At 45.4% G+C, this 72,089-nt stretch overlaps 4 protein-coding genes across 4 annotated transcripts in view; 2 read left to right on the forward strand and 2 right to left on the reverse strand.

Moving 5' to 3' along the window:
* The first annotated feature begins 2,519 nt into the window (after window positions 1–2,519).
* On the forward strand, window positions 2,520–4,066 carry LOC138372212 (uncharacterized). The gene is made up of 3 exons (XM_069337524.1): window positions 2,520–3,063; window positions 3,666–3,859; window positions 3,968–4,066. The coding sequence occupies exons 1-3, from the start codon at window positions 2,520–2,522 to the stop codon at window positions 4,064–4,066; spliced, it is 837 nt and encodes a 278-aa protein (XP_069193625.1).
* Window positions 4,067–8,235: 4,169 nt separating this feature from the next.
* Window positions 8,236–23,892, reverse strand: LOC123767005 (zinc finger protein 729). Its single transcript, XM_045756490.2, has 2 exons — window positions 22,828–23,892; window positions 8,236–9,366 (listed from the first exon to the last, which is right to left on the reverse strand). The coding sequence occupies exons 1-2, from the start codon at window positions 23,890–23,892 to the stop codon at window positions 8,236–8,238; spliced, it is 2,196 nt and encodes a 731-aa protein (XP_045612446.2).
* A 5,025-nt stretch (window positions 23,893–28,917) lies between these two features.
* On the reverse strand, window positions 28,918–48,562 carry LOC123766994 (lactosylceramide 4-alpha-galactosyltransferase-like). The gene is made up of 5 exons (XM_045756479.2): window positions 48,469–48,562; window positions 45,765–46,012; window positions 30,249–30,457; window positions 29,591–29,763; window positions 28,918–29,387 (listed from the first exon to the last, which is right to left on the reverse strand). The coding sequence occupies exons 1-5, from the start codon at window positions 48,560–48,562 to the stop codon at window positions 29,101–29,103; spliced, it is 1,011 nt and encodes a 336-aa protein (XP_045612435.2). The 3' UTR covers window positions 28,918–29,100.
* Window positions 48,563–62,336: 13,774 nt separating this feature from the next.
* Window positions 62,337–72,089, forward strand: part of LOC123761833 (lactosylceramide 4-alpha-galactosyltransferase) — an 11,066-nt gene continuing 1,313 nt past the window's right edge. Inside the window, exons 1-4 of the mRNA XM_045748056.2 lie at window positions 62,337–62,632; window positions 63,821–64,068; window positions 67,110–67,320; window positions 71,839–72,001. Of these exons, the coding sequence (XP_045604012.1) occupies window positions 62,527–62,632; window positions 63,821–64,068; window positions 67,110–67,320; window positions 71,839–72,001 (728 nt within the window). The 5' untranslated portion in view covers window positions 62,337–62,526. The remainder of the gene's footprint in view (window positions 62,633–63,820; window positions 64,069–67,109; window positions 67,321–71,838; window positions 72,002–72,089) is intronic.

The raw sequence follows: 72,089 nt of genomic DNA on the forward strand, positions 1-72,089 counted from the left end.
CAGGGGGCTCTACCACCGAAGCGGGAGGGGAAGGAGCGATAGAATCAGAGACGGGGCGAAGAAGAAAGCGAAGCCTTCTTACCTACCGGGGAGGAAGAAGGAGAGGAGCCAGGTTTCCGCTTCTGACTCAAAGAGACAGGCGTCCCAGCAGCAATGTACTGGGCAACAGACTCTAGCGTCTCAATAGGAGAAGAAGAACAAGAGCGAACAACATGACCACCAGGAGAGCGATGGACATCAACCCCCACAGTCATGTGGCGTGGAGAGCCAAGAGACGGAGGAGAATGACGGGAAGGAGGACTAGAGGGAGAGGAGAAAGAAGACACAGGAGACAAGACAGACTGGGTAGAAAGATGGGGAACCTTAGACAGAGAACCAGGAGAGGGACCCTCCAGGACAGAACGGAAAGGAACAGGGGAGGAGGAGGTGGGCGTGTCTGGGGTCTAAGGCTTGGAAACGGTTGCAAGTCTGAGGAAGGTGGGAAGGATGAGGAGAAGAAGAGCACAACACGCAAGCATAAGAGACGTTAGCATAAGGTGGGAGACGATGAACTTGGCGCCTCGCCTATGGAAAAGACAAACGGTCCCGGTGCTTTAAGTTGAGGACGGCCGCCTCAAGTTTGTAACGTATACACACACAGGAGAAGGTAGGGTGGGCCTCACCGCAATTGAGCCAGCAAGCCTGGGGAGAAGTGCACTCCAACTTAGAGTGACCTTCGCCCTCACGTATGGGACAGAGGGAGACAGGACTAGAGCATCGGAGGGCACCATGCCCAAACCTCCAGCACTTATTGCAGAGCCGAAGAGATGGAATATGCTCTTGAACGGAGCATCTGGCACCAGCAAGAATGACAGACAGCGGAAGGGTCCTACCATCAAATGTAATCTTCACAACCCGAAGGGGCTGACGGCGACAACTACGAGGGGGATGAGTAAACGTATCCACCTGGGGGACAGAATGACCCTGGGCCTTGAGGATATGCTTGATATCCTCGTGGCAGTCTTTTAGATTTCGAACACCAGTTGCAACATGGTGCGGGAAGAGAACAGTGCCAACACTGGCGTTTAACCAAGCGTTCTTGGAGACCCGAACAGGGATCTCGCCAATGCAGGATAAGGCAGCCAAGCGGGTGGCTACATCCTGAGAAGGAGCAGCAATGACACTGGTACCAAGACGAGTGGGGTTGAAGGTAACAGAGGTATCTACTGAATCTACAAGATGCCTATGTAGGGAAAAATAGTCAGGAGTTGAATCTAAAGGATGGAGGTTAAAGTACTTAGTTCACGTAGTAGGACCAAAGAAAGCATACAACGATTTAGTATGGGAAGGGGGCATACGAGAGCGGCCATGGCGGGGACGGCGATGAGAACCTTTAGAGAGAGACGGATCAAAAGGTGCAGTAGTCACAATTAGAGATGGAGCCGTGGAAGGGGACGAGGCGGGTCCCCACAGCAGGCTTGGGGCTCGACCCAACCACAGAGGAGGGAGGGGAGCAGGAAAGAAGAGTCCGGTCTGGGCCTAAACAGGGCCCTGTAGCGGGGGCTACAGATCCCAGTCTTCCAGGATGGTCCGACTCTGGGGCCTGGTCGCCCACCCCATGAGCCTGGGTAAGAGAACTCGTGTCGTCATCCATGCAGCAAACAATTTCAAAGGTTTGGGGCCTGGAACCAAGGGATACCACCTACCAGGGCAGCCAGGGAGGCCGAGCGCGGGCCAGTGCAGGAAGGGTGTGTCGTCCCCAGCGGTGCTCCCCTTTTCAACAGGGAAGTCCTACTACTTCGTTCATTCTCCCACACTGGTGCTAAGACCCCAGTCCCCCTATCGCCCCAGCCTGGACACCCAACCATCCACTCAGGGCGGCCCCTCACGGGCGACCCCTCCAGCGGGTGGTCCGATGGCTCACAAGGCCCCAACGTGGTGCCCTTCAGCATGTACACCACCCAAAGAGGGGGCAGGAGAGGGGGCACAGGCAACCCATACTGGTCCCAGGGAGGTGCACGTGAGCCCCTCACCACGGCAAGGAGGCACCACGGAGGGGCACTAATACGCAAAGTGTTTAGGGTATAACTGAAAATAACCCAGTAAAGTTGGATAAGGGTTTCAAGAGGTAGACACTTAATACTAAACAAAAAGTAAGCAAATATAAACACCTTTCAAGACATTTTAACAAATGACATACAGCTTTAAAGGAGTAGCAGCTCTAGCTACTAATCTTGGTTAGTTTGTCCACAAGAGGTATAGAGGGCTCTTTTATAGAGCACCAGCCTCTAGAAAAAACAATCATAAATCTTGATTGCTCTGACCTCGTGTTTTCATGTAAGCATGTATTTCACTATTATGATAATTGTAATTCCTGCCTTGAATTGGTACGACATTTATTTTTGTGTTATTTCAGGTATGTAGTAAAATGAGTCAAGCCAAACTTGATGTAGCAATCAAGTTTTCCTGTCTTCCCAAAATCAATACAATATACTGTAGTTGACTTCTCTAAGCCTACAATAGAGAAGTGATTCACACTTATGGATATTGCTTCAGGAAGTGGAAGCGCCACACTTCTCAATATTGCTACAGGGAGTGGAAGCGCCACACTTCTCAATATTGCTACAGGGAGTGGAAGCGCCACACTTCTCAATATTGCTACAGGAAGTGGAAGCGCCACACTTCTCAATACTGCTACAGGGAGTGGAAGCGCCACACTTCTCAATATTGCTACAGGGAGTGGAAGCGCCACACTTCTCAATATTGCTACAGGGAGTGGAAGCGCCACACTTCTCAATATTGCTACAGGAAGTGGAAGCGCCACACTTCTCAATATTGCTACAGGAAGTGGAAGCGCCACACTTCTCAATATTGCTACAGGAAGTGGAAGCGCCACACTTCTCAATATTGCTACAGGAAGTGGAAGCGCCACACTTCTCAATATTGCTACAGGGAGTGGAAGCGCCACACTTCTCAATATTGCTACAGGGAGTGGAAGCGCCACACTTCTCAATATTGCTACAGGGAGTGGAAGCGCCACACTTCTCAATATTGCTACAGGGAGTGGAAGCGCTAGCATCACAGGTTTGTTCACTTCATTGAGAAGTGGGGAGAAAATGCTCCCAACAAACTAAGAACTCTGGCGAGCAGAGTATTGCATACAGTGTATTATATTTATTGAGTATACAACCTTTGAAAATGCCCTAACTATAGACAGTGTGTAAAAAAATATCTTTGCTAGACACCATCTTAGCTACATGGCAGCAGCAGTCACGTGAGACTCGTTGATGAGTGACGGAGAGACTGATGTAAACTTGTTGAGTGACATACTGATGTAAACTTGATGAGTGTCAGACTGATGTAAACTTGAGTGTCAGACTGATGTAAACTTGAGTGTCAGACTGATGTAAACTTGAGTGACAGAGAGACTGATGTAAACTTGAGTGACAGAGAGACTGATGTAAACTTGAGTGACAGAGAGACTGATGTAAACTTGGTAACAGAGACTGATGTAAACTTGGTAACAGATAGACTGATGTAAACTTAGTAACAGAGACTGATGTAAACTTAGTAACAGAGACTGATGTAAACTTGATGAGTAACAGAAAGGCTGATGTAAACTTGGTAACATAGACTGATGTAAACTTGAGTAACATAAAGACTGATGTAAACTTGGTGAGTAACAGAGACTGATGTAAACTTGGTGAGTAACAGAGATACTGATGTAAACTTGAGTAACAGAGAGACTGATGTAAATTTGGTGAGTAACAGAGATACTGATGTAAATTTGGTGAGTAACAGAGATACTGATGTAAACTTGGTGAGTAACAGAGAGACTGATGTAAACTTGGTGAGTAACAGAGATACTGATGTAAACTTGGTGAGTAACAGAGACTGATGTAAACTTGGTGAGTAACAGAGATACCGATGTAAACTTGGTGAGTAACAGAGATACCGATGTAAACTCAGTAAAGATTGTAACTTGAAGCCAGTTACTTTGGAACAATATCATGAGTTACTGATCCGTGATGCTGTCAAAAGAATTTCCTCACCATTCATTCATGAACGACTTGTGGAGAACAACTGACTGACTTACACTTGACTTACAGAGTGCCCACACCTGGCGTACTCACTTGGCCTGGCCCAATATAAAGGGAAAGGGGGGACTATCAGGAGAAAGCACCAAGCCATTATGATAATATAGCACTGGGAAGGGGTCAGGATAAGGATTTGGGATGGGACGGGGAAAATGAATGGTGCCCAACCACTTGGATGGTCGGTGATTAATCGCTTACCTGCATGAAGCGAGACCATCGCTCTACCGTCCAGCCCAAGCTTGTGTATAAACAGCTAGACTCCTACCTAGCTAAACATAGCCAACACTGCCAACATAGCTTCATATCTTAAAAAGCACCAACAATGTTTTAATTACTACTCTTCATTTAATTACTGAACATATAAGCAGAATAATGGCAATTTAATCATGGAAAACATTTAATACTTTTATTTAAATCACTGAATATGTTAAATATCAAGTCACAACATACATTATCTTACATCAATATTCACACCAGAGAGAATAGACAGGAGTGCAATACCATCACAAATGTTTAAACCAGGCGAAGAGAATGAATTAAGGGATATTCCAATAACGTATGTTAGCATGAAGAGCGCTTGCAAACTAAAAATTCTAATGCCCCAGGTGTGGAGGGAACTCAGTCATAAAGGAACTGGCAGATGAAATATGCTTACCAATAAAACTCCTTTTCAGACAACCTATGGACTGAGGGATACTTTCCCTAGACTTGAAATATCATGATATTTCATGATATTATATCAGCCCAGGAGAAAACTACTGTTTGACCAGCATGACCTCACACATCAAGCTCATGGAGAGAATCCTTAAGAAGGGAATCATTCACCTTCTGTGTGTGAACAATTTAGTCACAGCAACATAACATGGTTTTGTTAAAAATAAATCCTGTCTTATAAGCCTGCTTACATTTTTCAAAATGGTATCCAGCTATTCAGACAAAGGATTTCAATGGGATGTAGTACACATGGATTTTGCTAAAACTTTTGATAAGGTACCACAGAGCAGACTGGCAGGGAAATTACAAGCACACACAATAAATGGCAGAATAATAAAATAGGTAAAACAATGGGTTAAAACAAATAAAGCAAATGACATCCTAAATGGAAATGAATCTGACTGGGAAGATGTGGTGAGAGGGGTACTGCAAGGTTCCATCTTCCAACCCTCTTTGTCATTTACAAAACAACATTATTGATGAGAATATTTCAAACCACATCAAATTTTCAGATGACATTAAGATTTATGGCAAAGTAAGAAGTTAAATGATATTGAGGCCTTACAAAGAGATCTAAATAAACTCCAAAAATGGTTGGAAATCTGGCAAATACGTTTTCATAAATAAAAAGGGCAAGATTTTGCATGAGGGGCATAACAGTACATGTCACAACTATCATATCAACAACACTACCATTCAGAAGATTGATGAAGAGAAGGACCTTGAAGTCAGAATCCAACAATCACTGGAATTTGCAAAATAAGTGCATGAGAGCTGCAGTAAAAAATATTAAAAAAAGCAAACCAAACCCAAGGAAAAGTCAAACAAACCTTTACCTCAAAAGGCAAAGAAGGTAGTTATTCAGTTATATAAATCTCTGGTGCAACCCCATTTGGACTACTGTATCCAAGTATGGAGACCATCTTCAGAAAGACATAGCTGTTTTGGAGAAAGTTTAACACCTGGTGACAAAAATCATTCCTGAACTAAATCAGCTCTTATACCAGGAATGGTTGAGAGCCACAGGGCTGATAACACTGCAAACAAACATGACAGGACTGATCTCATCAAAATTTTTAAAATACTGAACAAGTTGGAGGATATTAATCCACACTACTTATTTAAAAAGTCAAATGTAACACATACAAAGGGCAACAGCTTCAAGCTCGACATGTCACAGTGTAGAACAGAAAACAGGAGATGCTTTTTCACCCATAGAGATATAAACCTATGAAACTGCCTACCCGTCAAAGCTGCAAATGCCAAAACACTACATTTCAATATCTAGTTAGAAAAAATCCACAGGGATAAGCCACCAACTTTCTGTTCCTGTCAAGGCCACTAGAGATATGGTGGACCTCAGGTATATTCAGGCAAATATACAAAGGCTTTCTGTCCTAGACAAAACAAATTAAATATTATTATTACTAAACATACCATTTGAAGTGTTTGTTAGAAGGACAGTAATAGTATCTCACTGCCAAGTGTTGGAATATTAAATAATTTACACTTGTGGCCTGCAACGTAAACATTTACGCAGTCGTATTGCTCTTCTCACATCCCTCGAGGGATTTTAGGACATGGGAGTCTAGAAGTGAGCCACAAGACACATTGATCTCATAATCCATGCTCTTATTTCCTAAGAACGCCATGTACTGTGTCTTCAATGTGGTGCTAGAGGCCATTGATGCAAGTGTGTGGGTGCTATAACCTAGCAGAGATTCATATCAATAATAATCCTCAGGGTTATACAATACATTGCTATATAACCATTGATCATTTGGTGACCTTTGAGTGCTCATTATCTAGTTACTTTGTAATCAATTCATTTCTGAAACATTATAATACTGTAATTACTTTCTCATCTGTTTTAATTCCCTTTGTTACTTTCCAAATTTCCTTAATAAGTAGGAACTGTGACAACAAATTCTTGATGTGATACAAAAGAATTATTATAGGATAAATAGACAGTTACATGGAGCTCATTTGTGTGTGTAATTAAAAGCGCACTCCTAGTTACAGTGACCTTGTACGTTGAGACAGTTGTCAAATAACTTCTATATAATAATTAACACGCCATAATTAAGAGGCAAGAATGCTATTCTATCTATAATATAAACTAATGACAGAGAATAAATAAATATGGATTACACGTCATTCTCATCAATTAGACAACCAATCAATATATATATATATATATATATATATATATATATATATATATATATATATATATATATATATATATATATATATATATATATATATATATGTCGTACCTAGTAGCCAGAACGCACTTCTCAGCCTACTATGCAAGGCCCGATTTGCCTAATAAGCCAAGTTTTCATGAATTAATGTTTTTTCGACTACCTAACCTACCTAACCTAACCTAACCTAACTTTTTCGGCTACCTAACAGAACCTAACCTATAAAGATAGGTTAGGTTAGGTAGGGTTGGTTAGGTTCGGTCATATCTTTTAACAGTCTCCGTGGTGTAGTGGTAAGACACTCGCCTGGCGTTCCGCGAGCGCTATGTCATGGGTTCGTATCCTGGCCGGGGAGGATTTACTGGGCGCAATTCCTTAACTGTAGCCTCTGTTTAACGCAACAGTAAAATGTGTATTTGGATGAAAAAACGATTCTTCGCGGCAGGGGATCGTATTCCAGGGACCTGCCCGATTAAGGACTTGCCCGAAACGCTACGCGTACTAGTGGCTGTACAAGAATGTAACAACTCTTGTATATATCTCAAAAAAAAAAAAAAAAAAAAAAAAAAAAAAAAAAAAAAAATATCTACGTTAACTTTAACTCCAATTAAAAAAAATTGACCTCATACATAATGAAATGGGTCGCTTTATCATTTCATAAGAAAAAAATTAGAGAAAAAATATTAATTCAGGAAAACTTGGCTTATTAGGCAAATCTGGCCTTGCATAGTAGGCTGAGAAGTGCGTTCTGGCTACTAGGTACGACATATATATATATATATGAATATGAATCAGGCATTTATAAATAGATGTCATAAATACTACCAGTAATTAAGCCTAGACTAGCTACATTGACAGCAATACTGCACAGGACAATTTACATGTAAAATATTACTGTAGTTTAAAAAATTCCAGATTCAGTCTACAGTATTATTATTGCAAGTCAAGGCTTTTATAATTGTAAGAGTCAGTCTAATATAAATATCATTCAGGCAAACATAGCCTAAATGCTAATGTTAGTTAGAATTATATATATCTGACTTAGACAATTATAAATGTCATAGTCAGATCAATACGTCTACTTAAATCAGGTTAACCTTTTGCCAATGTCTACCTTGGACATACTGTATATAGATAACAGAGGTAGGTTAATATAACTACCAAAGAGATTTCTATTAGTCAAGAAGCAAGATAATGCAAAAATAACCTTGATATTTCTAACCGAGAGTAGTACAAGCTTAATGGAACATTCTGTGCCTCATCATATGTCCATGATGACTGAACCTCCTCCCACAATCTGGACATTTGTACGGTTGGTCATCTGTGTGCACTAACATGTGCTTTATTATAGCTACACGTTTCCTAAATCTTTTACCACACTCAGCACACTCAAATGGTCGTTTATCTGTATGTACCTTTCTGTGTATCTTCATGCTTCCAAGGCGACTGAAACTCTTCCCACACTCAGGACACTGGTGAGGTTGATCATCCGTATGTACTATCCTATGAGTCTTCAAATGTTCAAGACGACTGAAACTCTTCCCGCACTCTGGACAATCAAATATTCTTTCATCTGTATGCACCATCCTATGCCTCATCATACTTCCAAGACGACTGAAACTCTTCCCACACTCAGGACACTGGTGAGGTTGATCATCTGTATGTACTATCCTGTGAGTCTTCATATGTTCAAGACGACTGAATCTTTTCCCACACTCAGGACACTCAAAAGGTCTATCATCTGTATGCACTATCATGTGAGTCTTCATATGTTCAAGACGACTGAATCTCTTCCCACACTCTGGACACTCAAAAGGTCTTTCATCTGTGTGGACCATCCTGTGCCTCTTCATACTTCCAATATGAGTAAAACTCTTCCCACACTCTGGACATTCAAAACTTCTTTCATCTGTGTGCACCATCATGTGCCTCTTCATACTTCCAAGACGACTGAAACTCTTCCCACACTCCGGACACTGATGAGGTTGGTCATCTGTATGCACCAAGCTGTGAGTCTTCAAATGTTCAAGACGATTGAAACTCTTCCCGCACTCAGGACACTCAAACGTTCTTTCATCTGTGTGAACCATCCTGTGCCTCTTCATACTTCCAAGACGACTGAAACTTTTCCCACACTCTGGACACTGGTGAGGTTGATCATCTGTATGTACAATCCTGTGAGTTTTCATATGGTTAAGACGACTGAATCTTTTCCCACAGTCTGGACACTCAAAAGGTTTTTCATCTGTATGCACTATCCTATGACTTTTCATATCTCCAAGACGGCTGAATCCCTTCCCACACTCTGGACACTCATGAGTTTTCATCTTCTTTATGGCAGGTGCAGTTTGTATGAAGGGTTTATTGCCCTGATGACCGCGCAAGTACTAATGTTAGAATATGTGGCACCGTGGAGGATCAGTGTTGAGATTGATAAGGTCTAAAGAGTTTTGAATGTTGCCTTTTGCTGTAGACAGAGGTGTGGCGACTAAAAAATAATAAAAAAAAAAAAAAAAAGAGCCGTATGGTGCAGGATGTTATGTTTATGGCATCAGCTGATCGTTGGTGCCTGTTTTTACCTAAGTGTAGTTACAGGATGAGAGCTATGCTCGTAGTATCCCATCTTCCCAGCACTCTTTGTCGTATAACGCTTTGAAACTACTGACAGTTTTGGCCTCCACCACCTTCTCATTTAACTTGTTCCAACCATCTACCACTCTGTTTGCAAGAGTGAATTTTCTTATAGACCTTCGGCAGGTTTGTTTTGGTAATTTAAATCTATTACATCTTGTTCTTGAAGTTCCAGGTCTCTTGTGAGGCGAGGCATTTGTCTTCTATGTCAGGCTGTTTGTGGTGCAAGGTATACACAGGTTAAATGTGACCCAATTTGTTGGTCAACTGGAGATGTTTAGCTTGTCTAGTGTTGTTGACAAAGTTGGCGGACGCTTACGCTCCAGTGTTTATATGTACCATTTTCTACAGTATTAACTTTGGGTAGACTATAGTATACTTGGATTAGTTTAAATTGGGTCTGCTCAATTAATTAAAAAAAAATAAAAATTCAAAATGTTTATTCAGATAAAAGTACATACATGGAAGATGAGTTACAAACATAATGTTGGATTTATAGATATAGCTTCTACATACAATACCAAAAGTCACTATTACGTCGCCGGTGGCTGTGTGGATAGCACGCTGGGCACGTAATCCTGTGGCCCGGGTTTGATTCCCGGCGCCGGCGAGAAACAATAATGGGCTAAGTTTCTTTCACCCCGATGTCCCTGTTACCTAGCAGTAAATAGGTACCAGGGAGTTAAATAGTGGTTATTGGCTGCTTCCTGGGGTGTGTGTGCGTGTGAAAAAAATTTAGTTAGTAGTTAGTAATAATTGATTGACAGTTGAGAGGCGGGCCGAAAGAGCAGAGCTCAACCCCCGCAAGCACAACTAGATGAGTACACATAGCGTTTCGGGCAAGGTGTAGAAAAAACACTTAGACTAAATTGAGATATTTGAGATATATACAAGAGTTGTTACATTCTTGTACAGCCACTAGTACGCGTAGCGTTTCGGGCAAGACCTTAATCCTATGGTCCCTGGAATACGATCCCCTGCCGCGAAGAATCGTTTTTTCATCCAAGTACACATTTTACTGTTGCGTTAAACAGAGGCTACAGTTAAGGAATTGCGCCCAGTAAATCCTCCCCGGCCAGGATACGAACCCATGACATAGCGCTCGCGGAACGCCAGGCGAGTGTCTTACCACTACACCACGGAGACTGCTGAAATCAACACAATCAAATCAACACAATCAAATCAACACAATCATTTCCATTAGCAAACGACAGGATGCCTCTAAGGTATACTTCCATCCAGCCAAGTTGGTCATCTACATGGCTGTCCGTTGAGCCATGTTTACCATAGCCATGGTCTGGTGCAGACGAGGCGTCAAAATATCGTGGCTGAAATATGTTGACCAAACCACGCACTAGAAAGTGAAGGGACGACGATGTTTCGGTCCGTCCTGAACCATTCTGAGATTCAGATTCAGATGTTTATTCAGGTAAGGTATATACATACAAGTGATGTTACATTAATGGATTGATATATAGATAGAGCTAGTACATACAATGCCTAAAGCCACTATTACGCAATGCGTTTCGGGCAAGAAAAACATTAATATCTAGAACTTAATACTAATTGAGCATAAAGAATAAAAAGTGTTGAGAACAAATACAAATAAAGAAAAAAAAAAAGGGGGAACATGACTGAAAAAGCAGCACAAATACAATAGGTTGACATTCTCAAGTCGATCAAGTCGAAACGTCGTCGTCCCTTCACTTTCTAGTGTGTGGTTTGGTCACCATGCAGTCTGGTGCTGTATGGTCAACATTGGTGAAGTGTGGTAGGTAGACGACCACATAGATGGTAACCACCAGGATGGTCAACAGCCAGCCGTAGTGGAGGAAGAGAGCGTCTTGGAGCGCTCCGGAAAGTTGTGAACGTGTGATCCAGTGACTTTAATGGATGAAAAGCTGTCCAACTTTTGCGTCATTCGAAAACAAAACTAAAAAGTACCTAATTTCATCTTCATAGTTTTTACCTTGTTGCTTAAAAATTGCACTGTATCTAGTGCTACCCAATCTCTCAATCTTTATGTACCCAATCCGAACAACATTACCATTGAAATCATTGCTGTCTTCTTATATGTACTATCAATCTCCTATATGGTGCCTATTAATCTTGTTTAAATTACCAATCAAGTTGTCAATGTAATCAATCAGAGCATTAATATACCAATGTGCTTTAATATACTTACTAATCTCTCCCATCGCATTTTTTTCCTGCTATATATCTGTTATAATTTTATTAATTCTGCTAGAATTTACCTATTTAAAATTATCTGTTAGATTAAGGACCTGCCCGAAACGCTGCGCGTACTAGCTGGTGGCTTTACAAGATTGTAAATACTATGCTATGTATTCTCACAAACCCAATGTACCTTCTTGTATATAAATAAATAAATAAATAAATAATGAACAAGACGATTCCCAGCCTTTTCAGGTAGCAATGACCAGGAGACAAAAACAGAAAACTGTGCCCAGAGAGTTAAGTGATGCTGACAGTGATGAACGACCAAAGTAGTTTAGTGATCGACGACGGACGACGACGGGCGACGACGGACGGGACCTGGGTTCAAGTTCAAGTATGTTTATTGAGATAAGCAATAAATACATCTCAAAGGGATAGAGTAGCTTAGGCTATGTCTACTCCCCTCTACTTCAAGTCCCTCAAGGGGCGCACAAATTCAGTGAGTACAAATAGACCAACTTGGGTTACAAAGTTTTATACAAACTCAGCAGAAAAATCTCATACAACAAGACGCACTTTTCTAACCTGTGCCTCCCACACGGTGGGAGGCACAGCTTAATAATTAAATGAACAAATCCACAAGGACCGTGATGAGGATTTGAACCTGCGTCCGAGAGCATCCCGAACGCTGCCAAGGTTAATAATTCATCTGTGTTGGGGGACAGGAAGCCAAAGAGTATTCATACACGTTTGACCTTTATCGAGCTCCAACCCCACAAGAAGTTGACTAACTCCTGAGTACCTACTCACTGCTAGGTGAACAGGTGCATTAGGTGAAAGGAAATGTGCCTGTAACGTACGATTATGTTACGTTGTTGGGTAGATTAGAGACACAGTGTTTATAGTGGGCTTTCATATTTATTTTGTAGTCTTGGTTACAGCAGCCGGTCGTTTGCAGTGTCCTAGATGTTGAGACGGAAATTGGTGTGGCCGGAGCTCGATGTGGGCGATCAGTGTGGTGGCTTTATACAGGCGAGTGTGGCGGCTTTATGCGGGCAAGTGTGGCGGCTTTATGCGGGCGAGTGTAGCGGCTTTATGTGGCGGCTTGATGTGGGCGAGTGTGGCGGCTTGATGTGGGCGAGTGTGGCGGCTTTATGCGGGCGAGTGTGGCGGCTTGATGTGGGCGAGTGTGGCGGCTTGATGTAGGCGAGTGTTCTATTCTACACAGACGCCGTCTTGTTGAATCGGCTCTAATACACAATGTACCCAACATGAACTTGAGTCCTGGCTATGTTGCTGTGGCCGCTTCCCTTTCACAGTATATATACTTAAATGCTCTAATCTTTCTAACAAACGTGACCTAACATAAGCTTACCCTTCCATTTATCTTTCTTTCTCTTTTCTGTTCTTTGCTTTCTTTACGTTCCCTTACTATCCTCTTCTTATTCCTATTACTATCTCCTTCTCATTCGGTAGTTATAATAGAAGCTGCCTCGTATGGGCCAATAGGCCCTCTGCAGTTCCTACTACTATCTCCTCTACTACACTTTGCTCCTCACCTCTCTCTCTAGCCTATTTAATGCCTGCATCTACTTCCTCATCAACGTCCATCTGGTCACCATTTGGTCCGGGAGACATCCCCCGTCACGCAGGGTGCAGTCGCGCCTCCACAGATCTCCAGTATCAGCTCTTGATACTGGTAATAGCTCAAAAGGGCCACCACTTACGAGCTATTCATGCCCGTGCCACCTTTTAGGTGGCTTCATCTTCATCAATCAATTCAATCTGTTTAAATCACGGAAGACATCTTCCGTCACGCAGGGTGCAGTCGCACCTCCACAGATCTCCAGTATCATCTATTGATACTGGTGATGGCTCAAAAGGGCCACCACTTACGAGCTATTCATGCCCGTGCCACCTTTTGGGTGGCTTCATCTTCATAACACATTCACAGGGAGACATCTCCCGCCATGCAGGGTGCATTCGCACCTCCACAGATCTCCAGTATCAGCTCTTGATACTGGTAATGGCTCAAAAGGGCCACCACTTACGGGCTATTCATGCCCGTGCCACCTTTTGGGTGGCTTAATCTTCATCATCATCATTCCTCATCAACACGGGAGACATCTCCCGTCACGCAGGGTGCAGTCGCACCTCCACAGATCTCCAGTATCAGCTCTTGATACTGGTAATGGCTCAAAAGCGCCACCACTTACGGGCTATTCATGCCCGTGCCACCTTTTGGGTGGACCCCGAGAGGAAGAGCGAGGAATAGAGCGGAGGGCAGCGTCGAAGACAGTGTCATGAAAAAGGACAAGAGTGCGAGAGAGAGGCAGAAGGGAGAGGTCAGAGAGAGCAGCACTGAGGGTAAATAGGTTCCAGTCCGCTTTAGCAAACTGCCACCTAGGGAAGGAGAGGGAAGGGCGAAAAGAGAAAAAGGAAATAAGGATGGGGAATTGGTCACTGCCATGGAGGTCATCAAGAACCTGCCACGTGAAATCTAAGTAAAGAGAAGAAGAGCAAAGAGAAAGATCAAGACAAGAAAGGGTGCGAGTCCGAGAGTCCAAATAAGTGGGCTCACCAGAATTCAGAAGAGACAGGGAAGAAGAGGATAAACGGCTCAAGAAAGCGATCTCGGGTATTCGTCAGAACATCAGCCCAAAGAGAATGACGACAATTGAAATCACCCAGCAGGAGCACAGGCTCCGGTAAGGAGTCCAGTAGGTGTTTCAGATAAGGAAGAGAAAGCGGGACACTCGGGGGGAGATAAATGGAACAAACAATGTACCATTTCCCCACAAAGATACGAGCAGCAGAACAATGGAGAGGTGAAGGAAAAAGTAAGGGGACAAAGGGAACATCAGAGCGAATCAAGAGAGCAGAAGAATTAGGAGCCCCAGTAACAGCTGGGGGGGGAGAGAGAAAGAAATAGCCACAAAAGCGACCAGGACGAGCACCAAGCATCGGCTCCTGGAGACAGACACAAAGGGGCGAAAACCGTGAAATCAGAAGTTGGAGTTCGAAGAAATTGGTGTAATAACCTCGAACGTTCCATTGAAGAATAGACATCGACAAGAAGAGAAAGGACAACAACAGAGAACAAGGAAGAAACAAAGGCGCAAGAGCAACATAGCACGTTAAAGAATATCAGGGTCGGGATCCAACCCATCCTCCGAATTGACAGTACGATTTAATACTGAGTGTAATAAGTACACTTTCTTACTGTAATAAGCAGTGCATAATTGCACTTATGGGGCTGTTACATTAACCCAACTCCCTCCCCCGCTTTAATAATTCTCGTTTTCTGTTAAGTCACTCAGAATTTTAGGATGACGTTTTCAATTTCGACTTACGATACACAAGTTTTAAATATCAGGAATTTCTTTTTCAGGTTAATTAAACAATATAGACTTTATACAAAATTTTAAAATATCCTGAGTTACTTTACAATTTATTGATATATTTTAGTTTTGTTTTATTAGTTTTATAAAACTGTAATATCAATATAGCTATAGGTTAAGTAATAACTGTAATTAAGAAGCAATACAATTATTATCTTCAAAAACTAAGACGGTTAGGTGAGGTTGTGGTTTTCTTTTCAGTTTTTCAGGTAAACTCAAATATTCACAATATATCTAACAGTACGATTTAATACTAAGTGAAAATAAGTACAATTCCTAACTGCTATGAATAGTACATAATTGCACTTATTTGTCTTCTTACATTTACCACCCCATTTTTGGAGGACGGGCTGCGGGATCAGGGTCAGCAAAGTCAGGGTTAGGGGGCATGGGTAAACTGAGCAAAGATGGAGGGAAGGAAGCGGGAGAACAGACCAGAGGTGGGCGGGCGGGGTCCGGATACGAGGAGGAAGAGGGAGAGTAGAAAGAGGGGAGCGCACCTCAGCAAGGGCAGCAACCAAGAGGGAAGCAGAGGCCAAAGAAACCTCCATAGCAGGAACAGGGAGCGCAACCACTAAAATGGGAGGGTAAGGAGCAATAGAGCCAGTAGTAGGAGCCGAGGAAGAAAGCGAAGCCTTCTTACCTGCTGGGGAGGAGGAAGGAGAGGAGCCAGGCTTACGCTTCTGACTTAAAGAGACCGGCGTCCCAGCAACTACGTACCGGGGCAACGGATTCCAGCGTCTCAACAGGAGAAGCTGAACGAGAGCAGACACGACGGCCGTTAGGATAGCGATGGACATCAGCCTGCACCGTCATGCGGTGGGGAGAGTCAATAGATGGAGGAGAAGGATAGGAAGGAGGATCAGAGGGAGACGAGGAAGAAGACACAGGAGACATGACAGACTGGGTAGAAAGAAAGGGAACCCCAGACAGAGGACCAGGAGGGGGACCTTTCGGGACAGAACTCAAAGGAACAGAGGAGGGGGCAGTGGGCGTATCAGGGTGCAAGGCCCGGAAACGGCTGTGAGTCCCAGGAAGGAGGGAAGGACGAGGAGAGGAAGAGCGTAACTCGCAAGTATAAGAAACGTTAGCATAAGGCGGGAGCCGGCGAACCTGGCGTCTCGCCTCAGGAAAAGATAAACGCTCCTGGTGCTTCAAGTTGAGGACGGCCGCCTCAAGCTTGTAATGGGTACAGGCACGGGAGAAGGTAGGGTGGGCCTCACCGCAGTTGAGGCAGCAAGCCTGGGGAGAAGTGCACTCCGACTTGGAGTGACCTTTGCCCCCACACAAAGGACAGAGAGACAGTCCCAGAGCAGCGGAGGGCGCCATGCACAAACCTCCAGCACTTGTTACATAGCCGAGGAGAAGGAATATACTCCTGGACAGAGCACCTGGCACCAGCAAGAATGACAGAGGATGGAAGGGTCCTACCATCAAAGGTGATCTTCACAACCCGAAGGGGCTAACGGCGACGACCACGAGGGGGACGAGTAAACGAGTCTACCTGGAGGACAGAATGGCCTTGGGCATCAAGGATATGCTGAATGTCATCGTGACAGTCCTGTAGATTCCAAACACCGGTCGCAATATGGGGCGGGAGGAGAATAGTGCCAACACTGGCATTCAACCGAGCGTTCTTTGAGACCCGAACAGGAATCTTGCCAAAGGCAGCCAAGCGGAAAGCTGCATCCTGAGAAGGAGCAGCAACGACACGTGTACCGAGACGAGTGGGGTTGAAGGTAACAGATGCATCCACGGAATCAACAAGATGCCAATGGAGGAAGAAATCGTCAGGAGGCGCAAAATCAAGAGGGAGGAGATCAAAGTATTTGGCCCACGAAGTGGGACCAAACAAGGCCTGATACGCATCAGTACTCGAAGGAATCGAGCGAGTGCGGCTGTGGTGTGGACGGCGGTGAGAACCCCCAGAGAGGGGTCAAAAGGCGCAGTAGTCACAACGAGAGACTTCGCCGCACCAGGGGACGAAGTGGTCATCACTGGGGGCTGGAGGCTCGACCCAACCACAGAGGAGGGAGGGGAGCTGGGGGAAGAAGTCAGGATGGTCAAAGGAGGAGCAAGGTCGGGGCCGAACGCAGCGGGGGCTACAGAGCCCGGTATTCCAATACAGGCCGACTTTGGGGCTTTGTCGCCCACCCCACGAGCCAGAGAGGGTACAACAGAAACATTCATCGACATATTAGATGAAGAGAAATGAATTCATCCACGAATGTGCCCCCATACCCACCATGGAGCCACAATTAGAGGCAGGACACCCAACAGGAAGCTATCGGCGATCATGCCAGGGCCCCCTAGAGGTGCGTCGTGAGTATACGCCCCACAAACGCCACCTTAAGAACCGTCAGTCCGTCGAGATCGGGTTCAGCGACAAAAGGGGGATTAACAATAAAAGGTTCCCCTCGCTCGAGACGTCGGGTACTACAGTTCTACGGGTGCAAGAGTATGCCTCCTCAAGCACCCGGGCGTCAAAATAGAAGAAGTCCAAAGGAATAACCAAAACAAGCAAAAGGTCGGCAGGAAACGACAAGCAGATAGGAGAGGGGGGAGAAAAACGAAACATAAGGAAAAGGAAAATCGATCCGGCACAATTAGAGAAGACAGCAGCAGGAGTACAAGGCCACAAAAGGACAGAGGACTGTCCCGGCAGACATCACACTCTGGCAGCCGTCCACTAAACCCCCTCACGGCACCAACGGGTCGGATGGGGAGGGGGTCAAAACAGGCAAAAGATCGGCAGGAAATGACAATTAGAAAGGAGAAGAGGGGGGGGGGGGGGAGAAAAACGAAAACATAAGGAAAAGACAAGTTGTCCAGCACAATTTGCGAGGACAGCAGCAGGAGCGAAAAGGCCACAAAAGGACAGAGGACTGTCTCATGGAGCACCACAATCCGGCAGCCACCCACCAAGCCCCCTCACAGCATCAAAGGGCCAGACAGCAAGGGGGGACCTTACTGACAGGCTCCAGTATGTTTCTGTGAATAATTCCATTTCTACCACCCTACTTATCAACATTGATGTTCCTCAGGGCAGAATACTTGGCCCTCTCCTCTTTCTCATATACAATAATGACCTTCCACATGCCTCTCAACACCTCAAACCAATTCTACTTGCTGATGACAACCTTCATTTTCTCCAGTCCTGACCCTTTTGCTCTTAATGTCACAGTGAATACTGAACTAAATAAAGCCTATCTTTGGCTAACTGCCAACGAACTCACCCTTAACGTTGACAAAACTGTCTATATTTTGTTTGGCAATAAATCCTCAAATCAAATTAATCTAAGAATAAACATATATCCAAATTAGTAACGAAGTAGATCGAACATTCATTGGTGTTCTCATCGATAACAAGCTGAATTTACAGGGACACATTTTAAATATATGAAAAAAGTTTCTAAAACTGTTGGCATTCTTTCTAAGATCAGATATTATGTACCACGCCCTGCCCTGGTGACGCTCTATTACTCTCTCATCTATCCTTATTTCAATTGTGGTATTTGCGCTTAGGGTTCTACTACACAACATCATTTACGTCTTCTAATTATTCAACACAAAGCTGCTATTAGAACAATATCTAACTCTGGCCCCAAACAGAACTTGGTACCCTTACTCAAATCTTTGAATATGTTAGATATTAAGTCACTGCACATCCTCTCAAGTGTACTCTATATATTTAAAACTCTGAACTGTAATGCCAATCCTGACCTTTGAAGCTTCCTAGAAAATTGTAACAGAACTCATGAGCATCACACCAGAAACAAATACCTTTTTGATATTCCAAGAGTGTGACTTAACCAAACTAGAAATGCTCTATAAATCAAGGGACCCAGAATGTGGAATGGTCACACCAATCATGTCAAAGGCTGTATCTCTCTCAACCAGTTTAAGAGTAGAACTAAGTACTACCTAATTAACTCCATGTATCCTATCTTGCCCCCCTGTCAACCCATATCTTGCTATTCTAAACAATGCTGTTTGTTGACAGGACTTGTACAATTGCTGATTTTTTCCCTGTTCCCCCTTTTTTCTTTCTTTTTTGTATTCTTTTTTTTCTACAGAATTTATACTTTACTCCCAATTACTATTAAGTATTAGTCTAAGTGTTTTTGCTCCACACCTTGCCCAAAACACTAGGCATATTAGTGGCTTTAGGTACTGTATGTACTAGCTCTATCTATAAATCAAACAGTTTATTTGTAACTCTGCACCAATGTATGTATTTTTCCTAAAAAAAATATTATTATTATTATTAATTTTCTTACCTAACCTTTTGTAGTCATTTATGTTTAAATTTGCTTTAACTTCTTCGAAAGCTATTTTTAGCAGTTTGTTTTCCTCTTCCATGGCTTTGTAATTTGTTTCCAATTGATTCTTGTCCTTGCTTATGCAAGGACAAGAATCTTCTAATGAGTCTTTCATTAACTCCTGAAGACCTAATACTTTGCTACTCAAATGGTCATTATTTTCTTTCAATTTTCTGATTGTTTCTACATGACAATTAACTATAATATCCCTATCCCTATCTTAATTATGGAATTTGTGCATGGGGTTCAACCACTACGAACCACTTCAAGTCCATCATCACCCAGCAAAAATCTGCTATCGGAACAATAACAAACTCGGCTTTCAGACAACACTCAGCCCCCTTCTTTAAATCACTAAACATGCTAAACATAACCTCACTCCACACTCCCTCTTGTGCCATCTACATTTACAAAACCCCATTTTGAAATGCAAACTCTGTTCTGAAACTCTCCCTGGACAGGTGTAATAGGACCCATAATCACCACACCAGAAATAAATATCTCCTTAACCACTGCACTGCGCAAAGCGCCTTTAGGCGCTCTAAGAGTTGTGAGTTTTGTTTTTTAATTAGACTATAGTTTTATGTTTTTTAATGTTTTCATTACTCTTTGTGTTCTGAAAGGGAAATAGTTGACTTTGGAAACATTTTGACATTAAACTTTACCTGAGCATTTATGAAAACAACAAAAATATGTCGTTGACAATTGCACCAAGACTTTTTTGCCGAAAATGTGTGAGCAGTGCAGGGGTTAATATCCCGTCACTCTTAATCTGTGAAAACACTATGCAAATAAAGGGACCTAGTCTATGGAATTCACTCCTAATGAATTTAAAAGCTGTCCAACTTTTGCCTTATTCAAAACCAAACCAAAAAATACCTAATTTCATCTTCATAGTTTCCTACCCAGTGCTCGAAACTCGCACTGTATCTAGTGCTACCCAATCCCTGGATACTTATTTACCTAAGCCATTCAACTTTACCATTGTGATCATTGCTGTGATCTTAAATGTGCTATCAATATGCTTTATTGTGCCTATTAATCTGTCAAATTATCAATCAAGCTATCAGTGCTATCAGTCAAAGCTATCAATGTCTTTTAATATACCTACTAATCACTCTCAATTTTTTCTTACAATGTACCTGTTAACATTTTATAAATTTTGCTAGAATTTACCTACTTAATATTATCTGTTAGTTAAGGACCTGCCCGAAACACTATACATACTAGTGGCTTTATAAGAATGTTAACACAATGCATTTGTACTCTCACAAACCCAATGTTCCTTCTTGTATATATATAAATAAATAAAATAAATAAATAAATAAATAAATATCTAATTTTGTTAACCTGTTGTGTAGACTGTCTATATCAATACCTTCTTCATTTAAAAACACAAATACAAAACAAAATACAAATACTTATTCAGGTAAAGTACATACATACAAGGTAAGATACAAAAGTTGATGGATTTATAGATAGAGCTAGTACATACAATGCCTAAAGCCACTATTACGCAAAGCGTTTCGGGCAGGAAAAACACTAAGACTAAAACTTAATACTAATTGAGATTAAAGTATAAATTGTGTTGAGAAAAAATAAGAAAAAAATGGAAAAAGGGGGGGGGGGGAGGAACATGGCAGAAAAAACAAAAATACAATTTGATCAACAAAACAGCATCGTTTAAAATAGCAGACATGGGTTGACATTATAGGGGTAAGGTAGGTTACATTGAGTTAATCAGGCAGTACTTAGTTTTTATCTTAAACTGGTTGGGAGAGGTACAGTCTTTAACATAATTGGGAAGGTCATTCCACATTCGAGGTCCCTTGATTTGTAAAGCATTTCTAGTTTGACTAAGTCGTACTCTTGGAATATCAAATAGGTATTTGTATCTGGTGTGGTGCTCAGGGGATCTGTTACAACCTTCTAGGAAGCTTTTAAGGTCAGGATTTACATTACAGTTCAGCATTTTATGTATATGAAATACACACGAGAGGATGTGCAGGGACTTGATATCTAACATATTCAGTGATTTGAGTAAGGATACCGAGTGATGTCTGGGGCCAGAGTTAGATATTGTCCTAATAGCAGCTTTGTGTTGAGTAATTAGAAGACGTAAATGATTTTAGGTTACCTTGCCTTGAGGTTACCTTGAGGCGATTCCAGGGCTTAGCGTACCCGCGGCCCGGTCGTCGACCAGGCCTCTAGTAGAACCCCAAGCACAAATACCATAGTTGAGAGAATAATAGAGTGTCACCAGGGCAGGGCGAGGTACATAATATCTGATCTTAGAAAGAATACCAACTGTTTTTTATTTTTTTTTATATATTTAGAATGTGTCCCTGGAAATTCAGTTTGCTGTCAATGAGAACGCCAAGGAATTTGCCATCTACTTTGTTACAAATTTGGGTATGGTTAATCCTGAGATTTATTTGATTTGAGGATTTATTGCCAAACAAAATATAGAAAGTTTTGTCAATATTGAGGGTGAGTTTGTTGGCAGTTAGCCAGTGATGGACTTTATTTAGCTCAGTATTCACTGACATTTAGAGCAAGACTGGAGTAAATGAAGGTCGTGTCGTCAGCAAATAGAACTGGTTTGAGATGTTGGGAGGCATTTGGAAGGTCATTAATGTAGATGAGAAAGAGGAGAGGGCCAAGTATGCTGCCCTGGGGAACACCAATGTTGATGGGTAGGGTGGGAGAAATTGAATTATTCACAGAAACATACTGGAGCCTGTCAGTAATACACAGTAATACGAAGTCTAGCTCAAGTATATTCCAATAAGATCACTATAAAGTGATGTATGTTATTCAGTCATGAAGCAAAATAATACACAAAATCACTTTGATATTTCAATTTAGTAAAATCTCAAAACAAGCCTAAATAAGAAAAATTCAAATGTGCTTCTAGTTCCTAAATATAAGTTAAGCGACATATTTTATGTCAATAAAATAGTCTCATTATGAATACATCTCAAACCATTTTCTGTTCCCTGCTTCAATGTTTAATACAATGATTAGTACAAATGAAAAGGAACAGAAGATGAAAATAAACCTGAATACCTCGTGCAGTGGAGCTTTATCTGTTGGGGTGAAACATTTTTCACAAATAAAAAAACAAAAAGACCTTTAGGACGTCCAATTGACAAGGTGATAGTAGGATAATTTTGGGAGGAAACTCACAATCTACAAACTTTACATTGCAATAATGTTAAGTTAATATACTAACACTGTAGGAGCTTTATTAAACTTTAACATTCTCTGAATGTTGTCACACATTAAAAATGTTTACCCTATCAACCGAATGTACCATCATGTGCTTTTTCATACTTGATAGACGACTGAATGTCTTTCTACACTCTGGACACTCATGAACTTTATCATTTGTATGTACCAAGATGTGATTTTTCATATTTCCAAGCTGACTGAACCTTTTCCCACACTCTGGACACTCATAAGGTTTCTCACCCGTATGTACTAACATGTGACACTTTATACTTCCAGGATGACGGAATCTCTTCCCACACTCTGGACATTCATGAGGTTTACCATCTAAATGCACTACCATGTGCTGTGCTATACGTCCACGTTCCTTAAATGTTTTGCCACACTCGGCACACTCAAAAGGCCTTACATCTGTATGCACTACTCTGTGTCTCTTTATACTTCCAGGCCGCCTGAATCTCTTTCCACACTCTGGACACTCATCACGTTTATCAGCAGTATGTACTAACATGTGACTTTTCATACTTCCAAGATGACAATACCTTTTCCCACACTCTGGACACTCATAAGGCTTATCATCCGAATGAACTAACATGTGACGCTTCATAGTTCCATAATGACGGAATCTCTTCCCACACTCTGGACACCCATGAGGTTCATCATTAGTATGTACTACAATGTGACGTTTCATACTTTTAAGATGACGGAATCTTATCCCACACTCTGGACACCCATGAGGTTTATCATTAGAATGTACTAACATGTGAGTCTTCATACTTCCACGATGAAGGAATCTCTTCCCACACTCTAGACACTCATGAGGTTTATCATCTAAATGCACTACCATGTGCTGTACTATACTTCCACGATTCTTAAATGTTTTGCCACACTCGGCACACTCAAAAGGCCTTCTGTCAGTATGTACTACTCTGTGCCTCCTCATATTTCCAATACACCTGAATCTTTTTCCACACTCTGGACACTCATAAGGTTTATCATCAGTATGTACTAGCATGTGACTCTTCATATTTCCAAGCAACCTGAACCTCTTCCCACACTCTGGACACTCATGAGGCTTAACATCAGTATGTACTAGCATGTGTGCCTTCATATTTCCAAGCCGATTAAACATCTTCCCACACTCTAGACACTGGTGAGTTTTCATCTTCTTTATGATAGGTGGAGTTTGTGTGAAGGTTTTTCTCCTCTGGCCGACCCCACGAGTGGTGATGTTGAGAGACGCGTCACGGTAGTGTCAATGTTGAGGGTTAGGCAAGGCTTGAGTGTTGTTTCTTAGAGTTAAGACTTGATGTGAGCACTTGGCGGTCAATGGTGGTGCTTCTTCTTTATGTTAGGTGCAGTTTGTGTGAAGGTTTTCCCTTAATGCTGCTGATTATGGAGCCACGATGGCAGCGGTGCTGGATGTGCTCTGGCGTTTTCTTGAAGGGTAAAATACAAAGCCGTGTGGCTACATTAGCGTCGCCTGACTCCACCACGCCGCCGCCGGACAGTCTTCCCGCACTAATAACCAGCCGGAAAACTTAAAAAAAACTTCCTTGTGGCCCCGGACGATAAGGCGCCAGGCGTCGCAATAATCCAGACAGTTGAAGAGGAACGCCTGACGGTGGTATCGAGAGCCAAGGGGGTAATGTCCAGTCACGTGGTCCGGCGGAGGCGATGTAAACACGGTGTTCTACTTGTTGATCTCGTAATGGCGACGGACGCTTACACTCCCGTGTCTAATTTTACGTTTTTTTTTATTTATATATAAACGTGTTCTTATAGGCGTGTACAGTCACTAGTACGCATAACGTTTCGCGCAAGTGATTAATCCTAATATTCACACACACACACACACATCCCAGGAAGCAGCCTGTAGCAGCTGTCTAACTCCCAGGTACCTGTTTACTGCTAGGTGAACAGTATGTGAAGGTGAAGGTGATGTTTCTTATATCAGGGCGAAAGAAACTCTGCCCATTTGTTTCCGCCTATGCCCTGGATCGAACCTGGACCCTTAGGACTAACAACGCCGAGCACAGTCCACTCAGCCATCAGGCCTCACAATTTTTCCCGGTCAGCAAACTTAGGGTAAACTATAGTATACTTGAGTGTCGGTGCATTTTGTCAAATCAAAATCAAATCAATTATTTATTCAGATAAGGTTCATACATACAAGGTGAGATACAAAAAAACGTTGATGGATTTATAGATAGAGCTAGTACATACAATGCATCTATATGTATATACATCTACATACAATGTATGTACATACAATACACTATCTTACAGGTAACTATCCACAGTCTCTGTACCTAACGCCTGCAAATTCCACTGATGTTAATGAAATAATCCTTTCCCTTAAAACCAAGTCTAGTACCCTTGAGGAGATACCAACTCTTATTTACAAAAAAGCCTCCAGATCTTTAGCCCCTGCTATTGCATTGCTCTTCAACAAGTCACTTGAACTCCAAACCTTTCCAGATATTATAAAAAAAAGCAAGAGTAACGCCTGTCCACAAATGTGGTGATCTCACAGATGTTAACAACTACAGACCTATATCAATTCTGCCTAACCTGTCAAAATTATTTGAAAAACTAATCTGCAAGCAGTTTTACTCTTATCTAGCCAAACACAATATACTTAGCTCTCGTCAATATGGCTTCAGACCCAAAAGAGCACTAACGATGCACTTATTAGTATGATTAACTTGATACATGCAGCTCTTGATAAAAATGAGTTCCCTGTTGGGTTGTGGACCTGCGTAAGGCTTTTGACACTGTCAACCACCAAAACCTTCTTAAATTACATCATTATGGAGTCAGAGGTCATTCCCTGCAATACCCCCAAAAATTCTTTACTGACAGGTTCCAGTATGTTTCTGTGAATAAAATCACACTAAATCACTCCTAGTCACGTGGGAAGGGTCAGCTGGATCCTCTTCTGCCAAAGGTATCAGAGGGCTCAGCAGGCCTCCATGTATTAAATGTGAGGGACTCAGGGGTTCTCTCTGTGAGAAGTCATCTGATAGGTAAGTTAAAGGGCGGTTGTTGACTCGTGCCTCAATTTCTACGACGAATGTTTGTAGTTCAGGGAAACTAATTTTCTGTCGATGCATGTTTTTCCTTAAACATTTCTTGACAGTCCCTGTCATACGTTCGTAGATCCCACATTGCCAAGGGGCTCTGGGAGCTATAAATTTCCAGTGGCATTGTCGTCTCTGCATGACAGACTGCACTTCTGGATGATTCCATATCTCTCGTAGGCAGGCTTCTCCTGCCACAAAATTTGAACCATTATTGGATATCATTAGTTTGGGATAGGATCTGCGAGCTGCAAATCTACGAAAAGCTTGGATGAAGGCTTCAGCACTCATGTCTTAAGTCACTTCTAGGTGTACGCCTCGTGTGGTTGCACACGTGAAGAGGCAGATATAAGCTTTCACTGGTACCTTATCTGGAATGCCAGTGAGAAGTAAGGCTCCTGTGTAATTGACACCAGTGGTCTCAAAAGGACGAAGATGGACTACTCTCTCCTTAGGGAGTGGTGGAGGTCTGTTAAGGACACACTCGAGCGTCGTATCTTTTGCAGATTACACAGGACTTAATGAGTGATTTCACAGTTTGATGACATTGGGAAAGCCAATATTTCTGTCTCAAGTCGGTGAGAGTGTCGAACACTCCACCATGTAAGGTATTATATTGATGATGGTGTAAAACTAGAAGTTTCGTAATAATGTGGTGACGTGGTAGAAGGATCGGATTCTTTGTATCCAAATCAATTTCTGCATGAAGCAGACGTCCTCCACACCTTAATACCTTATAATCACCTTAATCTCAATAACCTTGAGAAGAAGTATAGGTTAGGAACCGTCTCCAAAGAATTCTCAAAGAATTACTCGTTATTGCTATCTAAAATAATTAGACGAGCCAAAACTAAATACTACGAAGATAAATTTACCCAAATAAAGAGCAACCTTAAAAAAACTTGGAGCACAATTTCACAAATATTGGGATCAAAGAAGACTTTAAATAACAAACCAACACTCCTGTTCAATAACGATGGTCAGCTTTCAGCCTCTGATTCTGCTATTGAGTTCAATAGGTTCTTCTCTTCCATTGGGTCATCCCTTGCTAATGATATTCCATCTTCCAGTACTGATGTTAAGGACTATCTTACAGGTAACTATCCACAGTCTCTGTACCTAAAGCCTATTAATTCCACTGACGTCAATGAGATAATCCTTTCCCTTAAAACCAAGTCTAGTGCCCTTGAGGAGATACCAACTTTAATCTACAAAAAAGCCTCCAGATCTTTAGCCCCTGCTATTGCATTGCTCTTCAACAAGTCACTTGAACTCCAAACCTTTCCAGATATTCTAAAAAAAAGCGAGAGTAACCCCTGTCCACAAATGTGGTGATCTCACAGATGTTAACAACTACAGACCTATATCAATCGTGCCTAACTTGTCAAAAATATTTGAAAAACTAATCTACAAGCAGCTTTACCTTATCTAGCCAAACACAATATACTTATAGCTCTCGTCAATATGGTTTCAGACCCAAAAAAAAGCACTAACGATGCACTTATTAGTATGATTAACTTGATTCACGCAGCTCTTGATAAAAATGAGTTCCCTGTTGGGTTATTTGTGGACCTGCGTAAGGCTTTTGACACTGTTAATCACCAAAACCTTCTTCTTAAATTACATCATTATGGAGTCAGAGGACACTCCCTACAATACCTCAAATCTTATCTTACTGACAGGCTCCAGTATGTTTCTGTGAATAATTCAAATTCTCCCACCTTACCCATCAACATTGGTGTTCCTCAGGGCAGCATACTTGGCCCTCTCCTCTTTCTCATCTACATTAATGACCTTCCAAATGCCTCCCAACACCTCAAACCAATTCTATTTGCTGACGACACAACCTTCATTTACTCCAGTCCTGACCCCCTTGCTCTAAATGCCACAGTAAATACTGATCTAAATAAAGTCCATCTTTGGCTAACTGCCAACAAACTCACCCTTAACATTAATGGATAAATAATTCTAATAATGGAAGCGCTAATTATATGAACAAGTGCCATGTATTTATTCAGACGAGAACAACAGCGAACACAAACCAGCGCATATACGAACGGAATGGTTTGTATGTACAAACTTCTCAGTGAACGAAGTTGTTTCTAGCCCGGTATCCGAAATTGCAGTATACGACTTGACCAGTCCCCGGTTGGAGCCCCATACCCATCCTGTGGGTTGTAGTGGACGCCATACCCTTCCTGTGGGTGGTATTGGACCCCATACCCTTCCTGTGGGTGGTATTGGACCCCATACCCTTCCTGTGGGTGGTATTGGACCCCATACCCTTCCTGTGGGTGGTATTGGACCCCATACCCTTCCTGTGAGTGGTATTGGACCCCATACCCTTCCTGTGGGTGGTATTGGACCCCATACCCTTCCTGTGGGTGGTATTGGACCCCATACCCTTCCTGTGGGTGGATGTGATCCCCATACTCGTCCTGTGGGTGGATGTGACCCTCATACCCATCCTGTGAGTGGTATTGGACCCGTTACCCACCTAACAGGTGGTAGTGGACAATATACCCATCCTAGCTATAGTTGGTATAGTAGACGCAATACCATCCTGTTTGCAGTAGTTAACCCCATAGACATTCCAACATAACATCGTTTTCTGTTAGCGTTCCTAGAAAACATCCTTTAAAGATTTGTAAAGCACAAACTATGGTATATAATATTGATTGGTGAAGGACTGTTATTCTATGTAATAATTTTTAGTGCTTATTATAATTTACTAAGAACAACTAATATTTCTCAAAACAAAACTACGAGCCTTCAATAGGAAGTAGCTGATCTGTAATATTCTAAGAGCATGGACAATAGTAGGTAAATTTCACAACCCATGTGGGACGCGAACACTACAATTTTCCATATAATTGAACCAATCACGACTATTCTGCTATCTAGGTTGACGGATGGGTACTGTGAGACGTAAATTGGTACGTGAGGAAGAGTTTGGGCCTTAGAAAAAAAAGTAACTGGGAATATATCATATATTTACTAATTCATATTCAACTTATTGACTTTAAGCATTAAGTCATATATGTGCTGTCTTGTGTGAGAACGGGTTGAAGGACAAGACTGCAAAGTCTCTATTTCATTGCCCAAACAACAGCTGCAAGTTGCAACATCTGCACAGCTTTGGGTTTGAACAAGCATATTTTATTGAACAAGTATATTTTATACTCTGGTATTGTGGACACAGCATTCTCTTAGTAACTTTGTGCTATAAACATAATAACTGGAGAAGGTTGCTTTTCTCATGCTACATGATTGTGTTTTGAAGATATATTGTGCATCTTTCTTGTTTGCAAGTTATCTCTGAACTTCTTGATCTGTGTGACGGTGTTGAATATTTTTGGGCAGTTCTTCTGTGAGGTTTTGTCAACGATCGAGCCATCTCCAGGGTGCAGGGGTGCCCCCTTACTGAGCTTGTTCCAAAGGTGGATTGCAACAGTATTTTGAGGCCAAGTCTTAGAACTGCCACCACCAGATACGAAGAACTCTTCCCAGTGACTCCAGTAGATCGGGTAGAAGGTGGAGGGAGCTGTGGAAACATTACTACCATGAGCGGCCGGATATATTAGCAGTAAGACTGAACGGTAAACATGTACTATACCAAGTGTGCTATCAACTATTTCCCAACAACAGGGAAACCATTATTAATGTCTTGCATGACTATATGTCAGCGATGTTTGCATGCACTTCATGGTCCAAGCCCCATAGTGAATGAGGGTTACGTCCACTCACCCAATATTACGAGATCCTTGCAGTTGTGAATGTCAGCAATGTTCTGGATGTTGCAAGCCTTCCTCACCACCCTCTGGAAGACTCCTGGACCGTTATAGGCCCAAACATTGCCCCGAAAGTGTTCCGTCAGCTCCCTGATGGCCTCTTCACACACCCAGTGATCCTTAGGGAGTCTGAGGAGATATTTCATGAATTTAAAACAGGAACGTGCAGAGATCTGTCAAGATCTTCATAATTAATACCATTATATACACAAATTTACAGATTTGCATACCTCTAAATGTTAACAAGTGGCTCATCTTGATGACCAAACCACACACCAGAAGATGAGGACATGATGACGTTTCGGTCCGTTCTGAATCATTATCAAGTCGACTGTCACAACCAACTTGATAATGGTCCAGGACGGAGCGAAACGTCGTCATCTCCTCATCTTCTGGTGTGTGGTTTGCTAGTATTATATCATTACACACTTGTGTGATGTCCATGGAATACGTGGCACTTTGAGGTTATAAGGGTAGTAACAGAAGGCTGATACCTTATATCATATATTCCAACCATTAACCCTACAAAGAAATATTAAAATATGTCGCAGATGTTTTGATGTTATTAAAACCTGGAGGGATGAACAACATAACTACTTATTTCGAATACGAACTTGAAGGCACTATTGGTGAGGTAGTCCAAGCGTTCACTTCCAACCCATGACTCGCCGGAAGGCAAGGGTGCCATTGTCCACACGTCCAAGTCAAGGTAAATACCTCCCACAGAGCACACCACACCAAGACGTAGCGCATCCGACAAATTGATTCCAGGCCAGTCTGTTGAGACAGAGACTTGTAAAACTACTGCTAACTCTAGCGTAGTCTGTTGAGACAGAGACTTGTAAAACTACTGCTAACTCTAGCGTAGTCTGTTGAGACAGAGACTTGTAAAACTACTGCTAACTCTAGCGTAGTCTGTTGAGACAGAGACTTGTAAAACTACTGCTAACTCTAGCGTAGTCTGTTGAGACAGAGACTTGTAAAACTACTGCTAACTCTAGCGTAGTCTGTTGAGACAGAGACTTGTAAAACTACTGCTAACTCTAGCGTAGTCTGTTAAGACAGAGACGTGTAAAACTAGTGCTAACTCTAGCGTAGTCTGTTGAGACAGAGACTTGTAAAACTACTGCTAACTCAAGCGTAGTCTGTTGAGACAGAGACTTGTAACACTACTGCTAACTCAAGCGTAGTCTGTTGAGACAGAGACTTGTAACACTACTGCTAACTCAAGCGTAGTCTGTTGAGACAGAGACTTGTAACACTACTGCTAACTCTAGCGTAGTCTGTTGAGACAGAGACTTGTAAAACTACTGCTAACTCTAGCGTAGTCTGTTGAGACAGAGACTTGTAACACTAGTGCTAACTCTAGCGTAGTCTGTTGAGACAGAGACGTGTAAAACTACTGCTAACTCTAGCGTAGTCTGTTGAGACAGAGACGTGTAAAACTACTGCTAACTCTAGCGTAGTCTGTTGAGACAGAGACTTGTAAAACTACTGCTAACTCTAGCGTAGTCTGTTGAGACAGAGACTTGTAAAACTACTGCTAACTCTAGCGTAGTCTGTTGAGACAGAGACGTGTAAAACTACTGCTAACTCTAGCGTAGTCTGTTGAGACAGAGACTTGTAAAACTACTGCTAACTCTAGCGTAGTCTGTTGAGACAGAGACTTGTAAAACTACTGCTAACTCAAGTGTAGTCTGTTGAGACAGAGACTTGTAAAACTACCGCTAACTCTAGCGTAGTCTGTTTGAGACAGAGACTTGTAAAACTACTGCTAACTCTAGCGTAGTCTGTTGAGACAGAGACGTATAAACTACCGCTAACTCTAGCGTAGTCTGTTGAGACAGAGACGTATAAACTACCACTAACTCTAGCGTAGTCTGTTGAGACAGAGACGTATAAACTACTGCTAACTCTAGCATAGTCTGCTGAAACTAACATACTTAATTCTAACAGGGAGAGGAAGCCTGTGTATATATACGATATATACCTTAGGCTTGTATTAAGGTCCCTTCCCCAAGGTTGAATTACTGACTTGAGTCAGGATGCAACCCACAACAGTTGCATAACTCCCGGGAGCCTCTTTACTGTTAGGAGAACAAGTGTTAAGTGAAAGGAACGAGCCCATTTCTGTCTCGCCAGGGAATTGAACCCGGGTCCCCTATTGTGGGTCTAGACCGAAGTCAGCTGTACCACAACCCCCCCCCCCTCTCCACATCTCCTTCCTTGAATAAACACACAATAGCCTGGGGTGTTGGAGATACATATGTAAAACTAATTGGTCTGTTGGAGATACATATGTAAGATTAATTGGTCTGTTGGAGATACATATGTAAGATTAATTGGTCTGTTGGAGATACATATGTAAGATTAATTGGTCTGTTGGAGATACTATGTAAGATTAATTGGTCTGTTGGAGATACTATGTAAGATTAATTGGTTTGTTGAAGATACTTATGTAAGAATAATTGGTTTGTTGGACACATGTAGAATTAATGTTAAAAAGATGGTCAGAACTGAGGTTCTTAACTTTCAGAAATAAAGAGTTTACAGCCAATGTCCTGGGAATTAAAACTTATTTGTTTATCCTCTACTGTTCTTATCTTCTATTATCTTCTACCTGGAAATTTCTGCAAGCTTTTCCTGATAGCTAAGATTTGTTGGGAATAAGATAGGCATGTGCTTTGTTTTGATATATATAAATACTCTAATATAAGCATATACACTATGTTCAAAATGTGTAATATAAGCATATATACACCAGGTTCAAAATGTGTAATATACTGTACATATAGAGTATTAGGGTGAGCTGTAATATCACCTCATACCTGATCCATTACCTCATACCAACACTACTGTATCGCCGCCCCCTCATACCAACACTACTGTATCACCGCCCCCTCATACCAACACTACTGTATCACCGCCCCCCTCATACCAACACTACTGTATCACCGCCCCCTCATACCAACACTACTGTATCACCGCCCCCTCATACCAACACTACTGTATCACCGCCCCCTCATACCAACACTACTGTATCACCGCCCCCTCATACCAACACTACTGTATCACCGCCCCCTCATACCAACACTACTGTATCACCGCCCCCTCATACCAACACTACTGTATCACCGCCCCCTCATACCAACACTACTGTATCACCGCCCCCTCATACCAACACTACTGTATCACCGCCCCCTCATACCAACACTACTGTATCACCGCCCCCTCATACCAACACTACTGTATCACCGCCCCCTCATACCAACACTACTGTATCACCGCCCCCTCATACCAACACTACTGTATCACCGCCCCCTCATACCAACACTACTGTATCACCGCCCCCTCATACCAACACTACTGTATCACCGCCCCCTCATACCAACACTACTGTATCACCGCCCCCTCATACCAACACTACTGTATCATCGCCCCCTCATACCAACACTACTGTATCACCGCCCCCTCATACCAACACTACTGTATCACCGCCCCCTCATACCCAACACTACTGTATCACCGCCCCCTCATACCAACACTACTGTATCACCGCCCCCTCATACCAACACTACTGTATCACCGCCCCCTCATACCAACACTACTGTATCACCGCCCCCTCATACCAACACTACTGTATCACCGCCCCCTCATACCAACACTACTGTATCATCGCCCCCTCATACCAACACTACTGTATCACCGCCCCCTCATACCAACACTACTGTATCACCGCCCCCTCATACCAACACTACTGTATCACCGCCCCCTCATACCAACACTACTGTATCACCGCCCTCATACCAACACTACTGTATCACCGCCCCCTCATACCAACACTACTGTATCACCGCCCCTCATACCAACACTACTGTATCACCGCCCCCTCATACCAACACTACTGTATCACCGCCCCCTCATACCAACACTACTGTATCACCGCCCCCTCATACCAACACTACTGTATCACCGCCCCTCATACCAACACTACTGTATCACCGCCCCCTCATACCAACACTACTGTATCACCGCCCCCTCATACCAACACTACTGTATCACCCCCCCCTCATACCAACACTACTGTATCACCGCCCCTCATACCAACACTACTGTATCACCGCCCCCTCATACCAACACTACTGTATCACCGCCCCCTCATACCAACACTACTGTATCACCGCCCCCTCATACCAACACTACTGTATCACCGCCCCTCATACCAACACTACTGTATCACCGCCCCCTCATACCAACACTACTGTATCACCGCCCCCTCATACCAACACTACTGTATCACCGCCCCCTCATACCAACACTACTGTATCACCGCCCCTCATACCAACACTACTGTATCACCGCCCCTCATACCAACACTACTGTATCACCGCCCCCTCATACCAACACTACTGTATCACCGCCCCCTCATACCAACACTACTGTATCACCGCCCCCTCATACCAACACTACTGTATCACCGCCCCCTCATACCAACACTACTGTATCACCGCCCCCTCATACCAACACTACTGTATCACCGCCCCCTCATACCAACACTACTGTATCACCGCCCCCTCATACCAACACTACTGTATCACCGCCCCCTCATACCAACACTACTGTATCACCGCCCCCTCATACCAACACTACTGTATCACCGCCCCCTCATACCAACACTACTGTATCACCGCCCCCTCATACCAACACTACTGTATCACCGCCCCCTCATACCAACACTACTGTATCACCGCCCCCTCATACCAACACTACTGTATCACCGCCCCCTCATACCAACACTACTGTATCACCGCCCCCTCATACCAACACTACTGTATCACCGCCCCCTCATACCAACACTACTGTATCACCGCCCCCTCATACCAACACTACTGTATCACCGCCCCCTCATACCAACACTACTGTATCACCGCCCCCTCATACAACACTACTGTATCACCGCCCCCTCATACCAACACTACTGTATCACCGCCCCCTCATACCAACACTACTGTATCACCGCCCCCTCATACCAACACTACTGTATCACCGCCCCCCTCATACCAACACTACTGTATCACCGCCCCCTCATACCAACACTACTGTATCAACCGCCCCCTCATACCAACACTACTGTATCACCGCCCCCTCATACCAACACTACTGTATCACCGCCCCCTCATACCAACACTACTGTATCACCGCCCCCTCATACCAACACTACTGTATCACCGCCCCCTCATACCAACACTACTGTATCACCGCCCCCTCATACCAACACTACTGTATCACCGCCCCCTCATACCAACACTACTGTATCACCGCCCCCTCATACCAACACTACTGTATCACCGCCCCCTCATACCAACACTACTGTATCACCGCCCCCTCATACCAACACTACTGTATCACCGCCCCCTCATACCAACACTACTGTATCACCGCCCCCTCATACCAACACTACTGTATCACCGCCCCCTCATACCAACACTACTGTATCACCGCCCCCTCATACCAACACTACTGTATCACCGCCCCCTCATACCAACACTACTGTATCACCGCCCCCTCATACCAACACTACTGTATCACCGCCCCCTCATACCAACACTACTGTATCACCGCCCCCTCATACCAACACTACTGTATCACCGCCCCCTCATACCAACACTACTGTATCACCGCCCCCTCATACCAACACTACTGTATCACCGCCCCCTCATACCAACACTACTGTATCACCGCCCCCTCATACCAACACTACTGTATCACCGCCCCCTCATACCAACACTACTGTATCACCGCCCCCTCATACCAACACTACTGTATCACCGCCCCCTCATACCAACACTACTGTATCACCGCCCCCTCATACCAACACTACTGTATCACCGCCCCCTCATACCAACACTACTGTATCACCGCCCCCTCATACCAACACTACTGTATCACCGCCCCCTCATACCAACACTACTGTATCACCGCCCCCTCATACCAACACTACTGTATCACCGCCCCCTCATACCAACACTACTGTATCACCGCCCCCTCATACCAACACTACTGTATCACCGCCCCCTCATACCAACACTACTGTATCACCGCCCCCTCATACCAACACTACTGTATCACCGCCCCCTCATACCAACACTACTGTATCACCGCCCCCTCATACCAACACTACTGTATCACCGCCCCCTCATACCAACACTACTGTATCACCGCCCCCTCATACCAACACTACTGTATCACCGCCCCCTCATACCAACACTACTGTATCACCGCCCCCTCATACCAACACTACTGTATCACCGCCCCCTCATACCAACACTACTGTATCACCGCCCCCTCATACCAACACTACTGTATCACCGCCCCCTCATACCAACACTACTGTATCACCGCCCCCTCATACCAACACTACTGTATCACCGCCCCCCTCATACCAACACTACTGTATCACCGCCCCCTCATACCAACACTACTGTATCACCGCCCCCTCATACCAACACTACTGTATCACCGCCCCCTCATACCAACACTACTGTATCACCGCCCCCTCATACCAACACTACTGTATCACCGCCCCCTCATACCAACACTACTGTATCACCGCCCCCCTCATACCAACACTACTGTATCACCGCCCCCTCATACCAACACTACTGTATCACCGCCCCCTCATACCAACACTACTGTATCACCGCCCCCTCATACCAACACTACTGTATCACCGCCCCCTCATACCAACACTACTGTATCACCGCCCCCTCATACCAACACTACTGTATCACCGCCCCCTCATACCAACACTACTGTATCACCGCCCCCTCATACCAACACTACTGTATCACCGCCCCCTCATACCAACACTACTGTATCACCGCCCCCTCATACCAACACTACTGTATCACCGCCCCCTCATACCAACACTACTGTATCACCGCCCCTCATACCAACACTACTGTATCACCGCCCCCTCATACCAACACTACTGTATCACCGCCCCCTCATACCAACACTACTGTATCACCGCCCCCTCATACCAACACTACTGTATCACCGCCCCCTCATACCAACACTACTGTATCACCGCCCCCTCATACCAACACTACTGTATCACCGCCCCCTCATACCAACACTACTGTATCACCGCCCCCTCATACCAACACTACTGTATCACCGCCCCCTCATACCAACACTACTGTATCACCGCCCCTCATACCAACACTACTGTATCACCGCCCCCTCATACCAACACTACTGTATCACCGCCCCCTCATACCAACACTACTGTATCACCGCCCCCTCATACCAACACTACTGTATCACCGCCCCCTCATACCACACTACTGTATCACCGCTCCCTCATACCAACACTACTGTATCACCGCCCCTCATACCAACACTACTGTATCACCGCCCCCTCATACCAACACTACTGTATCACCGCCCCCTCATACCAACACTACTGTATCACCGCCCCTCATACCAACACTACTGTATCACCGCCCCCTCATACCAACACTACTGTATCACCGCTCCCTCATACCAACACTACTGTATCACCGCCCCTCATACCAACACTACTGTATCACCGCCCCCATACCAACACTACTGTATCACCGCCCCCTCATACCAACACTACTGTATCACCGCCCCCTCATACCAACACTACTGTATCACCGCCCCTCATACCAACACTACTGTATCACCGCCCCCTCATACCAACACTACTGTATCACCGCCCCCTCATACCAACACTACTGTATCACCGCCCCCTCATACCAACACTACTGTATCACCGCCCCCTCATACCAACACTACTGTATCACCGCCCCCTCATACCAACACTACTGTATCACCGCTCCCTCATACCAACACTACTGTATCACCGCCCCCTCATACCAACACTACTGTATCACCGCCCCCTCATACCAACACTACTGTATCACCGCCCCCTCATACCAACACTACTGTATCACCGCCCCCTCATACCAACACTACTGTATCACCGCCCCCTCATACCAACACTACTGTATCACCGCCCCCTCATACCAACACTACTGTATCACCGCCCCCTCATACCAACACTACTGTATCACCGCCCCCTCATACCAACACTACTGTATCACCGCCCCCTCATACCAACACTACTGTATCACCGCCCCCTCATACCAACACTACTGTATCACCGCCCCCTCATACCAACACTACTGTATCACCGCCCCCTCATACCAACACTACTGTATCACCGCCCCCTCATACCAACACTACTGTATCACCGCCCCCTCATACCAACACTACTGTATCACCGCCCCCTCATACCAACACTACTGTATCACCGCCCCCTCATACCAACACTACTGTATCACCGCCCCCTCATACCAACACTACTGTATCACCGCCCCCTCATACCAACACTACTGTATCACCGCCCCCTCATACCAACACTACTGTATCACCGCCCCCTCATACCAACACTACTGTATCACCGCCCCCTCATACCAACACCATCACAATGGTCAAGTATTTATTTACCACGTGACCCACAAACTCAACATCCGAGTATCATTGCCATTCACCACACTCTTCGTCACCCTTCCACCTACTGCTCCACGTCACCCTTCCACCTACCGCTCCACGTCACCCTTCCACCTACCGCTCCACGTCACCCTTCCACCTACTGCTCCACGTCACCCTTCCACCTACCGCTCCACGTCACCCTTCCACCTACCACTCCTCGTCACCCTTCCACCTACCGCTCCTCGTCACCCTTCCACCTACCACTCCACGTCACCCTTCCACCTACTGCTCCATGTCACCCTTCCACCTACCGCTCCACGTCACCCTTCCACCTACCGCTCCACGTCACCCTTCCACCTACCGCTCCACGTCACCCTTCCACCTACCACTCCACGTCACCCTTCCACCTACTGCTCCTCGTCACCCTTCCACCTACCGCTCCACGTCACCCTTCCACCTACCGCTCCTCGTCACCCTTCCACCTACCGCTCCTCGTCACCCTTCCACCTACCGCTCCTCGTCACCCTTCCACCTACCACTCCTCGTCACCCTTCCTCCTACCGCTCCACGTCACCCTTCCACCTACCGCTCCACGTCACCCTTCCACTCCTCGTCACCCTTCCACCTACCACTCCTCGTCACCCTTCCACCTACTGCTCCACGTCACCCTTCCACCTACCGCTCCACGTCACCCTTCCACTCCTCGTCACCCTTCCACCTACTGCTCCTCGTCACCCTTCCACCTACTGCTCCTCGTCACCCTTCCACCTACCGCTCCACGTCACCCTTCCACCTACCGCTCCACGTCACCCTTCCACATACCGCTCCACGTCACCCTTCCACCTACCGCTCCACGTCACCCTTCCACCCTTCTGTTTTGCCTAACTTGAAGTGTAAGAGTGTGTGTGTGTGTGTGTGTGTGTGTGTGTGTGTGTGTGTGTGTGTGTGTGTGTGTGTGTGTGTGTGTGTGTGTGTGTGTGTGTGTGTATTCACCTAGTTGTGTTTGCGGGGGTTGAGCTTTGCTCTTTCGGCCCGCCTCTCAACTGTCAATCAACTGTTTACTAACTACTTTTTTTCCACACCACCACCACACACACGCACACACACCAGAAAGCAGCCCGTGACAGCTGACTAACTCCCAGGTGCATATTTACTGCTAGGTAACAGGGGCATGCAGGGTGAAAGAAACATTTGTTTCTGCCTCGTGCGTGAATAGAACCCGCACCACAGAATAACGAATGCGCGCTATCCACCAGGCTACTAGGCTCCCTGCATATATACACACATTATATGTATATATATATATATATATATATATATATATATATATATATATATATATATATATATATATAAATATATATATATATATATATATATATATATATATATATATATATATATATAAATATAAATATATATATATATATATATATATATATATATATATATATATATATATATATATATATATATGTGTGTGTGTGTGCGTGTGTGTGCGTGTGTGTGTGTGTACTCACCTAGTTGTGTTTGCGGGGGTTGAGCTCTGGCTCTTTGGTCCCGCCTCTCAACCGTCAATCAACAGGTGTACAGATTCCTGAGCCTATCGGGCTCTATCATATCTACACTTGAAACTGTGTATGGAGTCAGCCTCCTCCACATCACTTCCTAATGCATTCCATTTGTCAACCACTCTGACAGTAAAAACGTTCTTTCTAATATCGCTGTGGCTCATTTGGGCACTCAGTTTCCACCTGTGTCCCCTTGTGCGTGTTCCCCTTTTGTTAAATAGACTGTCTTTATCTACCCTATCAATTCCCTTCAGAATCTTGAATGTGGTCATCATGTCCCCCTAACTCTTCTGTCTTCCAGCGAAGTGAGGTTTAATTCCCGTAGTCTCTCCTCGTAGCTCATACCTCTCAGCTCGGGTACTAGTCTGGTGGCAAACCTTTGAACCTTTTCCAGTTTAGTCTTATCCTTGACTAGATATGGACTCCATGCTGGGGCTGCATACTCCAGGATTGGCCTGACATATGTGGTATACAAAGTTCTGAATGATTCTTTACACAAGTTTCTGAATGCCGTTCGTATGTTGGCCAGCCTGGCATATGCCGCTGATGTTTTCCGCTTGATGTGTGCTGCAGGAGACAGGTCTGGCGTGATATCAACCCCCAAGTCTTTTTCCTTCTCTGACTCCTGAAGAATTTCCTCTCCCAGATGATACCTTGTATCTAGCCTCCTGCTCCCTACACTTATCTTCATTACATTACATTTGGTTGGGTTAAACTCTAACAACCATTTGTTCGACCATTCCTTCAGCTTGTCTACGTCTTCTTGAAGCCTCAAACAGTCCTCTTCTGTTTTAATCCTTCTCATAATTTTAGCATCGTCCACAAACATTGAGAGAAATGAATCGATACCCTCTGGGAGATCATTTACATATATCAGAAACAAGATAGGCTGAGTAAAGAGCCCTGTGGGACTCCACTGGTGACTTCACGCCAATCGGAGGTCTCACCCCTCACCGTAACTCTCTGCTTCCTATTGCTTAGATACTCCCTTATCCACTGGAGCACCTTACCAGCTACACCTGCCTGTCTCTCCAGCTTATGTACCAGCCTCTTATGCGGTACTGTGTCAAAGGCTTTCCGACAATCCAAGAAAATGCAGTCCGCCCAGCCCTCTCTTTCTTGCTTAATCTTTGTCACCTGATCGTAGAATTCTATCAAACCTGTAAGGCAAGATTTACCCTCCCTGAACCCATGTTGGCGATTTGTCACGAAGTCCCTTCTCTCCAGATGTGTTACCAGGTTTTTTCTCACGATCTTCTCCATCACCTTGCATGGTATACAAGTCAAGGACACTGGCCTGTAGTTCAGTGCCTCTTACCTGTCGCCCTTTTTGTATATTGGGACCACATTCGCAGTCTTCCATATTTCTGGTAGGTCTCCCGTCTCCAGTGACTTACTATGCACTATGGAGAGTGGCAAGCAAAGTGCCTCTGCACACTCTTTCAGTATCCATGGTGAGATCCCATCTGGACCAACAGCCTTTCTAACATCCAGATCCAGCAGGTGTCTCTTGACCTCCTCTCTCGTAATTTCGAACTCTTCCAAGGCCACCTCGTTTACCTCCCTTTCTCCTAGCACAGTGACCTCACCATGTTCTATTGTGAAGACCTCCTGGAATCTCTTGTTTAGTTCTTCACACACCTCACTGTCATTCTCTGTATACCTGTCCTCGCCTGTTCTAAGTTTCACTACCTTTTCTTTCACTGTTGTTTTCCTTCTGATGTGACTGTGGAGTAGCTTTGGTTTGGTCTTGGCTTTGTTTGCTATATCATTTTCAAAACTTTTCTCTGCTTCTCTTCTCACCCTGACGTACTCATTCCTGGTTCTCTGGTATCTCTCTCTGCTTTCTGGTGTTCTGTTATTCCGGAAGTTCCTCCACGCCCTTTTGTTCAGTTTCTTCGCTTCCATACATGCCCTATTATACCATGGATTCATCTGTTGCTTCTCGGATTTTTTCCTTTGGGCCGGGATGAACCTGTTTACTGCCTCCTGACACTTTTGGGTAACATAGTCCATCATACCCTGTACAGACTTGTCTCTGAGGTCTGTGTCCCAAGGTATTTCACTTAGGAAACTTCTCATCTGTTCATAATTCCCCTTTCGGTATGCCAGCCTTTTGATTCCTAGTTCTTTTTGGGGGGAGATAAGTCCTAGCTCTACCAGGTACTCAAAGTTCAATACACTGTGGTCACTCATTCCCAAGGGCGCTTCCATCTTAACTTCCCTTATATCCCACTCATTAAGGGTAAATATCAAATCAAGCATTGCTGGTTCATCTTCTCCTCTCATTCTTGTTGGTTCTTTGATGTGCTGGCTTAGAAAGTTTCTTATTGCCACGTCCAGCAGCTTAGCTCTCCATGTTTCTTGTCCTCCATGCGGGTCTCTGTTCTTCCAATCTATCTTCCCATGGATGAAGTCTCCCATAATTAGTAGTCCAGATCCATTCCTGCTAGCAACAGAAGCTGCTCTTTCTATTATGTTAATGGTGGCCATGTTGTTTCTATCATATTCCTGTCTAGGTCTTCTGTCATTTGGTGGTGGATTATATATGACTGCGACTATAATTGTTTTCCCTCCATTTGTTACAGTACCTGCTATGTAGTCACTGAAGCCTTCACAGCCCTGAATATCCATCTCCTCAAAATCCCAGCCTTTTCTTACCAGCAGAGCTACACCACCACCACCTCTTCCTTCCCTCTCTTTCCTCATAACATAATAGTCCTGTGGGAACACTGCGTTTGTTATCGTTTTCGTGAGCTTTGTTTCTGTGAGGGCTATTATGTCTGGGTTTTCCTCTAGTACCCGTTCTCCAAGCTCATTTGCTTTATTTGTAATTCCATCTATGTTAGTGTACATCACTTTGAGGCTCACTTTCTTCTGTCCCTTCTCAAATCGCCTCCTTGGTGAGTGTTCTGCTGGTGGGGGAGGCTGTTCCATGGGTGTGAGGACCTGTGAGGTGGATAACAGGGTCTCAGAGGATACTGGGATGAGGGGCGGGGGATCCAGTGAAGGGGGAGGGACAGGGAGGGTATGGGGCGAAAGGGGAGGGAGGACAGGAAGGAAAGGGGGGGAGGGAGGACTCGGGAGGAGGGGAGGGGTAGAAGGGTGGAGATTGGGTGTGGGGGGAGGGAGATTTGGCTGAACATTTGAGTGGGGACCAACCAACACCACCACCAGACACCAACCAACACCACCACCAGACACCAACCAACACCACCACCAGACACCAACCAACACCACCACCAGACACCAACCATCACCACCACCAGACACCAACCATCACCACCACCAGACACCAACCAACACCACCACCAAACACCAACCAACACCACCACCAGACACCAACCATCACCACCACCAGACACCAACCAACACCACCACCAGACACCAACCAACACCACCACCAGGCACCAACCATCACCACCACCAGACACCAACCAACACCACCACCAGACACCAACCAACACCACCACCAGGCACCAACCATCACCACCACCAGACACCAACCATCACCCCCACCAGACACCAACCAACACCACCACCAGACAACAACCATCACCACCACCAGACACCAACCATCACCACCACCAGACACCAACCATCACCACCACCAGACACCAACCATCACCACCACCAGACACCAACCAACACCACCACCAGACAACAACCATCACCACCACCAGACACCAACCAACACCACCACCAGACACCAACCAACACCACTACCAGACACCAACCATCACCACCACCAGACACCAACCATCACCACCACCAGACACCAACCAACACCACCACCAGACACCATCCAACACCACCACCAGACACCAACCATCACCACCACCAGACACCAACCAACACCACCACCAGACACCAACCAACACCACCACCAGACACCAACCACCACCACCACCAGACACCAACCATCACCACCACCAGACACCAACCACCACCACCACCAGACACCAACCAACACCACCACCAAACACCAACCAACACCACCACCAACCATCACCACCACCAAACACCAACCATCACCACCACCAAACACCAACCATCACCACCACCAAACACCAACCATCACCACCACCAAACACCAACCAACACCACCACCAGACACCAACCACCACCACCACCAGACACCAACCATCACCACCACCAGACACCAACCAACACCACCACCAGACACCAACCAACACCACCACCAGACACCACCACCAGACACCAACCAACACCACCACCAGACACCACCACCAGACACCAACCATCACCACCACCACCACCAGACACCAACCATCACCACCCCCAGACACCATCCAACACCACCACCAGACACCAACCATCACCACCACCAGACACCAACCAACACCACCACCAGACACCAACCATCACCACCACCACCACCAGACACCAACCAACACCACCACCAAACACCAACCACCACCACCACCAGACACCAACCATCACCACCACCAAACACCAACCATCACCACCACCAAACACCAACCATCACCACCACCAGACACCAACCATCACCACCACCAAACACCAACCATCACCACCACCAGACACCAACCAACACCACCACCAAACACCAACCATCACCACCACCAGACACCAACCATCACCACCACCAAACACCAACCATCACCACCACCAGACACCAACCATCACCACCACCAAACACCAACCATCACCACCACCAAACACCAACCAACACCACCACCAGACACCAACCATCACCACCACCAGACACCAACCATCACCACCACCAGACACCAACCATCACCACCACCAGACACCAACCATCACCACCACCAGACACCAACCATCACCACCACCAAACACCAACCATCACCACCACCAAACACCAACCAACACCACCACCAGACACCAACCATCACCACCACCAGACACCAACCATCACCACCACCAGACACCACCACCAGACACCAACCAACACCACCACCAGACACCACCACCAGACACCAACCAACACCACCACCAGACACCACCACCAGACACCAACCAACACCACCACCAGACACCAACCATCACCACCACCAGACACCACCACCAGACACCAACCATCACCACCACCAGACACCACCACCAGACACCAACCAACACCACCACCAGACACCAACCATCACCACCACCAGACACCAACCATCACCACCACCAGACACCAACCATCACCACCACCAAACACCAACCAACACCACCACCAGACACCAACCATCACCACCACCAGACACCAACCAACACCACCACCAGACACCAACCATCACCACCACCAGACACCAACCATCACCACCACCAGACACCAACCAACACCCCCACCAGTCACCAACCAACACCACCACCAGTCACCAACCAACACCACCACCAAACACCAACCAACACCACCACCAGACACCAACCAACACCACCACCAGACACCAACCAACACCACCACCAGACACCAACCAACACCACCACCAGACACCAACCATCACCACCACCAAACACCAACCACCACCACCACCAGACACCAACCACCACCACCACCAAACACCAACCAACACCACCACCAGACACCAACCATCACCACCACCAGACACCAACCAACACCACCACCAGACACCAACCACCACCACCACCAAACACCAACCAACACCACCACCAGACACCAACCATCACCACCACCAGACACCAACCAACACCACCACCAGACACCAACCATCACCACCACCAGACACCAACCAACACCACCACCAGACACCAACCAACACCACCACCAGACACCAACCAACACCACCACCAGACACCAACCATCACCACCACCAGACACCAACCAACACCACCACCAGACACCAACCAACACCACCACCAGACACCAACCATCACCACCACCAGACACCAACCAACACCACCACCAGACACCAACCAACACCACCACCAGACACCAACCATCACCACCACCAGACACCAACCATCACCACCACCAGACACCAACCATCACCACCACCAGACACCAACCAACACCGCTCCACCCACCATCTTAGCATTAAGGGCCGACGAACACATTGTCTCCAGAAAGAAGATGTTCTTGTCGCTGGAAGAAGCTGTGAAATTGGGCAGCGTGACGGGGAAGGGCGGGGTGGTGGTGTTGGCCTGTAGGGTGCAGGCCGCCGCCCGCCACCCACCCTCGCCCTCCCCGCCCTCCACGCCCATCACTGCTTCTGGAGCGAAGTAGTCTTCGTAGTCGGCCACCACCGCTGGAAGACTCAGGTAAGTCCTGCCGTCTGTCGTAAATAATGTATAGTTATAACAATAACCAATTTCTGCATAAAGTTCAGGCATGTGAACCCATGACTGTGTGAGACTGAACTCATGTCCTGAAGACCTGCTTTCATTTGAACCAAGAGTAGGCCTATACTGCTTACTTTAGCAATCATTGAAGCAAGGGTAGGCCTAGACAGCTTACTTTAGCAATTAATGAAACAAGGGTAGGCCTATACAACTTACTTTAGCTATCAATGAAGCAAGGGTAGGCCTATACTGCTTACTTATAAATCCATGAACCAAGAGTAGGCCTATACTGCTTACTTATAAATCCATGAACCAAGAGTAGGCCTATACTGCTTACTTATAAATCCATGAACCAAGAGTAGGCCTATACTGCTTACTTATAAATCCATGAACCAAGAGTAGGCCTATACTGCTTACTTATAAATCCATGAACCAAGAGTAGGCCTATACTGCTTACTTATAAATCCATGAACCAAGAGTAGGCCTAGACAGCTTACTTTAGCTGTCAATGAAGCAAGGGTAGGCCTATACAGCTTACGTGTAAATCAATGAAGTAGGTTAGGCCTATGCAGCCTACTTTAACTATCAATGAAGGCATATACAACTTACTTTAACCAATAATTTGATTAACACTGGGAGCCAAGATTCACACTGGGAGCCAAGATTCACACTGGGAGCCAAGATTCACACTGGGAGCCAAGATTCACACTGGGAGCCAAGATTCACACTGGGAGCCAAGATTCACACTAGGAGCCAAGATCCACCTGTCCCCACCTGTCCCGGTCCACCTGTCCCCACCTGTCCCGGTCCACCTGTACCTACCTGTTCCGGTCCACTTGTTCCCACCTGTCCCGGTCCACCTGTACCGGTCCACCTGTACCGGTCCACCTGTGAACAGCCAGTAGCGTAAGACTACAGGATGTAGTCAGGAGTCGAGTGCTTCTCTACCCACGTGTGTATGGCCCTTTTCCCCCATTATATGCAACGCAGTCACGTTTATAGATGCGTTGTCAGGGGCGCTTACAGGTGTGTATACCATTAGATTAACACACAGGTGCGTTTTCTGCACGCCACGTTTAGTATTAGACAACGGAAACATGTTGATTGGTCTATGCACAACTTTCTATATCAATTTATCCAAACACATGTTCAGTATAACACAGTTACAGCCATACTGAATTATTAATACACCATCACCACCATACAGTCCCTTAATACACCATACACGTCCACTAATACACCATCACCACCATACTGTGTTAGTAATACACCATCACCACCATACAGTCCCATAATACACCATACACGTCCACTAATACACCATCACCACCATACTGTCCCTTAATACACCATACACGTCCACTAATACACCATCACCACCATACTGTCCCTTAATACACCATACACGTCCACTAATACACCATCACCACCATACAGTGCCTTAATACACCATACACGTCCACTAATACACCATCACCACCATACAGTGCCTTAATACACCATACACGTCCACTAATACACCATCACCACCATACAGTGCCTTAATACACCATACACGTCCACTAATACACCATCACCACCATACTGTCCCTTAATACACCATACACGTCCACTAATACACCATCACCACCATACAGTGCCTTAATACACCATACACGTCCACTAATACACCATCACCACCATACAGTGCCTTAATACACCATACACGTCCACTAATACACCATCACCACCATACTGTCCCTTAATACACCATACACGTCCACTAATACACCATCACCACCATACAGTGCCTTAATACACCATACACGTCCACTAATACACCATCACCACCATACAGTCCCTTAATACACCATACACGTCCACTAATACACCATCACCACCATACTGTCCCTTAATACACCATACACGTCCACTAATACACCATCACCACCATACAGTCCCTTAATACACCATACACGTCCACTAATACACCATCACCACCATACAGTGCCTTAATACACCATACACGTCCACTAATACACCATCACCACCATACTGTCCCTTAATACACCATACACGTCCACTAATACACCATCATCACCATAGTAGCAGGCATCCCGCAGTCTCAGGAGACTATGGAGTTGTGCTCTGGTTGTCGAGGCTGGAGTGGCCTCTCCAGGGCACAAAGTCTGGGAAGGTCGACATGGGGCCTGGTAGCCTGGTGGATAGCGCGCAGGACTCGTAATTCTGTGGCGCGGGTTCGATTCCCGCACGAGGCAGAAACAAATGGGCAAAAGTTTCTTTCACCCTGAATGCCTCTGTTACCTAGCAGTAAATAGGTACCTGGGAGTTAGTCAGCTGTCACGGGCTGCTTCCTGGGGGTGGAGGCCTGGTCGAGGACCGGGCCGCGGGGACACTAAAGCCTCGAAATCATCTCAAGATAACCTCAAGTTGGAGGAAAAGCTGTTACCCATACAGCAAGTCTCCACGTTCATTCCCACATGCACTCGAGCTATGTCACTAGTAAGTTCTGTAGAACTTCTGGTTTCAATTCTTTTAACCATGTCGTAGGTCAGTCGATAAAGGCAGCGTCTGGGATGCTCTCGGACGTAGGTTCGAATCCTCGTCACGGCCCTTTTTTGGGCCTTGTAGTAGAAAAATAGAAAGAATTTTTTCAGTGTCAGAGTAGTTAACAGGTGGAATGCATTAGGCAGTGGTGTGGTGGAGGCTGACTCCATACACAGTTTACAATGTAGATATGATAGAGCCCAGTAGGCTCAGGAACCTGTACACCTGTTGATTGACAGTTGAGAGGCGGGACCAAAGAGCCAGAGCTCAACCCCCGCAAGCACAACTAGATGAGGACACACACACACACACAAACACACAACCACCAACATACACAACCACCATCATACACAACCACCATCATACACAACCACCATCATACACAACCATCAACAAACACAACCACCAACATACACAACCACCATCATACACAACCACCATCATACACAACCACCATCATACACAACCACTATCATACACAACCATCAACATACACAACCACTATCATACACAACCACCATCATACACAACCACCATCATACACAACCATCAACATACACAACCACCATCATACACAACCATCAACAAACACAACCACCAACATACACAACCACTATCATACACAACCACCATCATACACAACCACCATCATACACAACCACCATCATACACAACCACCATCATACACAACCACCATCATACACAACCACCATCATACACAACCACCATCATACACAACCACCATCATACACAACCACCATCATACACAACCATCAACATACACAACCACTATCATACACAACCATCAACATACACAACCACCATCATACACAACCATCAACATACACAACCACCATCATACACAACCACCATCATACACAACCACCATCATACACAACCACCATCATACACAACCACCATCATACACAACCATCAACAAACACAGCCACCAACATACACAACCACTATCATACACAACCACCATCATACACAACCACCATCATACACAACCACCATCATACACAACCACCATCATACACAACCACCATCATACACAACCACCATCATACACAACCACCATCATACACAACCACCATCATACACAACCATCAACAAACACAACCACCAACATACACAACCACTATCATACACAACCACCATCATACACAACCACCAACATACACAACCACCATCATACACAACCACCATCATACACAACCACCATCATACACAACCACCATCACACACAACCATCAACATACACAACCACCATCATACACAACCATCAACAAACACAACCACCAACATACACAACCACTATCATACACAACCACCATCATACACAACCACCATCATACACAACCACCATCATACACAACCACCATCATACACAACCACCATCATACACAACCATCAACATACACAACCACCATCATACACAACCACCATCATACACAACCACCATCATACACAACCACCATCATACACAACCACCATCATACACAACCATCAACAAACACAACCACCAACATACACAACCACCATCATACACAACCACCATCATACACAACCACCATCATACACAACCACCATCATACACAACCATCAACAAACACAACCACCAACATACACAACCACCATCATACACAACCACCATCATACACAACCACCATCACACACAACCATCAACATACACAACCACCATCATACACAACCATCAACAAACACAACCACCAACATACACAACCACTATCATACACAACCACCATCATACACAACCACCATCATACACAACCACCATCATACACAACCACCATCATACACAACCACCATCATACACAACCACCATCATACACAACCACCATCATACACAACCACCAACATACACAACCACCATCATACACAACCACCATCATACACAACCACCAACATACACAAAAACTATCATACACAACCACCATCATACACAAAAACTATCATACACAACCACCAACATACACAACCACCATCAAACACAACCACTATCATACACAACCACCAACACTCACAACCTCCATCATACACAACCACCAACACTCACAACCACCAACACTCACAACCACCATCATTCACAACCACCATCATACACAACCACCATCATACACAACCACCAACATACACAACCACCTCACACACAATAACCATCATACACAACCACCATCATACACAACCACCATCATACACAACCACCATCATACACAACCATCAACATACACAACCACTATCATACACAACCATCAACATACACAACCACCATCATACACAACCACCAACATACACAACCACCAACATACACAACCACCAACACACACAACCACCAACATACACAACCACCATCATACACAACCACCAACACACACAACCACCAACATACACAACCACCAACATACACAACCACCATCATACACAACCACCAACACACACAACCACCAACATACACAACCACCAACATACACAACCACCATCATACACAACCACCAACATACACAACCACCATCATACACAACCACCAACACACACAACCACCATCATACACAACCACCATCATACACAACCACCATCATACACAACCACCAACATACACAACCACCAACATACACAACCACCAACATACACAACCACCATCACACACAACCACCAACATACACAACCACCATCATACACAACCACCAACATACACAACCACCAACACACACAACCACCAACATACACAACCACCATCATACACAACCACCAACATTCACAACCACCAACATACACAACCACCATCACACACAACCACCAACATTCACAACCACCATCACACACAACCACCAACATTCACAACTACCATCACACACAACCACCAACATTCACAACTACCATCACACACAACCACCAACATTCACAACCACCAACACACACAAGCACCAACATACACAACCACCATCACACACAACCACCAACATTCACAACCACCATCACACACAACCACCAACATTCACAACCACCAACACACACAACCACCAACATTCACAACCACCATCACACACAACCACCAACACACACAACCACCAACATACACAACCACCATCACACACAACCACCATCACACACAACCACCAACATTCACAACCACCAACACACACAACCACCAACATACACAACCACCAACATTCACAACCACCAACACACACAACCACCAACATACACAACCACCATCACACACAACCACCATCACACACAACCACCAACATTCACAACCACCAACACACACAACCACCAACATATACAACCACCATCACACACAACCACCATCATACACAACCACCAACATTCACAACCACCAACACACACAACCACCAACACACACAACCACCAACACACACAACCACCAACATACACAACCACCATGACACACAACCACCAACATTCACAACCACCAACATTCACAACCACCAACATTCACAACCACCAACATTCACAACCACCATGACACACAACCACCAAGACACACAACCACCAACATTCACAACCACCATCACACACAACCACCAACATACACAACCACCATCACACACAACCACCAACATTCACAACCACCAACATTCACAACCACCAACACACACAACCACCATCACACACAACCACCAACATTCACAACCACCATCACACACAACCACCAACATACACAACCACCATCACACACAACCACCAACATTCACAACCACCAACATTCACAACCACCATCACACACAACCACCAACATTCACAACCACCATCACACACAACCACCAACATACACAACCACCATCACACACAACCACCAACATACACAACCACCATCACACACAACCACCATCACACACAACCACCGTCACACACAACCACCAACATACACAACCACCATGACACACAACCACCATGACACACAACCACCATCATACACAACCACCAACACACACAACCACCATCACACACAACCACCAACATATACAACCACCATCACACACAACCACCAACATATACAACCACCATCATACACAACCACCATCATACACAACCACCATCATACACAACCACCAACACACACAACCACCATGACACACAAGCACCAACACACACAACCACCAACATACACAACCACCATCATACACAACCACCATCATACACAACCACCATCACACACAACCACCATCATACACAACCACCATCATACACAAGCACCATCACACACAACCACCATCACTCACAACCACCATCACACACAACCACCATCACACACAACCACCATCACACACAACCACCATCACACACAACCACCATCACACACAACCACCATCATACACAACCACCATCATACACGGTGAAGTGACCATAAAATGCAACTTGACCTCCCGAGCAATACATCACATTTGACATAAAAATCCCCAACGGCGATAATATGGTGTAATATAAATCATAGCGGCTCACAAACTTGACGAGTTAGCCCGTTTTCAATTCTTGAGTCTTCGGTTAGGTTAGGTTCGGGCACAATAGTACATAATTTTTTTTAAAACTCAAGAGGACGGTTAATATTTACATATATTAATACATATAACAAGTTTTGTTATTAATAAAAATATAAACTAATGAATTAATGTCTAAGACATTAAATAACTTTACTGTCAAAGATTTATTATTATTTGAGATATTTATACAAATATTTAAAAATATTTATTAGGTTTTAAGCTATGTTTTAATTATTAAACAATAAATTTATATTACGATAATTTCAGTATTTAAATATTTAATATATAAATAAAGTTATAAAGAGTAAATAATATATATATATTATATTATATTGAGTAAATATTTGTTCTGACTAAATAGAGAACGCGAGATTATCTTATTGGATCACGTGGATCCAGGTGGCCTCGGGGGTAAGCATTTGGCGCCTCTCAGTTACCCTCTGGCAGCGTAGGTGAGTACACGGCACCCATGGTTGGTCGTCCACACCCTTCCTCCACCCATCCCAATACAACACACACACATATATACACGCTCTCTCACAGTATCTTCCAAGCTACGGCTGAACCCTAAAATACATATTCATATTCGTTGCAATATGTAACCAAAAACTAAATTTTCCCAAAATAAAAACGAATATTAAATGTTTGTTAAAATTTGGTTAATGGTTTGACCGACGATAAGTTATGTTTAGGTTCCGTTGGTAATTATTTAGAGTACGTTGAACAAATCCACAAGGGCCGTGACGAGGATTCGAACCTGCGTCCGGGAGCATCCCAGACACTGCCTTAATCGACTAAGCTACGTCAGGGTAAAAGAGTTGAAACCGAAGTTCTACTGAACTTACTGGATCCCGTAGCCTCTCCGAGGCACAAACCAGGATTTTACACAAAGAGAGGGCGAAGACGAGAACGGCCTATTGATATAGCTCGGGTGGAGGGGGGGGGGGTTGTGTAGGAGAGGGAGCATTTGAAGACGTCTCCCTAATTGCAGCTAGTGTAGGGGCTAGTGACGCGTTGAAAACCTCGTTAGAGGAATATAGTGTCCATCATCTGTGAAGCTAGCAAGCGTGAGGGCTAGTGACGCGTTGAAAACCTCGTTAGAGGAATATAGTGTCCATCATCTGTGAAGCTAGCAAGCGTGAGGGCTAGTGACGCGTTGAAAACCTCGTTAGAGGAATATAGTGTCCATCATCTGTGAAGCTAGCAAGCGTGAGGGCTAGTGACGCGTTGAAAACCTCGTTAGAGGAATATAGTGTCCATCATCTGTGAAGCTAGCAAGCGTGAGGGCTAGTGACGCTGCTCCGGGCGACCTCACATAGACACTTGTAAATATTATTGATGATGGGTAATAATAAACAGGTAATTTTGAGTGCTATTTTATTTATTTACCTTTAACATTACACTGTTTCCACAAAGGTTAGGGTCCTCTGAACTTGAGTAGAGTCATAGAGTTTAAAAAGAACCTGGTTAGGCAGGGTTTGTAACAATATCATTAACAATGGTAAAGTTATATGGCTTAGGTACATATATTGGGGGATTGGGAAGCAGAAAATACATATACAGTGAATACAGACACAGAGGATACAGGTACAGATACAGAGGAAAAACTCGCACTGGATAGTGAGCGAGTTTAAAGCACTACGAAGGGAACTATGAAGATGAAATTAGGTACTTTTTGTTTTTGAATAAGGCAAAAGTTGAACAGCTTTTCTATTCGTTAAGGAGTGAGTTCCATAGACTAGGTCCCTTTATTTGCATAGAGAGTTTACACAGATTAAGTTTGAATCTGGGGATATCAAAGATATATTTGTCTGGTGTGTTGATGTGTTCTATTACATCTGTCCAGGAAGAGTTTCAGAACAGGGTTTGCACTTAAGAAAAGGGTTATATAAATGTAATTGACACAAGAGAATGTGTGGAGTGAATTTGTTTAGCATGTTTAGGGATTTAAACAGAGGAGTTGTGTGTGTTGTCTGAAAAAGAGAGTTTGTTATTGTTCTAATAGCAGATTTTTGCTGGGTGATGATGGGCTTGAGGTAGTTTGCAGAGGTTGAACTCCATGCACAGATACCGTAAGTAAGATAGGGATAGATTAGTGCATAATATAGTGAGAGGAGAGCAGAGTTAGGTACATAATATCTGATCTTAGAAAGTATATCAACTGTTTTAGAGACTTCCTTAGTTATGTGTTGTATGTGAGTGTTGAAGTTAAGTCTCTTGTCTAAGTAGAGGCCAAGGAACTTTCCATAATTTTTTATTGCTGATGTTAGCAATGTCTCTCCGAAGATGAAATGCATTTGTTGATTTGCTTCCAAATAAGATGTAGTAGGTGTTTTCTATGTTAAGTGTGAGTTTGTTGGTTGACATGCATATGTGGATTTTTTTAATTAATTGTTTACAACATTATTTAATATGAGTAGGTTTGGGTCTGAGTAGATGAGGGTAGTATCGTCAGCAACAATATAGGTTTAAGCATGTTAGAGACATAAGGGAGATCATTGATGTATATAAGAAACAACAGGGGTCCTAGGATGCTGCCCTGTGGCACCCCTACGGTTAGTGGTAGAGTAGGAGAGGTTATATCAGTGATGGCTACATATTGGTGTCTGTTACTAAGATAGGATCGGATATAGTTCAGGGCAAGGCCGCGGACTCCATAATGGTGGAGTTTAAGTAAGAGGTAGTTATGGTTAACAGTATCAAAGGCCTTTCTCAGGTCGATGAAGAGTCCAATGGGAAACTCACGTTTGTCAAGGGTTGAATAGATTAAGTCAAACAGACTAACAATTACATCATTGGTACTCTTTTACGAGCAGAAATCAAACTGACAGGACTTAGTATGTTAAATTTTATGGGGTAGGAGTAGAGCTGTTTGTAAATAATTTTTTCAAATATTTTTGATAATATAGTTAGATTTGCTATAGGTCTGTAATTGTTTATGTCTGCTGGATTGCCTCCTTTATGAACTGGCGTTACTCTTGTTCTTTTAAGGATATCAGGACATCAGGGAAGATGTGACACTCAAGGGATTTGTTGAAAAGCAAAGCTATGGGTGATGCAAGGGCATGGGAGGCACTCTTGAGTATCATGGATGGTATTTTACTAATGTTCCCGGCTTGGTTTTTAGTGAGTGAATGATGGACACAACATCTATAGGGCTGATCGGTGAGAGGAGAAGAGAGCTTGGGGTAGCTGCCTGAAAGATCTGTGGTAACACGTTTCTGAGTCTGTGGGATTTTTCAGGCAAGGTTAGCACCAATCGATGGGAACCTATTAATTTCAATTGCTGTTTCTAGATCTGTTGCAAGTGTATAACCATCCTTGGAGATTTTTATCTGGTTATGTGAATGTTGTTTTGTTCCTAGGATGTTAGAGAAGGCTCTCCATGTGCTTTTTATGTTGCCTTTTGCTTCTTTGAATCTATTCTCATAATAGGAAAGTTTTGCTTTTTTTATTATACTGGTAAGAACTGACGAGTATCTCTTAACTACTTCCTTTGTAACTAGGCCACTCCTAAGTTTTTTCATATTAATTTTTCTTGTCGATTGCTTTACTTTAAGTATGAGATTTGTGAGTCAGGGATTATTTAACCTTTTGCCAGTTACTTGACTGGTGAGGAGAGCACAATGAGTATTGTCAAGGCTGAGAATTTCATCACAAAAGTGTGATGCATCTAACAAACAAATTTTTATAGCTTGTATTATTATTATTACCAGTATTATCCGTATTAAATCATAAATGTTAACCATGGAACGTTAAGATCTCATATTGATATGTGATGTTAGTACTGTAGTTCATACAGTCATAATTATTGGTTTAAGTATTCAATGAGAGAAGTTTTAAACCTGAAAATAAAAACCAAACAAAATAAATTCAAAATGCGAATGTATAGTTAAGGTACACCAATAGCTATACTTACCGTGAGGTGAACAGGGGCATTTGGTGATAGTAAATGCTCCCACCAGCCGCCTTCTCTCATATTTCAGGTTCACCAGTGTTTATTTACTTTTTTTGTTTTGTTTTTTGAGATATATACAAGAGTTGTTACATTCTTGTACAGCCACTAGTACGCGTAGCGTTTCGGGCAGGTCCTTAATCCTATGGTCCCTGGAATACGATCCCCCGCCGCGAAGAATCGTTTTTTCATCCAAGTACACATTTTACTGTTGCGTTAAACAGAGGCTACAGTTAAGGAATTGCGCCCAGTAAATCCTCCCCAGCCAGGATACGAACCCATGACATAGCGCTCGCGGAACGCCAGGCGAGTGTCTTACCACTACACCACGGAGACTTAATAACTACTGGTATAATATCTTGCTATTATAAAACTAGTTCTAAAATCATAAAAGACATATTTACTACAATGTTCATGCAGAGAATACATATATATAACTAACACAAAGGATATAGATTTCGCCTTTTGACGAAATTCTCCAGCTAAAATATTTTGTTTATAATAAAATCGATCCTTCGTGTTGTGTAGTAGAGAAAAATTGAGTTATATCCAGTTTACGTAAAGCTACGAGAGGTCGACAGCACTCTTAGCGCGACGGAGCAATACTTACGAAGATTTTCCTTCTTAAATGCGTTCCTGAGTACCGACGTAGCCGCTACGAAGGTGCTAAGAAGGAAAAACTTTCGTAAGTACCTTCGTGAATCTGGCCCCGTGTTCCTAAGTAACAATGAAGAAGTCAGTAATTTCCTGGCCCTAAGTAACACATAGTAAACCAAGAGTTCCTGGCCCCAAGTAACACCTCGCTCTCCCCAAGGAACAGTATTAGGACCTGGGGCCAGATTCACGAAAGCACTTGCGCAAACACTTACGAACGTGTACATCTTTCCTCAATCTTTGACGGCTTTAGTTACATTTATTAAACAGTTTACAAGCATGAAAACTTGCCAATCAACTGTTGTTATTGTTATAAACAGCCTCCTGGTGCTTCCGAGCTCATTAACTGTTTACTAATTGGAAACAAAGCCCTCAAAGATTGAGAAAAGATGTACAGGTTCGTAAATGTTTGCGTAAGTGCTTTCGTGAATCTGGCTCCAAGTTCGTGAGGTTAATCCAAGTAAATAAAAGATAAAAAAAAATGGAATCCGGATTGTGAAGTCGCGAACGGCTCTTGTTTACATTTTCTACATGAACGGCGACTGATTTTGTTAAGTCGTGGAATGTGACGATGGGTCGTCGTCGCCCCTAAATCAACAATATGTGACGACGTATGTTGAATTTTGTAACTAGCTCATCAAGACTGTGACTTGCTTAGCTAACTTGCCCGAAACGCATTGCGTAATAGTGGCTTTAGGCATTGTATGTACTAGCTCTATCTATATATCAATCTATTAATGTAACATCACTTGTATGTATATACCTTACCTGAATAAACATCTGAATCTGAACTGAATTGTGGGGTTCAGTCCCTGAGCCCATTATGTGCCCCTGTAACCCTTTCCACTACTGCCCACAGGATGAGTATAGGGTGCATAATAAATGAACTCGACTAGCTAACTGGTGTTGGAACATATTTTTATTTTATTTATAAATATACAAGAGTTCTTACATTCTTGTACAGCCACTAGTACGCGTAGCATTTCGGGCAAGTCCTTAATCCTATGGTCCCTGGAATACGACCCCCACGAAGAATCGATTTTACAACCAAATACCCATTTTACTGTTGGAGAGAAGCTACAGTTAAGGATTTGTGCCCAGTAAATCCTTTCAGGCCAGGATACGAACTCAGTACAAAGCTCTCTCGGAACGCCAGGCGAGTGTCTTACCACTACGCCACGGTCCTACACCACATGAATGGAGCAGGACCGGTGTTCCTCGAGGCTGTTCTACTTCCTTGTTGTTCTCGACTGTGCTACAAGGCTTGCACACGTGTTTGTTCTACAATTCAATTTTTTTTATTATACACCCCATACCCATCCTGTGGGCGTTGGTGTAAAGGGTTACAGAGGCACATAATCGGTTCAGGAACTGAACCCTCTAGTTCGTTTAGATAAGCAAATAACAATCTTTTGACGCTAATTACAAAATTAATAATATTATATATACTCGAACACATACTCATACATACATGTACACATATATACATATATACGCAGAATAACCACATATGAAAAATAGAAAATGCTTAACGCGTTTTCGGCTAATTCGCCTTCATCAGAGCAAAGTAGAATGTTAAGACGCGTTAAGCATTTTCTATTTTTCATATGTGGTTATTCTGCATACTTGGATCAGTGTTTTTGTGATCATTGTTGCATACATATATACATATACATATATGCATACACACACACATACATATACATATATGCATACACACACACATACATATACATATATGCATACACACACACATACATATACATATATGCATACACACACACATACATATTTAATCACCCACACAAATACACACATCAATAATCTTTGTGTCACAAGTGATTCAACAAGAGGCTCACAACAGTCACTATACAAGGCACTTTACATCTATGGTGAGTCACACAGTTACTAGTCTTGCTCCACACCCACCCAACTGGGCGGCAGCTTTACAGTCATGTGCTCCACACCCACCCAACTGGGCGGCAGCTTTACAGTCATGTGCTCCACACCCACCCAACTGGGCGGCAGCTTTACAGTCATGTGCTCCACACCCACCCAACTGGGCGGCAGCTTTACAGTCATGTGCTCCACACCCACCCAACTGGGCGGCAGCTTTACAGTCATGTGCTCCACACCCACCCAACTGGGCGGCAGCTTTACAGTCATGTGCCCCACACCCACCCAACTGGGCGGCAGCTTTACAGTCATGTGCTCCACACCCACCCAACTGGGCGGCAGCTTTACTGTCATGTGCTCCACACCCACCCAACTGGGCGGCAGCTTTACAGTCAGGTGCTCCACACCCACCCAACTGGGCGGCAGCTTTACAGTCATGTGCTCCACACCCACCCAACTGGGCGGCAGCTTTACAGTCATGTGCTCCACACCCACCCAACTGGGCGGCAGCTTTACAGTCATGTGCCCCACACCCACCCAACTGGGCGGCAGCTTTACAGTCATGTGCTCCACACCCACCCAACTGGGCGGCAGCTTTACAGTCATGTGCCCCACACCCACCCAACTGGGCGGCAGCTTTACAGTCATGTGCTCCACACCCACCCAACTGGGCGGCAGCTTTACAGTCATGTGCTCCACACCCACCCAACTGGGCGGCAGCTTTACAGTCATGTGCTCCACACCCACCCAACTGGGCGGCAGCTTTACAGTCATGTGCTCCACACCCACCCAACTGGGCGGCAGCTTTACAGTCATGTGCCCCACACCCACCCAACTGGGCGGCAGCTTTATAGTCATGTGCTCCACACCCACCCAACTGGGCGGCAGCTTTACAGTCATGTGCACCACACCCACCCAACTGGGCGGCAGCTTTACAGTCTTGTGCTCCACACCCACCCAACTGGGCGGCAGCTTTACAGTCATGTGCTCCACACCCACCCAACTGGGCGGCAGCTTTACAGTCATGTGCTGCACACCCACCCAACTGGGCGGCAGCTTTACAGTCATGTGCTCCACACCCACCCAACTGGGCAGCAGCTTTACAGTCTTGTGCTCCACACCCACCCAACTGGGCGGCAGCTTTACAGTCATGTGCTCCACACCCACCCAACTGGGCGGCAGCTTTATAGTCATGTGCTCCACACCCACCCAACTGGGCGGCAGCTTTACTGTCATGTGCTCCACACCCACCCAACTGGGCGGCAGCTTTACAGTCATGTGCTCCACACCCACCCAACTGGGCGGCAGCTTTATAGTCATGTGCTCCACACCCACCCAACTGGGCGGCAGCTTTACAGTCATGTGCTCCACACCCACCCAACTGGGCGGCAGCTTTACAGTCATGTGCTCCACACCCACCCAACTGGGCGGCAGCTTTACAGTCATGTGCTCCACACCCACCCAACTGGGCGGCAGCTTTACAGTCATGTGCTCCACACCCACCCAACTGGGCGGCAGCTTCAGTCATGTGCTCCACACCCACCCAACTGGGCGGCAGCTTCAGTCATGTGCTCCACACCCACCCAACTGGGCGGCAGCTTTACAGTCATGTGCTCCACACCCACCCAACTGGGCGGCAGCTTTACAGTCATGTGCTCCACACCCACCCAACTGGGAGGCAGCTTTACAGTCATGTGCTCCACACCCACCCAACTGGGCGGCAGCTTTACAGTCATGTATTCCACACCCACCCAACTGGGAGGCAGCTTTACAGTCATGTGCTCCACACCCACCCAACTGGGCGGCAGCTTTACAGTCATGTATTCCACACCCACCCAACTGGGCGGCAGCTTTACAGTCATGTGCTCCACACCCACCCAACTGGGCGGCAGCTTTACAGTCATGTACTCCACACCCACCCAACTGGGCGGCAGCTTTACAGTCATGTGCTGCACACCCACCCAACTGGGCGGCAGCTTTACAGTCATGTACAGGCTGCACCTACAATAAGCAAATTTTGGATACTTGGCTAAGATTCCTGGCAGCACATCATTATGAATTAAGTACTTACACAATTCTTGGACACTATCAATGGTGTTATCTCTAAATTTCGCGATTTTTTCACATTCCACGTGGAGGAGTTATGAGGTTTGTTAAGCTTGATTGTGTGTGTGTGTGTGTGTGTGTGTGTTTGAGGATATTTTATGGCTATACTTAGGCTTTTCAAGGTCCCCACCTAGGGCTCTAGGGTCATGTAGTACTCACCTAGTTGTGCTTGCGGGGGTTGAGCTCTGGCTCTTTGGTCCCGCCTCTCAACTGTCAATCAACTGATGGTCAGATTCCTGAGCCTATTGGGCTCTATCATATCTACATTTGAAACTTTGTATGGAGTCAGCCTCCACCACATCACTGCCTAATACATTCCAACTGTTAACTACTCTGCGCGGAAAAAGTTCTTTCTAACGTCCCAGTGGGTCATGTGGGTACTCAGTTTCCACCTGTGTCCCCTTGTTCCTATCCCGCCCGTGTTAAAGAGCTAATCCTTACCTACCTTGTCAAGTCCTCTGAGAATTTTGTAGGTAGTGATCATGTCTCCCTTTACTCTTCTGTCTTCCAGTGTCGTGAAGTGCATCACCAGTGAGAGTGGGCTGAAGATATTTTTTTGTATTACAATTATATTTGAATGATGAAAATTTACTTTTTTTTGTTACTTTGCTATATATTTCTTGCAGAAACCTCGTTGAAAATTACTGATCTAGGAATTAGCCCTCTGGTTCACTTGAGCCGCAGAGCATTGTCCCCTCCGGATTTTTTTCACTCGATTCTCGAGTGGAGATAACAAGTGTATTCGAGTGGAGTAACCCACAGGGGGGGCCAGCGTCAAAACCTGGAAGGCGGGTGTGGTGGGCGTTGCTGTGGGCGTGGCATGGGCGTGTGCAGCATGGTGCGGGTGCGGGTGTGCTCGCGGGCGGTGGTGGGCGGCAGTCTGGCCGCCCTGGTGCTTCTCCTGCTGGTGATCCAGATCCTGATTGGTGAGTGTGGCCTCCTGAATATGTCTCAGGGACAGACATACTCATGTGAGTATGTCTCAGGGACAGACATTCTCATGTGAGTATGTCTCAGGGACAGACATTCTCATGTGAGTATGTCTCAGGGACAGACATTCTCATGTGAGTATGTCTCAGGGACAGACATTCTCATGTGAGTATGTCTCAGGGACAGACATTCTCATGTGAGTATGTCTCAGGGACAGACATACTCATGTGAGTATGTCTCAGGGACAGACATACTCATGTGAGTATGTCTCAGTGACAGACATACTCATGTGAGTATGTCTCAGGGACAGACATACGCATGTGAGTATGTCTCAACATCACAGAGTCCTGTGAACATGTTACCTGGTGAGTAATAACTGGAACACTTGAGTTCCTGAGTAATATTGTAATTTATCTTGACTTATGGTAAAGTTCATAAAGCCAGATTAAGCTTCCGGCTTTTGGCTAAAGTTAGAAAGCTTTCCAATAGGCTTTGATTAGACAAAAGTTATTGATACTTGGCTCCCAGTGTGAATCTTGGCTCCCAGTGTGAATCTTGGCTCCCAGTGTGAATCTTGGTTCCCAGTGTGAATCTTGGCTCCCAGTGTGAATCTTGGCTCCCAGTGTGAATCTTGGTTACCAGTGTGAATCTTGGCTCCCAGTGTGAATCTTGGCTCCCAGTGTGAATCTTGGCTCCAAGTGTGAATCTTGGCTCCCAGTGTGAATCTTGGTTACCAGTGTGAATCTTGGCTCCCAGTGTGAATCTTGACTCCCAGTGTGAATCTTGGCTCCCAGTGTGAATCTTGGCTCCCAGTGTGAATCTTGGCTCCCAGTGTGAATCAAATTATTGGTTAAAGTAAGTTGTATATGCCTTCATTGATAGTTAAAGTAGGCTGCATAGGCCTAACCTACTTCATTGACGTAAGCTGTATAGGCCTACCCTTCCTTCATTGATTGCTAAAGTAAGCTGTATAGGCCTACCCTTCCTTCATTGATAGCTAAAGTAAGCTGTATAGGCCTACCCTTGCTTCAATGATTGCTAAAGTAAGCAGTATAGGCCTACTCTTGGTTCAAATGAAAGCAGGTCCTCAGGACATGAGTTCAGTCTCACACAGTCATGGGTTCACATGCCTGAACTTTATGCAGAAATTGGTTATTGTTATAACTATACATTATTTACGACAGACGGCAGGACTTACCTGAGTCTTCCAGCGGTGGTGGTCGACTACGAAGACTACTTCGCTCCAGACGCAGTGATGGGCGTGGAGGGCGGGGAGGGCGAGGGTGGGTGGCGGGCGGCGGCCTGCACCCTACAGGCCAACACCACCACCCCGCCCTTCCCCGTCAGGCTGCCCAATTTCACAGCTTCTTCCAGCGACAAGAACATCTTCTTTCTGGAGACAATGTGTTCGTCGGCCCTTAATGCTAAGATGGTGGGTGGAGCGGTGTTGGTTGGTGTTTGGTGGTGGTGATGGTTGGTGTCTGGTGGGGGTATTGGTTGGTGTCTGGTGGTGGTGTTGGTTGGTGTCTGGTGGTGGTGTTGGTTGGTGTCTGGTGGTGGTGATGGTTGGTGTCTGGTGGTGGTGTTGGTTGGTGTCTGGTGGTGGTGATGGTTGGTGTCTGGTGGTGGTGATGGTTGGTGTCTGGTGGTGGTGTTGGTTGGTGTCTGGTGGTGGTGTTGGTTGGTGTCTGGTGGTGGTGATGGTTGGTGTCTGGTGGTGGTGGTGGTTGGTGTCTGGTGGTGGTGTTGGTTGGTGTTTGGTGGTGGTGATGGTTGGTGTCTGGTGGTGGTGTTGGTTGGTGTCTGGTGGTGGTGTCTGGTGGTGGTGTTGGTTGGTGTCTGGTGGTGGTGTTGGTTGGTGTCTGGTGGTGGTGATGGTTGGTGTCTGGTGGTGGTGATGGTTGGTGTCTGGTGGTGGTGATGGTTGGTGTCTGGTGGTGGTGGTGGTTGGTGTCTGGTGGTGGTGATGGTTGGTGTCTGGTGGTGGTGTTGGTTGGTGTCTGGTGGGGGTATTGGTTGGTGTCTGGTGGTGGTGTTGGTTGGTGTCTGGTGGTGGTGTTGGTTGGTGTCTGGTGGGGGTATTGGTTGGTGTCTGGTGGGGGTGTTGGTTGGTGTCAGGTGGTGGTGTTGGTTGGTGTCTGGTGGTGGTGATGGTTGGTGTTTGGTGGTGGTTTTGGTTGGTGTCTGGTGGTGGTGGTGGTGATGGTTGGTGTCTGGTGGTGGTGGTGGTTGGTGTCTGGTGGTGGTGATGGTTGGTGTCTGGTGGTGGTGATGGTTGGTGTCTGGTGGTGGTGATGGTTGGTGTCTGGTGGTGGTGATGGTTGGTGTCTGGTGGTGGTGTTGGTTGGTGACTGGTGGTGGTGTTGGTTGGTGTCTGGTGGTGGTGATGGTTGGTGTCTGGTGGTGGTGTTGGTTGGTGTCTGGTGGGGGTGTTGGTTGGTGTCTGGTGGTGGTGTTGGTTGGTGTCTGGTGGGGGTGTTGGTTGGTGTCTGGTGGTGGTGTTGGTTGGTGTCTGGTGGGGGTGTTGGTTGGTGTCTGGTGGTGGTGTTGGTTGGTGTCTGGTGGGGGTGTTGGTTGGTGTCTGGTGGTGGTGGTGGTGATGGTTGGTGTCTGGTGGTGGTGATGGTTGGTGTCTGGTGGTGGTGTTGGTTGGTGTCTGGTGGTGGTGGTGGTGATGGTTGGTGTTTGGTGGTGGTGGTGGTTGGTGTCTGGTGGTGGTGTTGGTTGGTGTCTGGTGGTGGTGGTGGTGATGGTTGGTGTCTGGTGGTGGTGATGGTTGGTGTCTGGTGGTGGTGATGGTTGGTGTCTGGTGGTGGTGTTGGTTGGTGTCTGGTGGTGGTGGTGGTGATGGTTGGTGTCTGGTGGTGGTGATGGTTGGTGTCTGGTGGTGGTGTTGGTTGGTGTCTGGTGGTGGTGTTGGTTGGTGTCTGGTGGTGGTGATGGTTGGTGTCTGGTGGTGGTGTTGGTTGGTGTCTGGTGGTGGTGATGGTTGGTGTCTGGTGGTGGTGATGGTTGGTGTCTGGTGGTGGTGGTGGTTGGTGTCTGGTGGTGGTGATGGTTGGTGTCTGGTGGTGGTGATGGTTGGTGTCTGGTGGTGGTGATGGTTGGTGTCTGGTGGTGGTGATGGTTGGTGTCTGGTGGGGGTGTTGGTTGGTGTCTGGTGGTGGTGGTGGTGGTGATGGTTGGTGTCTGGTGGTGGTGATGGTTGGTGTCTGGTGGTGGTGGTGGTTGGTGTCTGGTGGTGGTGTTGGTTGGTGTCTGGTGGTGGTGTTGGTTGGTGTCTGGTGGTGGTGTTGGTTGGTGTCTGGTGGTGGTGATGGTTGGTGTTTGGTGGTGGTGTTGGTTGGTGTCTGGTGGTGGTGTTGGTTGGTGTCTGGTGGTGGTGTTGGTTGGTGTCTGGTGGTGGTGATGGTTGGTGTCTGGTGGTGGTGATGGTTGGTGTCTGGTGGTGGTGTTGGTTGGTGTCTGGTGGTGGTGTTGGTTGGTGTCTGGTGGTGGTGGTGGTGTTGGTTGGTGTCTGGTGGTGGTGGTGGTGTTGGTTGGTGTCTGGTGGTGGTGGTGGTGGTGGTTGGTGTCTGGTGGTGGTGGTGGTGTTGGTTGGTGTCTGGTGGTGGTGTTGGTTGGTGTCTGGTGGTGGTGTTGGTTGGTGTCTGGTGGTGGTGTTGGTTGGTGTCTGGTGGTGGTGGTGGTGATGGTTGGTGTCTGGTGGTGGTGATGGTTGGTGTCTGGTGGTGGTGATGGTTGGTGTCTGGTGGTGGTGATGGTTGGTGTCTGGTGGTGGTGTTGGTTGGTGTCTGGTGGTGGTGTTGGTTGGTGTCTGGTGGTGGTGTTGGTTGGTGTCTGGTGGTGGTGTTGGTTGGTGTCTGGTGGTGGTGTTGGTTGGTGTCTGGTGGTGGTGTTGGTTGGTGTCTGGTGGTGGTGTTGGTTGGTGTCTGGTGGTGGTGTTGGTTGGTGTCTGGTGGTGGTGGTGGTGATGGTTGGTGTCTGGTGGTGGTGGTGGTTGGTGTTTGGTGGTGGTGTTGGTTGGTGTCTGGTGGTGGTGTTGGTTGGTGTCTGGTGGTGGTGTTGATTGGTGTCTGGTGGTGGTGATGGTTGGTGTCTGGTGGTGGTGTTGGTTGGTGTCTGGTGGTGGTGTTGGTTGGTGTCTGGTGGTGGTGTTGGTTGGTGTCTGGTGGTGGTGTTGGTTGGTGTCTGGTGGTGGTGTTGGTTGGTGTCTGGTGGTGGTGTTGGTTGGTGTCTGGTGGTGGTGATGGTTGGTGTTTGGTGGTGGTGTTGGTTGGTGTCTGGTGGTGGTGTTGGTTGGTGTCTGGTGGTGGTGTTGGTTGGCACCGTGTTACTCGGTGCCTCCAATGCACAACCTGACTCACCGAGTAACACGTGTATTACCAATCTAATTAATCCCCCCAAACATTAGCATTCAGTCTACCCTCTCTTCACAGGTGCTCAATAATATTTTCTTCAATAACATGACAGGCGTGTGCAGTAGAGAGCGCAGCAGTCCACCACCCCGACCACCAGGTCCACCTAGCCCTCACGTCCACCCACGTAGGGGGCACAGATGCCATCATCCACGCCCTCGCCTCCTACAGCAACATCCACATCTCCAGGCTGGATGTTGACACCATCATGGAGGGTACAGGACGACTCGGCAAGTGGCTCCGAGGGATGGAGTGGACAAAGAGCGGTAGGTGGAAGGGTGACGTGGAGCAGTAAGTAGAAGGGTGACTTGGAGTGGTAGGTGGAAGGGTGACGAGGAGCGGTAGGTGGAAGGGTGACTTGGAGTGGTAGGTGGAAGAGTGACGTGGAGCGGTAGGTGGAAGGGTGACATGGAGTGGTAGGTGGAAGGGTGACGTGGAGCGGTAGGTGGAAGGGTGACATGGAGTGGTAGGTGGAAGGGTGACGTGGAGCGGTAGGTGGAAGGGTGACGTGGAGCGGTAGGTGGAAGGGTGACATGGAGTGGTAAGTGGAAGGGTGACGTGGAGCGGTAGGTGGAAGGGTGACGTGGAGCGGTAGGTGGAAGGGTGACGAGGAGCAGTAGGTGGAAGGGTGACGTGGAGCAGTAGGTGGAAGGGTGACGAGGAGTGGAAGGGTGACGTGGAGCAGTAGGTGGAAGGGTGACGAGGAGTGGAAGGGTGACGTGGAGCAGTAGGTGGAAGGGTGACGAGGAGCGGTAGGTGGAAGGGTGACGTGGAGCGGTAGGTGGAAGGGTGACGATGAGTGTGGTGAATGGCAATGATACTCGGATGTTGAGTTTGTGGGTCACGTGGTAAATAAATACTTGACCATTGTGATGGTGTTGGTATGAGGGGGCGGTGATACAGTAGTGTTGGTATGAGGGGGCGGTGATACAGTAGTGTTGGTATGAGGGGGCGGTGATACAGTAGTGTTGGTATGAGGGGGCGGTGATACAGTAGTGTTGGTATGAGGGGGCGATGATACAGTAGTGTTGGTATGAGGGGGCGGTGATACAGTAGTGTTGGTATGAGGGGGCGGTGATACAGTAGTGTTGGTATGAGGGGCGGTGATACAGTAGTGTTGGTATGAGGGGGCGGTGATACAGTAGTGTTGGTATGAGGGGGCGGTGATACAGTAGTGTTGGTATGAGGGGGCGGTGATACAGTAGTGTTGGTATGAGGGGGCGGTGATACAGTAGTGTTGGTATGAGGGGGCGGTGATACAGTAGTGTTGGTATGAGAGGGCGGTGATACAGTAGTGTTGGTATGAGGGGGCGGTGATACAGTAGTGTTGGTATGAGGGGGCGGTGATACAGTAGTGTTGGTATGAGGGGGCGGTGATACAGTAGTGTTGGTATGAGGGGGCGGTGATACAGTAGTGTTGGTATGAGGGGGCGGTGATACAGTAGTGTTGGTATGAGGGGGCGGTGATACAGTAGTGTTGGTATGAGGGGGCGGTGATACAGTAGTGTTGGTATGAGGGGCGGTGATACAGTAGTGTTGGTATGAGGGGGCGGTGATACAGTAGTGTTGGTATGAGGGGGCGGTGATACAGTAGTGTTGGTATGAGGGGGCGGTGATACAGTAGTGTTGGTATGAGGGGGCGGTGATACAGTAGTGTTGGTATGAGGGGGCGGTGATACAGTAGTGTTGGTATGAGGGGGCGGTGATACAGTAGTGTTGGTATGAGGGGGCGGTGATACAGTAGTGTTGGTATGAGGGGGCGGTGATACAGTAGTGTTGGTATGAGGGGCGGTGATACAGTAGTGTTGGTATGAGGGGGCGGTGATACAGTAGTGTTGGTATGAGGGGGCGGTGATACAGTAGTGTTGGTATGAGGGGCGGTGATACAGTAGTGTTGGTATGAGGGGGCGGTGATACAGTAGTGTTGGTATGAGGGGGCGGTGATACAGTAGTGTTGGTATGAGGGGGCGGTGATACAGTAGTGTTGGTATGAGGGGGCGGTGATACAGTAGTGTTGGTATGAGGGGGCGGTGATACAGTAGTGTTGGTATGAGGGGCGGTGATACAGTAGTGTTGGTATGAGGGGGCGGTGATACAGTAGTGTTGGTATGAGGGGGCGGTGATACAGTAGTGTTGGTATGAGGGGCGGTGATACAGTAGTGTTGGTATGAGGGGGCGGTGATACAGTAGTGTTGGTATGAGGGGCGGTGATACAGTAGTGTTGGTATGAGGGGGCGGTGATACAGTAGTGTTGGTATGAGGGGCGGTGATACAGTAGTGTTGGTATGAGGGGGCGGTGATACAGTAGTGTTGGTATGAGGGGGCGGTGATACAGTAGTGTTGGTATGAGGGGGCGGTGATACAGTAGTGTTGGTATGAGGGGGCGGTGATACAGTAGTGTTGGTATGAGGGGGCGATGATACAGTAGTGTTGGTATGAGGGGGCGGTGATACAGTAGTGTTGGTATGAGGGGGCGGTGATACAGTAGTGTTGGTATGAGGGGCGGTGATACAGTAGTGTTGGTATGAGGGGGCGGTGATACAGCAGTGTTGGTATGAGGGGGCGGTGATACAGTAGTGTTGGTATGAGGGGGCGGTGATACAGTAGTGTTGGTATGAGGGGCGGTGATACAGTAGTGTTGGTATGAGGGGGCGGTGATACAGTAGTGTTGGTATGAGGGGGCGGTGATACAGTAGTGTTGGTATGAGGGGCGGTGATACAGTAGTGTTGGTATGAGGGGCGGTGATACAGTAGTGTTGGTATGAGGGGGCGGTGATACAGTAGTGTTGGTATGAGGGGCGGTGATACAGTAGTGTTGGTATGAGGGGGCGGTGATACAGTAGTGTTGGTATGAGGTAATGGATCAGGTATGAGGTGATATTACAGCTCACCCTAATACTCTATATGTACAGTATATTACACATTTTGAACATAGTGTATATATGCTTATATTACATATTTTGAACATACTGTATATGCTTATATTACATATTTTGAACATACTGTATATGCTTATATTACACATTTTGAACCTGGTGTATATATGCTTATATTACATATTTTGAACATAGTGTATATGCTTATATTACACATTTTGAACATAGTGTATATGCTTATATTACACATTTTGAACCTGGTGTATATATGCTTATATTACATATTTTGAACATAGTGTATATGCTTATATTACATATTTTGAACATAGTGTATATGCTTATATTACATATTTTGAACATAGTGTATATGCTTATATTACATATTTTGAACATAGTGTATATGCTTATATTAGAGTATTTATATATATCAAAACAAAGCACATGCATATCTTATTCCCAACAAATCTTAGCTATCAGGAATGCTTGCAGAAATTTCCCGGTAGAAGATAATAGAAGATAAGAACAGTAGAGGCTAAACAAATAATAGTTTTTATTCCCAGGACATTGGCTGTTAGCTCTTTATTTCTGAAAGTTAAGAACCTCAGAACCCCATCTTTTTAACATTAATTCTACATGTGTCCAACAAACCAATTATTCTTACATAAGTATCTCCAACAGACCAATTAATCTTACATATGTATCTCCAACAGACCAATTAATCTTACATATGTATCTCCAACAGACCAATTAATCTTACATATGTATCTCCAACAGACCAATTATTCTTACATAAGTATCTTCAACAGACCAATTAATCTTACATATGTATCTCCAACAGACCAATTAATCTTACATATGTATCTCCAACAGACCAATTAATCTTACATATGTATCTCCAACAGACCAATTAATCTTACATATGTATCTCCAACAGACCAATTAATCTTACATATGTATCTCCAACAGACCAATTAATCTTACATATGTATCTCAAACAGACCAATTAATCTTACATATGTATCTCCAACAGACCAATTAATCTTACATATGTATCTCCAACAGACCAATTAATCTTACATATGTATCTCCAACAGACCAATTAGTTTTACATATGTATAGCCAACACCCCAGGCTATTGTGTGTTTATTGATGGAAGGAGGTGTGGTGTGGGGGGGGGGGGGGTTGTGGTATAGCTGGCTTCGTTCTAGACCCACAATAGGGGATCCTGGGTTCAATTCCCAGGCGAGACAGAAATGGGTTCGTTTCCTTTCACTTAACACTTGTTCTCCTAACAGTAAAGAGGCTCCCGGGAGTTATGCAACTGTTGTGGGTTGCATCCTGACTCAAGTCAGTAATTCAACCTTGGGGAAGGGACCTTAATACAAGCCTAAGGTATATATCGTATATATACACAGGCTTCCTCTCCCTGTTAGAATTATGTATGTCTGTTTCAGCAGACTATGCTAGAGTTAGCGGTAGTTTATACGTCTCTGTCTCAACAGACTACGCTAGAGTTAGCGGTAGTTTATACGTCTCTGTCTCAACAGACTACGCTAGAGTTAGCGGTAGTTTATACGTCTCTGTCTTAACAGACTACGCTTGAGTTAGCAGTAGTTTTACACGTCTGTCTCAACAGACTACGTTAGAGTTAGCACTAGTTTTACACGTCTGTCTCAACAGACTACGCTAGAGTTAGCAGTAGTTTTACACGTCTGTCTCGACAGACTACGCTAGAGTTAGCAGTAGTTTTACACGTCTCTGTCTCAACAGACTACGCTAGAGTTAGCAGTAGTTTTACACGTCTCTGTCTCAACAGACTACACTAGAGTTAGCAGTAGTTTTACACGTCTCTGTCTCAACAGACTACGCTAGAGTTAGCACTAGTTTTACAAGTCTCTGTCTCAACAGACTGGCCTGGAATCAATTTGTCGGATGCGCTACGTCTTGGTGTGGTGTGCTCTGTGGGAGGCATTTACCTTGACTTGGACGTGTGGACAATGGCACCCTTGCCTTCCGGCGAGTCATGGGTTGGAAGTGAACGCTTGGACTACCTCACCAACAGTGCCTTCAAGTTCGTATTCGAAATAAGTAGTTATGTTGTTCATCCCTCCAGGTTTTTATAACATCAAAACATCTGCGACATATTTTAATATTTCTTT

Source organism: Procambarus clarkii, chromosome 5 (assembly GCF_040958095.1).
Source record: "Procambarus clarkii isolate CNS0578487 chromosome 5, FALCON_Pclarkii_2.0, whole genome shotgun sequence".
Lineage (NCBI taxonomy): Eukaryota > Metazoa > Arthropoda > Malacostraca > Decapoda > Cambaridae > Procambarus > Procambarus clarkii.

Coding starts and splice junctions, on each gene's coding strand:
- LOC123766994 (XM_045756479.2), bottom strand. CDS start 48,562: ATGGTTAAAAGAATTGAAACCAGAAGTTCTACAGAACTTACTAGTGAC. Junction 30,458..45,764: donor CGGCCCTTAATGCTAAGATG/GTGGGTGGAGCG, acceptor CTGTCTCAACAG/ACTACGCTAGAGTTAGCAGT. Junction 29,388..29,590: donor CAAGGATCTCGTAATATTGG/GTGAGTGGACGT, acceptor ATGTTTCCACAG/CTCCCTCCACCTTCTACCCG.
- LOC138372212 (XM_069337524.1), top strand. CDS start 2,520: ATGGATATTGCTTCAGGAAGTGGAAGCGCCACACTTCTCAATATTGCT. Junction 3,064..3,665: donor TGGAAGCGCTAGCATCACAG/GTTTGTTCACTT, acceptor GGTGAGTAACAG/AGACTGATGTAAACTTGGTG. Junction 3,860..3,967: donor GAGATACTGATGTAAACTTG/GTGAGTAACAGA, acceptor TGTAACTTGAAG/CCAGTTACTTTGGAACAATA.
- LOC123767005 (XM_045756490.2), bottom strand. CDS start 23,892: ATGTTTAATCGGCTTGGAAATATGAAGGCACACATGCTAGTACATACT. Junction 9,367..22,827: donor TGGTACATTCGGTTGATAGG/GTAAACATTTTT, acceptor CGCGGTCATCAG/GGCAATAAACCCTTCATACA.